Here is a 72,089-nt window from a genome sequence, read left to right on the forward strand (position 1 = left end):
TTCCTATGAGGTGGTAGGCTGTGTGTGGTGTGGCTGCTACATTTACTAGCCAGAGTTATCCAGTGTGACAAAATGCCCAAGTCACAAATCCTCCCTGCCCATTTTTGTGAATTTAGTGTGGGTGAAAGATGCATGAGTGACAGCCCCAGCCACTGGAATCTTCTACTTATCCATAGAGCAGATGCTGGACAGACAGTGGCAGTGTAAACTTTCTATGTCATCTCCCACCGCTATGTCTCATCTCTGATCTGAAGGGATCTGATGTGCTGAGAGCATTTTAATACCCCATTGCCTGTTCAGTTCTTGGCCTCTCTAATGAGACTGCCAACAAAGGTGCCAATTAGTGCCACTAGTGGGTGAGGTCAGTTCATTCTGTCTCTGCAGCTGAATGACCTATGACAGCGATATCGAAGATAGTTGCAGTTCGGCAGAAATACCAATGTGTTGCATTGTGAATTTACCTCCATGTGTCATTGGGCTGGTACAAGTTGATTTTTTGCCCTTTGGGAGAGCCAAACTGGTTTGCGTTTAAAAAAAAGCTCCAGAAAGTAAAATTCCAAGCATTCTTCCAAAAAAGGCAAGGAAAGCAAGAGCATGGTTCTAGCTTTGCTAGCTACAATATCACTGGGAAAGGTGCCATGTTCTGATACAAAGGTAGCACATACTAGCTAATTGTCTCAGAGTACTCCTGGAAAAATGAGTTGCACAACAGTCCTCAGTGCATATTTACACCCACTCTGACAAATGATAAAGAAATCAAGGAGAGCATCATAATAGAAAAATGATTTCATATGAAAAAGCAATAAGTTAACGCTTTTCAGCAACTAAGTCTTAAACCAAATATTATAGCGCAGGACGGGGCTAGGAGCAATTGGTATGTGAATAATAACAGTTTGCTACTACTTAATGCTGCAGAACATGGGATAGTCATTAACATTCTCATGGCAAAAGCAAACACGTTTAACAACTCTCTGATATCCCTCCCATTTTAAATACAGGCTTTTCATAACTTATGTGGTTTTGAGAATGCCAGCGTTACCAGAACATCAGGCAGTGTTGAGTGCCTGACAAGCCACTTGATCATCAGATCCAGAGCTTCTGCAAGCATCAATTTTTGTTTCCATGTTAGAACACAAGTCCCCTAAGTAAGGCAGTTACAAGATACTACCATGCAGGAAGAAGTCATAGTACATTTTGCATCAGGAGTGGAAGACAGCAAGGGTAAAAATTGCAGTTGAGTACAAAGTAATGTTAGGGTTAAGTGGAGGTTCAAGTAAGTTATCTCCCATGATACAGCATAAAGTATTGGTCATGTCTGTACAACTGGACAAACTTCTTATTCTCATCATTAGAGTTTTCCATAGCTTCAGTTTTCTTCTAAGCTTCTGTAGTTTTGAGCCAAAAGTTTCCATTGGTTTGTCCACAGAGGTGCCTGGGTTTGGCTCAGATACACCTTGACAGATTATCTATAAGAAGCAAGTTTTAGAAATATGCTTTATAACTCTGGAGTGAATTTTGTGCCAGACTGACGGATCTGGGCACCCGAGCCCTCTGTTTATCAATGCAATAGATACAGCAAGTGCAGCAGCAGTTCAAGCTTCCCCTGCAAAACATGCCCCAATCCCACCCTAAAGATATCCTCTCTCTGGCCCAGGGGTTAATTCTGTTTCTACAGCACATTTGGGGCCCAATCCAATATTCACTGAAGTAAATGGAAACATTCTCATTGATTTTCTATGCAAGTTAGGTCAGGCCCTTTATCCCTAACCTAGCAACAAACGTATCAGTTATGGTGATGGCAAACATCACAAAACTATCCTGTATGAAATGGACTGAAAATACCAACTCATTTTACACAGACCCATCAAAAACTAAGTGCTTTGCAAATACATTTAATGTATCCGTTTTTGGTGCATGCTCTTGCATACAGAGTTATAGCTTGAGATAGTGACAGAGATAACCGCTGCAGTTCAGACCCACCCTTCTTGAAGACATGAAGTTGAATGCTCTCCATTCTCACCCTGAAGAGGTTTTTTTTAAAAAATGTGGAATCGTTTAAAGATGTCCAATTTATTTTTAGTTGTTCTGAAGCAATTCTATTCTCCAAACAGAGAACAGAAAGGAAATCAGGCAGACTAAAATAACTACTCTTAATCTGCTATAAATATTCAAGTATCAGAAGGGTAGCCGTGTTAGTCTGAATCTGTAAAAAGCAACAGAGGGTCCTGTGGCACCTTCTGTTAGTCTTAAAGGTGCCACAGGACCCTCTGTTGCTCTTTATAAATATTCAGTTCAACTTGTTGAATTTTAGCCAGATACATGCTAGATCTACAAAAGATCAACTTTGTCTCCCATTGCAATTGTACAAAGTATAGAAATTACCCTTAACTACTACCTCTAATATCCTGCATATACTTATTAAGGGCCTAAACCGGTAGATATTTAAATCATGCATGTAACTTTACTCATGTGAGTAGCCCAATTGACATCAATGAGACTCATCAAGTGAGTAGAATTACACACTTAAGTACTGCAGGATCAGTCCTTTAGGCTATGCTCTCATAAACTGCCTAGGCACTCAGAGCCCTACTGATTTCAACAGGGCTCCACATGAATGCAGGGATCTGTCCCTCAGATTGCATGCTCTTCAGGACAAGCAATGGTATCTTTTTACCTGCCTATGCTGCCTAAAAACTTACTGTAAAATAATAATTAATAGCATGGTAGTTTTACAGCAAGAAGCTAAAACACTATTTACCACTCCAAATTTTTGTAAAGCAGTGAGATAACATATTTTCTATCCCTGCTAGCAAAAGGCCCATCACATAACAGGGCCTAATCAATAAATCACATGTGGTTATTTTGCAGATCAAACCATGTGTTTCTATATCCATGTCCAAACTGTAATAATGTTTGCATGATCTTGTTGCAGTTTGCAGTTCCTTGTTGCTAGTTTCATTTTTTTTAATTCTCAATTCAGTGACTGTAGGAGAAACCAAACTGCAACTGCAATATAAGAATCAGCAGAAGACTCCACTTGCCAAACATCACTCCCCTCCATGGCTTTGCAATTGAAACTCATGCTCAGGTGAACAAACTGCCTTTCTGCTACGAAATCTGCAGAACAGGTCACCTAGTCACCAGTTTGAAAAACCAAAGCCACCTTTGACATTGACAGATCATGAGCTCATTGGTACATGGCAATCCAAATCAGTACAATAAGAAAAATTATTCTAGGCAAATAACCTGATGGAGAAAAATATTATAAGGAATCTGATAATTCCAATAGTTCTCTGTGTTCCATAAGAGGCAAGAGACCTTGAACCTGCAATTAGGTGCCTGATTTTACTTCAGTGGGACTAACTGTGTAGTTATGTGTTTTCAGGTTCACTAGGTAAACAAAGAGTCAAAACTCTTGGAAACCTATCCCGACATTAACAAAAGCAAAGTTATCATGACACTATAAGAATATGTGGAGATATTTGAGTATAGCAGACCTGTCAGATCAGTGGCCAAGCAAACAGTGGGCTCTCTGTGACTGGGTTAGGTTCCAGCACATGTGAGTAATCATTATAGCACTGATCCTGCAGTGGATCTACCAGAATGGATCCCTGAGCCCAGACAAAACCCCAAAGGGTGCTAACAGTACTGATTGAAGGACTGGGCCTTAGTTACAGATCACTTATTATGAAAATATAGACAGGAACAGTGGCACAAAATGATCAGTTCAACACTACTTATGAACCTATTTTAGCTTCCTGCTGGGCTTTGACACAATTATTGGCTATAATAATTTTTTAAACAAAACAATATTGGCAACACTAAATTCAAAAATCATGAGTCTGTTTCCAAAATCCATAAGGTTGGCATCAGAATCATATTTGAAAAAAAAAAAAAGAAATAAATTTTTTTTATTTGCATTCAGGTTTTTGAGCAGGTAGGAATCCAGCTTTACTCAGCAGCCACGAGGGCTACAACCATTTTTGTCCCCCGATAAGGAGCTAGGGCTTTAAGAAAAACACCAAATATTGATGGCGTGGGTGACAGGCCCTGGCTTCACCTGACCCACATACTAGGTTGGACACATTAAATTAAGTTTTGGGAACAAAAATTTCCCCAAACCAACGTCCTTCTGAATGCATCCGTCACTGCAGTGCCCATACAGCCCCAATGCGATGAGCCACTGCTTGGGGTGGGGACACCAAGATCACAGCAGAGACACCCACCCAAAGGCACCTGCTAGGGACCATGTATGTGCCTGGGAAGGACCGAGACCTGAGCCAGCTCCAGTGGCCTGGGGTAGCTGTGCTGGGCAGTCCAGCCCCCATGCTCCACCCCAACCCCTTAGCAGGATGGCACCATATAGAGCTCAGACTGGGCCTGGGCAGGTCTTTATATACAACTCCCCCACCCCTCTCATCACTAGGGGATGGTTGCTGGGGAAGACGAGGCAGCCAATGACAGGCTCTAGCCCTTGCGCCTGCGCAGTGCCCGAAAGGCGGGGCCGCTGCCCACGCGAGAGCTACAGCGCGAGCGCCGGTCCCGCTCCCTTCCCCCGAACGCGGGCGCGAGCCGGTCCCGCCCCCGCCCTTGTGAGCAGGCGGCCGGCAGCGCGCGCGCTGTCTGGGGGGCTCGAGGCTGAGAGCGAGCGCGGGCGCGCGCCAGCCAGCCAGCCCCGGGCCGACGGCGGCTCCATACGCCCGTGTGAGCGGCGCCCCGGGAGCCGGCCTTTCAGCCTCCCAGTCCCCTCAGCCCGCGCGCGGGCCCGGGCGCGGCCGGGGCATGAAGCTGCCGTAGCCCTGCGAGGTGAGTGGGGGCGGCCGGGCCTACAGGCCGCGGGGGGCCGGGCCGAGGGCTCCATGGGGAGCAGCCTCCTGGCCGCAAGGTGGGCCGAGGGGCCCCTGCCTCTCCGGCATCCTCGGGGCGCCTTCCCCATCCTCTGCCGGCGGGCGTGTGGGGCTGGCGGCGGCCTCGCCTCAGTGGGAGCGGGAGGTGCTGGTGAGACAGCTCAGCCCTGAGTCCGTGCCTGGCCAGGGGGGGAGCCCGAGGTGCTGCCCCCGGGCGGCCTGCCCCCACCCCGGCCCGGCCCGGCAGGGGTTCCCGGGGGCAGCGAGCCAGGCGGTGGGACCAGCCTCCAGCAGCGGCTCGGTACCTGCTTGTATTGTGAGGCTGCTCCCAGGCCGGGGAGGACAGGGTGTCTGCGGCAGGCGGGAGATGAAGGGTACCTTGTGAGAGGGCTGGAGACTGAGCCTCAGCTTTTCTTTCTCTGAACGGCTGTGATGAATCTGGGAGGTGTGCCTGTGCCCTGCTGATACGGGCTGGGAACAACTGCAAAGGGGGGGGGGGGGGGGTTGGTTTTTAAAGCCAACCTGAAAGGCAGGGTTTAAAAGCAGAAGGTGGGCTTACATGTCTTTCAGTCGTGGGGGAATTTTCAATTGCCGGATAGATCGAGCCAGTAAACATCTTTTGAGGGTCTAAAGGCCTGTGTTGTTCAGTCGACAGTATTGTGCCCGGTGTGATGCATTTGAATGAGCTGTTCAGGCTGCTAGTCTTCTATGTGTGTGTGTGTGTTTAAAATGTAATGGAAACCAGTGCATTGCTTTTGTTTTAGATGGTGGATGTTGATGTTTGTGCCGTTGGAGATAGCACCAGAAGAAAAATGGATGCCCTGACAGATAGTGCAGTTGAGATTGTCCCTTTGGAGCTCTATGATTCAGCCAGAGCAAAAATAGCTGCTAATCTACAATGGATCTGTGCTAAAGCCTATGGAATAGGTAAAATCGCTTTCATCGGGCAATCGTTCTTGTCTCTATTCTTGCCCTTTTCATCTCCCCTGCCATCACACAAGTAATTAAATCAGGCTTAAATCACCTTTGTTTTCATTATCACTAATGTGTCAAACCTATTCCTGTGTAATAATCCAGTATTTCATGATGCATCTAATAAGAATAAAGCAAAGAATCAGAATAAACTGGTGTATCAGGAAACCTGATAGTGAACGCTATCTATTGTCACTATGAATGACTTGTACTTCCAAAATCTTATTGTTTTTACTAAATAGGATTTTCCTAAACCGAGCTGTTTGTTACTACCTGCAAACCTTTAGCTCATGTAGGCCTCAAAGGCTTTATCCTGATTCCTTGTCTAGTCATCTTTGCAGATTGGTGCTAAGACCTTGATGCTGTTTTTTTAGCAGATTGTCGTGTTAACTTAAAATTAAAATAAAAGAAGCTATGTCATTTATGAATCTGCTTGTAATGAGTAGCAGACTATTCCCTTTTTCCAAAAATGTGAACAAATCTAATTTATGAGTTACAAATGCATTTATTTACATTCTAGAGTACAGGGGAGGAGGTAGCGTGATAAAGTAAGGGAAGATACTTCTATAAACTGTTTTGTCAGAAACCATTGAAATCCAGAGTTTTCCTATGGCAATAATAAAGATTATGTTGGAACCTTGCAATACTTTCATAGGCATCTGTATCTACTGATTTTTTCCTATTGCAGTAGACCTGCTTGTATATTGTGAATTTTTGCTTGCTACCATTTGAACATAAATAGCCATGCTGTATATAAACTTGATAGAATACTTGTCTTTATACAAAACATAACAAAAAACATGCAAAATCTTGTTTTGGAAAATTAGATAGCCCTGTTAATCTAACTCTAATTTGCCAAACTCTAATATGCTTACTGGATTAACACTAGCTTATTTTGTGACAGGGCTGAGCAAAACAATACATTCCTGCAATTAAATATTTTAAACTGTTTTCAACAAGAATATTGCTTTCTTCTAGTGTTTTCAGAACCATCAATATTTTCTGTCACTTTTGCATTTTTCTACAATTAAGAGTAGAAAAGGGATAGTGATCTTGTTACTTTAAAATGTATTTTCCTTTCTACAGAGTGTGAAGTTATTGCATTTTGTGAGAGGAGTAAAGGGTAAAATAACAATAGTATGATTATCTAAACAAAAAAATTCTGATGCAGCCTTTGGGGGTGTAGATGTGACATAAATGTTGACTACTGCTACTACTATTAATAATTGGATACTCATGAAAACTAAACAGGCATTGTCCTGCATGAATATATTTCAAGTGCTTCAGTTGTTTGTAGTGCCTCATTAAAGAGATTTTTAGTGAGTAGAAATAAAACATGCTTTGCAAGTTATAGAGGTTCATTGTTTATATTTTGGCTTTGTTTCAAAAGAAGGACCTAATCCTGCATTAGGATCCACTAGCATGGATCCTGTGGTGCAGAGGAAGGATGACTGACTGCCTCATGTTTATATTGGCATTAACCTCTGTGGGACTCCGTAGGCTCAGAGTTCTGTGCTTATGCCTTAATCCTGCATCAATTTGCTAAATTTGTAGCGTGTACTGGTTAGAGAACTAGCAGTTGTTAAATCAATTGGCCTTTTCTACGCTAAAAATTTTGCCAAAAATTCTTATTTTTATTAAAAACAATACAGCATTGCCAGTGATAGACGTGGCGGGAACACTTGTGTAGAGAAGACCCCTGTGGCTACTGGCATTTTTTTTCCACTGTCATGTAGACCTGCTTGGATCAAATGTAAATAAGAGTTAATTGTCAGCAACAGCAGGAGCATTATTTTCACTAGGACTTTCATGTTGCTACCACTGGTTGGCTTCAATGGGACTAGTTGCAGTGTGTGTAGTTAAGCATGTGCAGAAATATTTGTAGGATCTGGACCTGAGTGAATTTTAGTTAGGTTTTGCTGTGGTCTCTCACACTGTGATGAATATTAAGATCATTTTTCACAGAATTATAACTTGCATTTAAAAGAAAAACTTGGTGGTCTGAAATATAGCATGCAGAATCTTTGATCCAGGGACAAATGTGTTTTTTACAACACTTCTGTGGAAGGATTATTAAAAGTAGTAGTTTCAGGTGTTTCTCTTAACTTAATATCCTTTAAAATTGAATATTTGCAGGCTACCCATCTATAATAGATCTGTGTCTTTTGGATACTGCTATTACTCAGTGGGTTTTTGAGGGGAGGTATAGAGAGGTCAAGATAATTTCATTAGGATTTTTGTTACGCTGACCTGATTTGTAGATGCAGTATATTTTACATCATTCAGAGCAGTTTTGATCAATTTGGTGGAAGAAATAAACAGTTTCCATTTGTAGATTATAAACAGCTTTTGTATGGTCCTGAAATCACTCAATAGACTTCGTTCATTTTTTTTTTTTAAATGAGTACTTAAGGAGAAGTTTTTTTCTGACTTTTTCTGATCTTGCACATGCTTATGCAGGTACTGAATTTTATTCACATGAGTAAAGTTTAAACACATGCTTACATTTTTGCAGGATTGAAAATTTAAATTGGATTCCAATACTGATCATGTCATTTGTCGTCAGTATGCTCACACTTATCAATTTTAGTTTTTATTTTCCAATATATATTGCACAGTGTGTGTTTGAAGTGATTCTTGTCATCTAAGTTTGTGGTACTTATCAAAAATGGTACTTATAAAAGAAGAAAATAACTTTGGGGGCATGACAGATAATTTGGAGTTCAACTGCACCTTTGTGCCTCAGCATTGAAGTACACATGGATCCTAGATTACACCCTCTCATGAAAAGGGGGCCTGGAGTTTGCTTTTTACTGGTCCCCTTCAATGGAGGGGTTTGGGTGGCCATAGATCATAGCAGCCTAGGCACTACAGTAATAATACTACTACTACTAATAGGAGCCTCATTCTCCCCAACTCCATGCACCTGGAGCATTAGTGGGGAAAGGACTCTCCTTTGTGCAGAGGAAGGAGTTGACCTGTGTGGATTGTCTCTGCATTGCTGGCCCTCCTGTTTCTGACAGCACATCTCCTAGCTGCATCCCACAGTGAAATTTGAAAAAAGCAGGGGATGGGGCTGTGGACAGTAACATTTCTCTTGTTCTCTCTGCCCTCCTCACAATTTGGGGAGCACTGTCTGAAAGAAGCTTGGATGTGGGTACAATAGTTCAGTAGTTCTCTGCAGAAATTCAGAGGTCTGTGTATGAATGTCTAGATGCTTTCTGACAACAATCCTAAAGGATGCCTTATCTAGGTGTAATTCAGTGGATCAAGGATGAAGGTTGACCTGAACTGAGCATCCTTTTCATCAGCTGAAACCAAACATTAAAACTAAATGGTATTTTGTGCATCATGCCAATGATTTTATTGACATAGGTACTTTAACATTTCAGGATTAGAATATAAAATCTGTTCATGGGCCTGCCTATCTGAAGATACTTAGAAATATCCTAGACAGTACAATTTGGAAAAAGGTTTTCTTTTTTAACCTGTTGTATTTCCCCATGCTTCTAACCAGATATGGTGCACAAAACTGACTAAGTGGTTAAGCCTTTCAATGGAACTTTGTCTCCATATGGTGATACAAATAAAGTTGCTTTGAGATATATTTGCATTACTTTGCTTTTTCTTTCCTAATCATGATGCATCTTTTTCTACGTTGTCTTCAGTGACTTTCTTCTATGACTTTCTCTTTCCTTACATGATGCTTGTTCTTTCTGTTTTCTTCTTATAAAATCTATCTGTATCATACTCTATTTCTAGTTTTACTCCATTCTCTTCTACTTCTAACTCCCACATCCTTATTATTTATTTGTATTATGATGGTATCCAACGGCCTCAATGAAAATTGACTCCACTCTGCCGGTGGGTTAGAGATACACAGGAAAACATCATCCCTACCCCAAAGAGCTTAATTTTAGGGCTTGACTACACGATGGGGTAACGCGCACAACAGGGCTGTGATTTCTAAAGCACACTGATGTGCTGTGCATTAATTGGACTGTGTAGACCTTGCTGGTGCATTCTAAAGTTTACTTAGTGCACTTTAACATAATGCTGTTTGAAAAAGTACTATGTTAAAGCACACTAGGAACCTTCAGTGCACACCAGAATGGTCTACTCGGTTCAGTTAATGCATAGCACATCAGACTAGTTACTGCGCTTTAGAAAACACAAGCCTGCACTGTGCATTATCCTACCACATCGACAGTCCCTGATACGTAAATGTAAAAAGAAGTGGAGAGAGGGAAAATAACAGTGATAGTTAACCTAGGTAACAGTGTAATCCTATGTGCTTATAGTTCCAGATCACTTAAACTTTTCACGTATGTGGAGCTTAAAAATTTTCAAGACACCTACTTAACAAACAAACATTATATAAAATAAAGGGAGGCCCACTAGCCACAGGGCAATGACCTGTGGTGAAAGCCAAGCCCCAGTGCCTGCAAGATGCTGAGATTTCTACCACTGTGGTTTTGCAGTGGCTCCTACTTTGAGATTCTAAGTTTAGTGTTAGGCTGGCTAGTAGGTATCTGAGAAATAAGAAGTGCACCAACAGCCTCCTCTGGCTGCTGAAAGGAAGGACCTCTCTGGCTGTGGGCACGGATTTGTGAAAAAACAAGAGTTTTCCGGGGGGAGGGAGGGAATCCTGTTCTTTTTCCTTTTGAACTGCTATTTATTTCACTGAAGTATTTACATGAATATAATATTTGAGAGCTGTGGGTACTAAAAAAAGTGTTCAGTTTTGTCTGAATAACAGCTGTAACTGTTCAAAAATGTTAAAAGGGAGATGTTGAGAACATTAAGGTTCTTGTTATGCCTGTTCGTCTTGTTAGGAAACAATGAAAAAGTTGTCCAACTGTCTAGAAGCACAGAAGGAAAGGGGAATGAATGGGTGGAGTTGTTGGTCATTATAGGGGTGTGGTTAGAATAAACTCACTCTGGATGTTGAAGAGGGGAGTAGATGGAACTGTGAATTTTTATGGGGGCTTGGCTTATTCAAATCTAGATAGGTCTAGAAGGTGGGCAGGACATCTGACCACTTTGGTTTTCTGTATAAAGTTGGCAAGGTTATCTTATTGTTTCATGCTTCTGTGTTGAATTTACAAGGTCATGATTTCAGTCTAACTATAGTAAATGTGAAAGCCAATGATCAGTACTGCAAATGGATTATTAATGTTTAGTGATTACCAAATGTTGGTGTATGAATTTCTGAATTAGCATGGCTAAAGTTGAAATAAATGGTAGGAAAAAAATTGAATGGATTAAAGTAATGAAAACCTAATTTGCAAGTAAAATGTACACACCATCAAGAGTTAGATGGATAACAAAGAGTTTTGCTCATCTGAAAGTTCAGGAAATCTTTTTTCATATACTTCAAGATCAGTTGGACTGTTGAATGAAACTTTTCTATTGACAGTGGAAGAGCAAGAAAGTTGATGGGATTGTTCTGCAAGTGAGATCTCTTTATGCCATTGTCTTTAAAAACATAGCCGTGGTAATTTTAAGCCTCTATCTTGGGCTTATCATCATCATCATCATTCAGGAAAAGTCTGTGATGGTCTTTGGTACCTAAAATATAGCAAAGATCAATTTGTGATTATGCCTTAAAGTGACAGGCAAAACTCGAACTTGATAAGAAATTTTCAGCCTTTGTTCATGCTAGCACAAAATGAGCAATTAAAAAAAATTAGTGGAGCACTTTGCCCTTGATATGCTCTTCCAGACTAAGTTAAACTATCTGGACCACTACTAGAATAGGAAATAGGAAAAACAAAAGAAAGACCTAATAGAATCTACATTGACATTCATTGGTGGAATGAGGAATAACCCAAGAATTGCTGTATGCTTCTATATAAAAATAATACTTTGCTATTTAATGCTATCAATTCTTTATCTGACAAGAAACTTGTAGAATACGGTGTTTCACTTCCTGAAGATGTCATCACGAATGTAGAGTAGTATAATAAGGAGATCTTTGCTGTTTAACTAGAAGGATGTAAAGTTTGCAGTTGTCATAAACTTTGATGTTTGGGTGATCAACCAAAGTCACTCAGGTGCTTTTGAAGATCCCACCTTAACTTTCAAAAGCAATTGACAGAAGTTTTAAAGGAACTTGGCAGTCTAAGGGTGGTATTTTTGCAGACTCATTGCTTGATTTAAACAATAGGCCACATGCTGAAAAACATTTGCCAAACAGCAGAGTGAAATGGACCTGATCTTTGTCAGTTTTACTTTACTCTCAGGGTTCTGAATAGCAGCAGTCAAAACTGACAAAACTGGTCAGTTTTCATTTTGCTGAGTCTTGGAAAAACAATGAGCAGTAATAAAGGTATTGGAGCTCTGCGGGTTTAGTAAGACAATACTACATCACTTTACATTTGGAAAGTTATCTTCGTAACCCTCAAGATGAGAAGCTTTAAATTCTTAAATGAAAACTCAGAATCTACAAAATAAATGGAAACTTTCACATTTCTTATCAACCTGTCTGTACTGGGCTATCTTGATTATCACTTCAAAAGTTTTTTTTTTCTCTTACTTAATTGGCCTCTCAGAGTTGGTAAGACAACTCCCACCTGTTCATGCTCTCTGTATGTGTGTGTGTGTGTATATATATCTCCTCAATATATGTTCCATTCTATGCATCCGAAGAAGTGGGATGTAGCCCACGAAAGCTTATGCTCAAATAAATTTGTTAGTCTCGAAGGTGCCACAAGTACTCCTGTTCTTTTTGCGGATACAGACTAACACGGCTGCTACTCTGAAACCTTTCCTTCCTGAGTGTCTACTTGCTAAGGTTAAGTGCATTTTTTTTTTTTTTTCCAAACTCTGGCCTATAAAAATGTCATTGCCTCTGTTTAACAGATGGAGAAACAGCCAAAAGACCCTTGGTTGGGAGCACTGTAGTCTGGCGTCTTACTCAGAGGACTTGTAGGGGAAGGGTCAGATGTGGTTCCTAATTTTGGTTCTGGTACTAGTTGCTGTGACCTCAGCAAGTCAGATAACTTCTGAGCCTTTGTTTTCCTGTCTATGAAGCAGCAGTAGTATTTACATACTAAATAATGTTTTAGGGTGCTATATAGGGGCAAGTATTACTGGCAAACATGAAATGGCGCTTCTGGTTCCCAGCTCTATGCTAAATCCACTAGAGCGTTCGGCTTCAGAGGTGGCATCTTCAAGAATACCAATTTTTCAAAGTAGCTCTTTGCTGTTTTGCAAAGATTCTAAATTACAAAACATTTTTCTGAATATTTGTGAAATTACTACACATTGAAGTTTTACAATTTTAAAACATGCAAATTTCATGGAGGAAGGACGTCCACAATTAATATTTTACCCATGTTACTTCTATCTACATTTTTAGTTTGAGCACCAAATGCCATAAAAAATAACTTTTTTATTACATTTTGACAGTAAAATTGGATCTAGGTCCAGTCCACATCACTCTTGCGACTGTGATAGCAACATCTGTGTACAAGGTTTCTAGCCTGGTTTCCCTGACTGATGTGGGTAGGGTTTTTTCCCTCCCAAATAACATTATTATAGATGACTTAGAGAAGTCTATAATACGGTTCTATAATACAATTATAAGGACAAAAATCTCTTCTAATTGGTCAGGGAAACGTTCAGGAATGACTTCAGACCATAATGTGGACAAGGCCTTAATTGCCGAGCAGGAGTGATTAATGCTTTGTTGCATTTTAGTGTAGCTTTAAGTATACACATGCAGGGCTTACTTAAATGATTGTGTAGACTTACTAATCAGTTAAAATTTGATATAAAATTAGTTTTGCTTGGATTTTGGTTCTCTGTCATGCCAGTTTTTCATGGTATCACACCTCAAACAGCATTATACTACGACCTGCTTTTGTAGTTTAGATGACAAGTCAGATGTTTCAAACTGCTGCATTATTCCTTAACCATGGTGTGTGTGTACATGTGTGTGAGTGAGAGAGGGGGTAAGGAAATTGTATCTTGGGAGTGGAGCGGGGGGTGTGTGTGTGGGGGGGAGAGAGAATCTGGAAAATGTATAGCTGGCTGCTGTTAAATTTGAAGTTATTTTAAAAGTTACTTAAGTAACTTTTTTAAGTGATCTGTTGTATACCAAGTGATTGATTTACACTTAAGACTGCTCACTTTTGAAAAAAACAGAATTCATTAGCGTGTTAGAATAAAAACTTTCTCATCAGGAATAATACAAATTTACTTTTGAGTATTTCTTCTCTGAAAATAGCTCACCTATCTTTCTGCTATACTCACTGGAACAAGAGCACCTAAGATTCTATGCTGCTGAGACTTGAATGCTAAAATAGATTATTACCTCATTATAACTCCTACTGGCATATCAGATTAATTGAGAGATATCAATAATCTTCTCTCCATAGTGGGTTGTCTAGCAGCTTGTCCATGTAGTTATGCAGACAGGTATCCCCTTGTGAGATTTGCATAAAATCAACGTATGAGGGAGATCCATCCACCTCTTACTTTTTAATGTAGCACATTGGATTTTTAGACAAAATAGTATTCACAGAACATGATGAATAAGTGACTCGCCCCCTTCCCCATCTGATTTTTCAGATTGCACACTATAGTTCTGCATATTTCTGTAAACAAACATTGTTTTTTGAGCACCTAAATTTGACTAAAACTAGCAATTGGGAGACTATGAAATCCTCTGCCATTGTATTATTAGGAACAATTGATCAAAAAGTTTGATATAAAAAACAAGTTATTTGTGCAAAATTTTATATGTAGCATTGCTTGTTACTTGAAAACTGGCAACTTTGGGGATTAATATGGTAGTATAGATTTTTTTTTTTTTTTAAATATACTAAGTGTTTGGGACTTCTTTGTTTTACAAGGGTATACATTAGTTATTAAACTAATGAGTTCAAATTAGGATTTTTATACTGTATCTTAGATGTAATTAACATTTTTAGAGTTAACTCTTTTGTATTTATTTTCAGAGAAGTCTAAGGCTTTGTCTACACTACCATTTATGCCGGCAAAATTTGTTTCTTGGGTGTGGGGGAAAAAACACACCTCTGAGTAACATAAGTTTGCCAGCATAAGTGCTAGTGTGCACAGTGCTATGTTCTCCCACCGACATAGCTGACACAGCTTGTTGGGGTGGTTTTATTACGTTGATGGGAAAGCAGCTTTTAGTGGCGCAGCTGCATTGGTACAGCTGTGCTGCTGTAAGCTCGCTTGTGTAGATACAGCCTAAATGCATTCACAGTTTAAAAAATGCTAATATGTGTAAAAGGACACTTAGAAAAGGTGAACTGGACTGTTTGGTTACCTAACTTATACTTGATTATTGTGTGTTGTTAAAAAGCTGCTTATGAGCACTGGAACACACTTTTTATTAAAAACAAAAAAAAAAGCATTGATTTTTTTTTAATGGGGAGGCAGAGTAAATATATATATGGTATTTCAAAGTTTGTCACTATATGAGGGGTTGTGATGGGAAAAGGTATCTTAAAATTTTAGAATGTTTTGTGTGTCATTTAAGACTGTACCAGTGGGCTAATTCAATTGATCTAATTCTGTTAGCGTATTCCCCACATTAGGGAGGTGTAAGAATTTTTGAATCAATAAATATTGTGTGTGGGCGGGGAAAAGGGGACAGGAGCTGTGTGTGGTGTTGTATTTGGATGGCTGTGTGCTACATATAGAGATAATTGGCAGTTAGAGATGTGAGACTTTGACTTGTTAGGTGATCTAGCCTTCTCCTTTAAAATGGGTTTTGAACCTTAGAAGTGATGTTTGCTGAGGAAGACAGTCTCTTAGACCAAGGAATAAACCAAATGTGTAATAGTGTATGTTGCTAGGAAAGCTTTTATTGCCACATGTTTGAGATTAATACTTTACATGTTGCAAAGCCACAAGGGTATTATTAGAGTCGTCTGAAACTCGTGATAGTAAACATTATACCATTCATTCTGCATCACATTTTGTCCCACTTAGGTTTTTTTAGTTTCCAAATTTTCTGCTTCATTAATCAAGCTAGTAACTAAGGTTCCAGTATTCTTCCTGTGGGTTTATTTTAATGATATCCACAAGAACAGTATAAAGTAAATCTGTATTATAAATACAAAAGCTTACATTGTTACAATTCTTAGTCATTGACTCTAGCTATGAGAGTTGCCAAACAAATTCTGTAAAATTGGTTTAAATTTATAAAGTATCTTGAGAGATTTGGTTCCAAATTTGTTATTACTAAAATCAGTGGTTAAAAATCCTGTTGAGTTGAATGGGTGTAATATCAAGTCCATCAGGAGTTAATGTTGCCTATCATGTTTATATGTTGTATATTTCTATTTGTAATTTGTTAAAACTGTGATAGGCCTTAGCATTTAGGCATTAAATTGATTAAACTTCCTTGCATTTTTTTCTGAAGGAATATTCTTACTTCTAACTCTGATATATATGGTACAAAAAATCCTAGAAAACTAGACTGGACAAACATTGCTATGGAATTAATCTGTAACATTAAAGAACAGCAGTAAACATCAAATGATTTTTGGTACTGATGTGCAGATTGAAATTATTTCTAGCTTTGACCTTCATGTTAATTGTTCAGAACAGCAGACGGTGATGTTTTTGGATGGGTTGTGGACTGCGTACTATACTGCCCATCATAAACTGGGGCAAATTAATTCTTCGAATTACCTTTAAAATATTTTCTTAAAACTCAAACCAAAAATCTTAGGATAGCATTATAGAAAGCTAGGTAAACAGTGCTGCTGTACCTTACATTGCTAAATATGCAGTCGCTTTATTCAGATGGGGACCTGAAGGGATATCATCAAATTGAAAACTACTCCGTTTCAAAAGTGAAGTGAAAAGTAGTTTCATGTACTACACTTATTCTGGGCCCTTCTGCCAATTTTTGTGGTTGTACAGTCACATTTTCATGTCTTTGAAATGTTTTTCTCTTCTATTGCCCTGTCAAAACCCACCAAAATTGTGAACTATATAGGGAAATCAGTGAAAAGAACTATACATAAAGTGCTTTCAAATGCACAAAGAAAAAACAAGCAGAATTTTCTGTAATCTTTTATAGTAATCTTAGATGTTACTTGTAATGATAGCAGGTACAGGGCCCAGTACAGTTGGCACCCCAATCTGGGTGAGGCCTCTAGGTGTTGTTGAAATATAAATATTAAATAACGTTAAAACGTTTTTTAGACAGAAGGGTTTTTTAAAGAAAATTACCTTTTAAAAAGAAACACACCCATTGTTTCCATCCACAAATCATTGCAGTAAACAGTTCTTCTATCTATTAGAATGCTAGAGAAAGCATTTGTGTTTAAGCAGAAACATCTGAATTAATTAGACTACCGCAGTTTCTGATCTTTCGTCCTTCCCCTGGAACTGCAGCTCTGGGTTTTTCCTGAAGCTAGTAATCATTTTTAATTTGAGTTATGGCTCAACCATATTATAACACTAGCCTGATTAGTGTAGACAGAGCTGAAATAATTTTAACTAGATTTTAAGTCTTGAATCTGGCAGAGTTTAAAAACTCTTCCTACTATAAATCTGTAAATTAAAGGATGGATGCTAAAAGGAAGCTGTCAAGAAGATTGAAACAAAAACTTAATGTTAGTACTGGCACGTTAGTTGTCCTAGGTGAGGAAATGCATTCTGAGCTATTGGAAAAAACAAACAAACTTGACTTGCAGTTACAGAGTTTTAGGAATGTAACTGAATAAGAAGTTGTTAAATCTGGTCACTTTTAATATAAGAATTATTTAGCTTTTGACTTCATTTTTCAGAGGGTCTTTAAGAACTATGTGATATGAAAAGCTAATAGAAATTTAATATTTTCCACTTTTTTAATGGGGCAGTTATTAAACCACTTGCAAATGCATTACTGCAGAGATTCAGGGTTCCAGGTGGTTGTAAGGATTTTAAACACTGTCATGTAACCCTGCCTAGACACAGTGTTAAAAATATAGCTGATCACTGGTGCTTTGTCTACTAGGGTGACCAGATGAGGGAAACAAAATATCAGGACACATTTGGGGGGAGGGAGGGGAGTGCAAAAAAAAAAAAGCGGAGTCAGTCCCGCCGTCGGAGCAAAAAAAAAAAATCCGCTGCCGGCGGATATCGGGACAAATTGTGTCCCGACCAAAGATCGGTCGGGACGTGGGACAAACCCTGAAATATCGGGACAGTCCCGATATTATCGGGACGTCTGGTCACCCTAGTCTATACTAGCACTGCTACTGTGGAGCTGCACTGATAGTAGCAAATGTAGGAATTTTAAGGGAAAAAATCCTACTGTAGACAAGGCTGAAGTCTTCTGCATTCATAATTTAAAATGTATGTAAATTACTGTGCTCGGGGTCCGGTGTTTAAGTTTAAAACATTAAGATGTCAGATGTGAAAACTGTGTTGCTTCATGCTGAAGGCAATGAGGTGAATATTGGAAATCCCAGTTAAATAGCTTTTCCTTCATATATTTGCACTTAAATAAAAAGGGCTTCAAGAGTAGTATTGTTTTAGCTTCCGTGCCTTCATTATGTTGAAAAAAAGTTGTTGTGTTTTTTTTAAGTACCAAAACTAAGATTAATCAATTTTGTAAACAAATCTCAGTTGATTTATATATTTTTTTATCAGATTCTGGGCTTTCTTGGTAACTGGTGCTATTTAAGCTTTATGTATGTTTCCCGTCACATAAGCCTTAATCCTGGGGTAAACATTTTTTGAGCCTCCTTTTTCATGTGGTTGTGTTCATCCAACCCCTCTTAATAATTGAGCACTAAATAATTTAAAATACAGTGGAAACATCTTTACTACGAGCAGATGCTTGTGGATGCTGTTTGAATTAACCTACAGTTTTGTTTTGAAACAGTGTATTTTGTACATCTGCGATAAACTGCATCTATAGCCTGGATGCTCTGAATAAATGGTTAACAATATTACTCTTAATTTTAATTGTAAATCTGTCATGCACTACCCACCACGTACATAGCCCTTGATTCAGAAGAACCTTCCTGTTCAGGGAAGCACTTAAACGTGTTTAAGTCTAAATTAAATCAGTGGGACTTAAATATGTGCTTAGGTGCTTTCCTGAATTGAGGCCCTTGTGATTTAAGAGAGAGAAGTAAAAGTCCATTGGTTTTTAATGTAACAGTATAGTGTATAGAAGGAGGGAATGATGTATGTTGCTGCTTTAATCAAGCGCATGCTGTTAAATATAATTGAAAACAATTTGGTATATAAAACTACAGACTTCATTTTATTTCTCATTCAGTATTTTTCTTTTTGGTTGCAAAATGAACCACCCAGTTTGTTTTTAATGTATATGTGTTTTCTCTCTTTCTCATGTTAGTTTTGAATTCAGGTGCAAAGTTTTCACTTTTGCTTACAACTGAATCCACTTGTTTGAGACTCTTCCTCTTTGTTTCAGATAATATCCCAGAAGAGCTGAAGGACCCATTTTACGTAGACCAGTATGAGCAAGAACATATTAAACCACCTGTCATCAAGCTGTTGCTGTCCAGTGAGCTATACTGTCGTGTCTGTAGCCTCATTCTAAAAGGGGATCAGGTGGCTGCTCTGCAGGGACACCAGTCAGTGATTCAGGCTCTGTCTCGGAAAGGGATTTACGTCATGGAGAGTGATGATACCCCTGTCTCTGAATCTGATCTCGCCTGTGCACCAATCAAAATGGTTAGCTTAAAGTTCAGAGATGGATTTAATCATTAAATCTCACCCTTGACTTTGGGGATAGATAATGGAGTAAAGAGCTTTTCACCTCTAGGTCGCTAGTCTCAGCACTTTTTCATGCAAATATATTGTAAATACAGTTAGAATATATAAAGGTGTTTATTTCTTGATGTATGTTTGACTGCAAATACTTTTGGTTTGCTCCTTAGAGTTCTCATATGGCAATGATTGATGCTCTAATGATGGCATACACTGTAGAAATGATCAGCATTGAAAAGGTGGTTGCTAGTGTCAAACGTTTTTCTACGTTCAGTGCCTCAAAAGAACTACCCTATGATCTGGAAGATGCAATGGTTTTCTGGATTAATAAGGTAAAACGGATATTTAGAAAAGATTGCTTACTTCTAGAAAATTGTAACTTCTAAAACTGATTGTTAAAAAGGGCTTGATCAGTGCTTTCTTCATGTTTTGTTGGGCTTCCATTGCCTCATGCCCTCTTCTGATATGGAAGAAAACTATTTATTGTGAATTACGTTAGAATGTCTTGGCTCTGCACAGTGGCAGTGAGCCAACCACCTGTATTCCTGGAGTTATACCAATAGTAATTGCTTCCTTTTTGTGCACCTGCAGCTTTTTTAGACTCCTTCCTTCTTGGCTTCCTCATCCCCCTCCAAATGCAAATCAATGTTTGCAAGGAGGAAAAGGAGAAGACTAGTAGGGGAAATACATTTCCTTTTTTTCTTAATGGCACAATGGTAGATTTTGTTATCTTTTCAATATAAATCAAATTAGAAGATACTGCAGTTGGTCTGTTTCCACCTAAGCTACTTGACTTTCAGGCACACTGTAGGAAAAAATATTTTTTAAAAAACATTTGTGTTTTAAAATTGTAAATGGAGGTTGAACCAATATTTATTATCAGGTTAGAATCTGCCAAATAGGAGTTGGAAATAAAATTGATTGTAGCTACTAACATGCCAGATGATTTTTAGTAGTGGAAACTGTTGCTATTAAAAATACTGCTAATTAAAGATGCAATTTTAAAAAGTGTTAGGAGAGAGGGGTTTGGAAGAGATGGCCTATGTTGGTTTAATTTTTAAACCTGGAAGTAGTATATGCAATGTAAAAATAAAAATTACTTTTCTAAGGGGAGTCAAGTAACTTTGTGATATCATTTGTTTGGTACATGAGGAAAGCATATTGTTTCATGTTCACTAGCCAGATAGATTTGATTTTGAATATATTCTACTTTAACCACATATGAAACTTTTCAGAGGCTATCCGTTTAGAGTTTATACATGAAACCCTTGAGCAGCAGTATTACTGTTTCCTTTACATTCCACACTTCTTCCTCCCACAGATTTTAGTGTAGTACTATAAATTTTGTATTGGATAGAAAGTTAATCGTAAATCTGTCTAGGAATTTTTTTTTTATAAAAACAAATTTTCAAGAAATCAGGAAGCTGGTCTACATAATAACTTCTCAGATTTTTTTATTTGCACAAAACTTTTATTGAAAAGTAACTTCTCGGGTTATTAATCCACAAATTGTTCTAATAACTTTTGCATTCTGTCAGAATTGTGCTCTGTTGCCAATGGGTAAGAAGTTCAGCTATACAGAGGAGTGGGAAGAGACCATTATTTAAGAGATTTGGGAACTATTCATTGAACTAACTGGTCCCTGCTTTTGTTCTTCAACAGCTTGTCTGTCTGTCTGTGGCTGCACTGAAACTATTTAAAGAAAGTCAGTTTCTACAGTGTCAATTTTATAGTACAGGCAACCCCAACACAACTAGAGGAGAATAGACTCCTTTATTGTGTAACAGTGGTATACACAATGAAAGCTGAAAGTTAATTGAATTATTGTAGTTTATATTGTAGAAACATGCCTGCCTCTTGCAGGAGAACTAAGAATGTAAATTTACGCTTGCAGCACTTTCACTTCTAAGTATTTATTTTAAATACATTTTGGACATTTTTTGGAAGAAATTACTGTGTTATGGCTATATTACTAATTAAGCAATTGTATTTGCAAAGCGGTACCTTATGTTGCTTCAGGCTTACCAGTATCAGTGGAATGTCAGTTGAATGTAGAAGCAGAGTTAAAAAAAAAAAATCATGAGTATTATGAGTCATATTTCTACAATGGTGGGAAATAAAGATTGATCATTATGTTAAGTGATGACTTCTGGAAATTGGTATGCCATTGCATTTTTATTATCTTTTCCCTACTATTTTAGGTGAACCTTAAAATGAGAGAGATAACAGAGAAAGAGGTCAAATTAAAACAGCAATTACTAGAAAGCCCAGGTCACCAAAAGGTAAAATATATTTAATTTTCTTAGTAGCTGAATTATGAACATTGTCAGTTAAAACTGAAATCATGCTGTGGAATCAGATATAAATGAGTTTCAGTACTTTTTTTAATAAAATTGATATGAGGCATCCTCCCCAGTGAAATTCATTTGAGATTTTGTGTATACAATTTGTTTTCTGTTTATCTGCAATGCCCTTACTTCCCTTTAATCCCGTTAGTGCCTTTTGACTTACCTTTTTAAGTTTTGGTTAGTATTGAAATAGCTTGTTCAACCTTTGAATGCTATGTTTTTGGTAAATACAGTTCAATTTCAATACCACAAAACATACAGCATATGTTTTGAAGTCCTTTCAGGCACAGATTCTTTGTGTATAAAAAGACTATAGCAAGGAAATTCATGAGGTTAATCTAACTCTAATAAGTATGTTCTAAGCATTTGAATGGTATATCTCTGTGTGTGCAATTTTTACCCTATTCCCCCTTAACTTATGTTACAATGCACTATTGTTGCAAAGATATAGTACACTTTCATTACTGGAGAATGTAAAATGGATTTTCCTCAAATATAAATAAATATAATACTGATACATTGAGATTATGTCTTAATGAAGCCTAAAAAATAGCTTTCTTATGCTTATCCCTCAAATTGGCACTGTTGAGTGATTGTAATATGCATAAATGAGGCAAAGATGTTTTACTTTCCATATTGAGGAAGAGTTACTGTTTTTTCAGATCCTTTGACACAGAATAATATGCTTCAATTTTAAAGGTTTATGTGCTGTTTTTAATTTACAAGTGGTCTTGAGGATCCTGCTAACAATTTGGCTACCAGTTGAACATCTTGGATTTCACTGTAATACTTTAAAACTGACCTTTTGGACTAAAATCCCTCTAAAATATGAAAGTGTTTGTTGCTTAAGTGCATTTAAGTATTACTGTGTATAACTTGCTCTGCTGATGTTCCTCTCCTATTCCTACATTCCTTTCCTTGCTTCCTGAGCAGTCTCCTTCCAAATGGTATTGGAAATTAGTACCTGTAAGTGAACTACTTTTACACCAGTTGTCTTCCACAAAACCATTGCTTTTAAACTTTTTCAAAGTACTTGCTTCCATTAAAATGCTCATTAGACAAAAAAGTTAAACCTTTCTAGTTAAGGTTTTTGGACATAAAGTTTAGTTTCCATAACATGATTTTACATATTGTACATACAGCATAATCATCACTATGCAGTATTTTAGAACTTCAGACTTGTGTTAGAAATACAATAGTGAGGGATGGGGTGAAATAAGATTACAGTAAGAGAAAATTAGAAGTGGCAGGAATTGTGCTTTTTGCTCAAGGTAGACCATTATTTATTACAGCACTAAGGTGATATAAAAACTGGTCAGTTTAAATTTAATAGGTACTTTAGTTTTGTAGTAATTCATTAGATGCATTTCTTGCACTCCCTTTTATATAACGCTTTGCAGCTACAACTTTGCTAAAAAAATTCAAACTATTTATTAACTTTGTTTATTTAACAATAACACCCTTAGACTCCTAACCCAGTTAATAGAAGGCTTGAGCCTTCCCTTGCCGGTGTCTACTCCGTTGGTAACCCAGCAAATGTCAGACACCATTGTCCAGTGAGGTGAGTTAGAAGACATGATGGTAAAACACTTGAACACTAAGTTACTGCAGCTGGTGGAAGTGCATCCTTGGTGATTTAATGAAAGTAGAGGCAACATACTAGGGAGAAACATAATTAACATATTTTTAGGCCTGATCCAGGGAAACTTTCCTTCCACCTGTTGGCAGAAGTGCCTACATGAAAAATGAGTTTTTTTTAATGGAATTGAACTTATATTGTACAAACATACTTGCTTTTGGCTGGGGTAGCAAGCTATATGAATAGGCCCCTACCAAATTCACGGCCATGAAAAACGCATCACAGACTGTGAAATCTGGTCTTCCTCCGTGAAATCTGGTGTTTTTGTGTGCTCTTACCCTATACTACACAGATTTTACAGGGGAAACCAGCGTTTCTCAAATTGGGGATCCTGACCCAAAAGGGAGTTGCAGGGGGTCACAAGGTTATTTTACGGGGGTCATAGTATTGCCACCCTGACTTCTGCACTGCCTTCAGATCTGGGTGGTCAGAGAGCAGTGGCTGTTGGCTGGGCACCCAGCTCTGAAGGCAGTACCCTGCCAGCAGCAGCATAGAAGTAAGGGTGGCAATACCATACCATGTCATCCTTCCTTCTGCGCTGCTGCCTTCAGAGCTGGGTGGCTGGAGAGTAGCAGCTGCTGACTGAGGGCCCAGCTCTGCAGGCAGCAGACAGGTGGCAATATAATATCATATGCCATCCTTACTTCTGCATTGCTGACTTCAGAGTTGGGCTCTCGGCCAGCAGCTGCCGCTCTCCAGCTGTACAACTCTGAAGACCGTGCCACCGCCAGCAGCAGTACAGAAGTAAGGGTAGCAGTACCGCAACCTCTCCACAATAACCTTGCAAACAAGCCCTCTCCCCCCCCCCCCCCAACTGCTTTTTGGGTCAGGACCCCTACAATTACGACACTGTGACATTTCAGATTTAAATAGCTGAAATCATGAAATTTATGATTTTTAAAATCCTGTGACCATAAATTGACAAAAATGGACTGTTAATTTGGCAGGGCCCTATATATAAATTTTCTGTGTTCTCCTGTTCCTCAGTTCCTCCTTGGCTGTGATATCCCTTCCCTGTCTCTTACAGTATTTGCTTTGTTGTTCATCATTTTCATCATCTTGGGAGGATGGGAACCATCATCTTGGTTGTAAACTGGAAAGAGCACCAAATTTGGGAGGGGAGGGCACAGTAAATGCAGTTGCTCATCCCTCAGCCATTCCTGTGTTTCTGCAAAGAACTGCTGGTTTGCTCAGTCCCACACACACCATTCCCACCTTTTATTTATTTGAGCCAAATATGAGGTCCAAATTAAATTATTTAAATATCTGAAATAAAGGAGTATGTCATAGGGTGGTCAAATCTGTACTTTTACCCCATACCCATGACTTGTCTGTCTGTACCACAAGTGACACTGTAGTCAGGTGTTTACCTAGTGCTTCATACCCAGACTAAAACAATGGTACTTCACACTAATTGCTCTCTTTGTTTTGAAGTGGCCTGAAAAGTAAATTAATTTGAAAGATCCTAAAACAGGAAAAAGTATGAAACTTTTAAAACGTAGTGCTGATCATGTCTATAGACGATCCTTAGCTTGCCCTGAACCTAAATAATGTGTCCAGAAGACTTTTTGAGCTGTATTCTCTGGTCTTGACCAGAAGTGTTTGATGCAGGTCCAAAGGGATGCACTAAGGTGGCTGTAGATTCTCTTTGCCCCTTCCCAATCCTCAGTCTGCCAGGCTAGTTGCTGACAAATTAGAATGGCCTTTAGGATCAGCTGGATGCAGGGATAGGTGACATAGGAGCAGCAGTGGCAACCCTGAATTCCCATACACTGTGAGAATTCTCCAATGGCTGGATATGCTGCTTTTAGTGTTGCTTTATGCTACCAGACTTCATAAAACAGGCGGATTTCATAGGAGAGTTAGGGGCTCCCATTTTTTCTGCCATAATGATGTTGCAGTCACCAAAAAATAGATTGAAAAACCCATTTCAATGAATTATTTTATATATATATTTTCATTTTAGGATATATTATTTCATGCTTAATATCTATCCAAATGCGTGTTTGAATTTGATTGTGCTTATCTGAGATCCATGCTCTGTTCTGCTTCAAGAGAGCAGTCAAAATAACTATTTATATTCTATTAATACCTAAAGGCACCAGCTGAGGTTGGGGCCCTATTGTGCAAGGCATTGTACAAACACGTAGCAAGGAACAATCCCTGCCCAAAGAACTTGCAGTTTAGATAGTCAAGACACGCAGAAGGTGAGAGAGGAAACAGGCACAGAGAATGGAAGTGACTCGCCCAAAGTTTCAAAGCAAGTCATTGGCAGAGTGAGGAATAGAATCAGTGCTCTGTAGACCTCCCTGGACTGTGTGTCCTCCATTATGTCACTTTCATTGCTTTAATTTTATAACAGGGATACTCCACTTTATGCTGAAATTAAACAGTCATTTCAGCACAGAAGACGCAGGTTTAAGAGAATAATGGATTGAAAATAATGATTTAGAATGGAATGGATCGTTCAGACTCTTTTCTTGTTGTGGATGTAATGTCTTTCTCTCCAGTAAAGGAGATGAGGGAGCCTATAGTTTGGAGTGCTAAGGATTGCTAATGACTGGCTCAAATTTAATTTAAAAAAAAATTGGCACTATATTTAAAATGGTTATAAAAGTTTTTCATTTTAGTAATCTTAGGTTTAAAGAGAAATCTTTGAAGTTCATCTTTAAACTACTTCACTCTACTGAACAACATGTAAATAATACACTTTTTAAACTAACCAGATCACCTTAGTATAGGTACTCATTTTATTTGATTTAGCAACCACATTTCCAGTGCATAATGGATTTGATTGTTTCATGACTGATTAATCACCGTCATATATCTTACTATTTCTTTTTGTGTAAGCCTGATCTGATGCATGCCCTATCGCACTGCATGCTGGAACCAGTGGAGTATGCGCGTGTGGTACAGTATGATTAACATTACATTACATATGTATGGAAAGCTCCAGGCTGGGGAAAAAAATAAATCTGCACCTGGTAAAGAAAACAAATGTTCTACCAAAAAAATTAAGATGGCTTTGCCTACAGTGTAGCAATTATTGTTCACCTCTCTCTTCATACAATATAGATATTATTTAACAGACTGAAAGAGCTACATATCTTTTGCAATGGAAACTTAAAGCTAAACTTTATGTATTATATAACATAACTTGAAATATGCTGTCACCTAGTTAATTTATTACTTTTTAATTTATTGAGTGACCTTTGTTCCATTGAACAGACTTTTTCTCAGCCGGTGCCATCCTCAAATATATATACATATATATTTACGTAGAACGACACACCTTTCCTGAGCTGTCTTGCAGAATGTATAGTATCATTCAGAAAAAAATGGTTTTTAAAATTAAATGCATTTTATGTATATATTTAGAGTAGAATATAGTTGCATAGTAGACCAGATTATAGTAGTCAAAATAGTTTCTCAAATGTAGATTTTTTTAGGCCCTTCATGTATAAATGAATATTTTCACTCTAAAAAGAATTCCTAGTAGGATTCATAGTGTGTACTCATCGTGATGTCATTCCATCAATTAGCTAGAACTTAAACAGCACACTCTTAAACGCTGAGGTATCTTACTAACCAGCATGTGACTTCTTAAGAATATTAACATTAAATAATTTTTAGTTTGGAAAATTGCCTAGCAGCAGTTCCAAATGACTTTACTTTCTGTAGTTAGATGACTTTGAGTAGTCAGCTCCTACTTCCCAAAATCTTTAGGGTGGGGTTTTCAGAAGTGCTCAGTAGTGACTTAACTTGCTCATGCTGAAATCTTTGGGAGTTTTGCCATTGACTTCTGTGGCCTCTAACTTTGCTGTCATTCATGAGCACTTTTGAAAATCCCACGCCAATTTGTTTTTCTGCTGCACAAAACTGTATGTTGATGAAATTGCCTATGGTATTCAATATCCATTCATGAGAAGTTTGACTCCAATAACTCATTGCCTGTGAAGTCTGGGTTGATATTAGTAGGGGGCACCCTGGCCATGATTAAGTTTTGTATTGGCTTTTCAAGTTTTAAGTGGGTTTGGCCTAGTCATCTTTGTCTTTTGGATTTGATCTCTTGCACTCACACTTCTAAGTGGGTGGAGCTTGATTTAATCTGTTTTTAGTTTCTAAAAATACATAGGTTAGATTTGGTGTTGGGGAGTGCTTCCAAATGTTATGGAAAAATGTTAAAAAGTAAGTAAAATAGTATTCAAACTTGACTTCCATTGAGGGAAGAGGCTAACATTCTAAATGATTCACAGTAGATATAACAAATTAAAACTAAAGATGCACCATAAGGTATTTCAGTAATTATGCAGTAAAACATTGCACCTCTTATTAGCATAATATGACTGTCTTGTTTTTTTGGTTTTTTTTTAGGTGCGTTATCGACGAGACCATCTTTCAAGCAGGCAATTACCTTATTTCCCATTACTTGAAGACCTGATGAAGGATGGCAGTGATGGTGCTGCTCTTCTAGCTGTGATACACTATTATTGCCCAGAACAAATGAAGCTAGATGGTATGTGAGCAAACTTTTAAAAATTACTTTAATTAAAAAAATTCCACTAGAAACATAAAAATATATAATTGATATATACAGTTGGTCATTTTTTGTGCTGCGTTGTAGTATTTGTTAAACAAAATATAGCATAACCCAATAATTAATCTGTTGTCCAAAATTAACTTCAAGTCAGGCAAATAGAAATTTTTCATAAAATCAATATTTGGTGTTTCTAAAACATCCTTTTGGTTCATTACTTTGCATCCAAAGGCATTTTGAAGAATATAACTACTGTAGTTCCATATCGAATAAATTCAGATGTACATCTTCATTTTGTTTTACAGATCTAGGAACATTTGAGAATGTTTGTTTGTTTTTGTTAAAAGGAATTATTTTAGTAATTTGGCTTCAAACTTAGTCTCAGGAAAAGGAATAAGTATACAACTGTCCATTTATCTTAAATATTTTTGCCATTCATACATAATTTGAAAACATTTAATTTGTATATGTGGAGAAAATTTAATCAGACTTAAAAATATAATTTTTTTGGAAATGTTTCCAAATATACAAATCATAAACTTGCATATCTACCCTGAGATTTATTTTCCAGGTATTGTTTTCCTGTATGATTCATTTTCTTCACTGAATTATACTTATTTCTAAGTTTAACTCCTTTATTAAATTTTCTGCTCTCCTTTATTAAATTTTCACTCAGAATGAGTCTCCATTACCTTGCACTTTGTGGAGTTATTTACATATGTGAAGAATGGCTTAAAATGCCATATGTTCAATTGATTCTTCCATTTGAATACTCCAATTCCTGGAGTTATCTCAATTTTATTCCTTTTTGATCAGTTTGTTCAAAGTAAAGAGTAATATCTTAATAGATAGTGGCATATAAATACCAAATATTTAAAAACAAGATTTAAAAGCCAGACGGTAGAACGTATTCCATTTCTTTAAACTCTAAATAAGTTCTGGAAAGAAAAATAAGGTAAAGATGATGTGATGTAGCTATTTTGTTTAATAATTGTCAAAGTATACACAGTTACTTAGCTAACAATTTGTAAAATCTGACTTGATGGCGATGCACTAATCTGACACTCAAATATATAGTTTTTAAATGTTCTACTGCTTTAGTACAATATCAGGAGTTATGTAGCTTTATAATGGAAGCAATATTTTTTTCTTTGCAATAAAGTTTGCTGCTTCAGAACAGCTTTTTATTCAGTTTGGCATGGTTGTGTGTGTTCTGCTTATGTTATGTTATTTTACCATGCCTGTCACTGAGGTTTGCACGCCCTTGTTTGGATGTGTGTTCCAAATTCAATACAAAACCTTTTGTTATGCCTATGTATGTTCCTTTCTCCTTTCATGTATATGTGACTTCCTTCATTATGATGGTTGATTTCAATTTAGGGCCAGTTTAGATGCATCACCAAGGATTCCTCAACTTTTCATTCTGGAAACTGTTTTCTTCTTCCAGTTAAATTGGTCTCCAAAGATGATCCATAACCCTGCTATAAGGGTGCTTCAAGTCCATCTGCCTGGTAGATAAATGTCACTACTGGTCCATAGGTAATCTTGTCAAGGGGTTCAAGCAGTTTTCTGAATTGGAATCTCCTATATCCCTGCTCTGAAGCTGAGGGTTCATTTTTTTCCTGCATGTATTGTTTACAGTAGCTATGAAATAGACTGGGAACCCAATATTCAGTTCACCAGGATAGTTTCAATAATCCTTGACTTTTTCTTTCCCCACCAGATATCTGTTTGAAGGAGGTAACCTCAATTGCAGACAGCCTCTATAATATTCAGCTTCTGAGAGAATTCTCAAATGAATATCTAAACAAATGTTTTTACCTTACATTGGAGGACATGCTATATGCTCCTTTAGTTCTGAAGGTAAGACGTAATGGAAAACACATTTTTTAAGCAAAATGTAGGTAAGCCACTAGCCTAAACTTTTTTTTTATTTTTATTTTTTTTAAAGCCTAATGTTATGGTTTTCATTGCGGAACTATTCTGGTGGTTTGAGAATGTCAAGCCAGACTTTGTACAGCCCAGGGACATTCAAGAAATAAAAGATGGTGAGATATTTTGACTTTTCGGTAAATATTAACTCTGTATTTTATTTGTTTAAACAAATATAAATTAATTAAAATGCTTTTTACTGTATTGTTCTTTCCATTGATTGATTGCCACCAAAATATTTTGTTCTTTGAAGTTCCTTGAAAACGTTTGTTTAAAAAAAAAAAAAATATTGCCTTGAGATCCAGCTGTGGATTGAAAGATATGTAATTGTATCATCTGCTGTCATGTTTCACATTCTTTTAAATTGTTCTCTAGCAACTTCCAGTCTATGAAAGGAGAAGGATGTTAATTATTAACAATGAGGAAAAATGTTAAAACTTCATAGGAGCACCATCAAATCAGATACAATGAAGATAAATTGATCCACTAGATCACTTACTATGAGTTTACATATAACTTTCTCCAGCTTTTGGGGTTTTTTTGCTTGCTTTTGTGGTAGAAGTGCTAATGGCTCACTTAACTCCTTTTGAAACTTTGGAGGGAGTTAAACTGTAGTAAAAACTTCAAATTTTAAATGGTGCAACAAAATCCTAATGCACTTTGGCAAACTGCAGTTGAGGATTTATTTCTGTCCTCTTGAGATTTTTTTTTTTTTTTTTTTTTTCATATGTTTAAGTTGAATTTCTTTCATTCATCATGTCATGGATCCTCTGTAACTGAAGACCTAAAGCCTCACTTCTTTACCAAACTAATCTGAACTTCTGAATTCATCTGTTAGGTCTCTGTCATGTCATCTTCACTTCAGTGGAGTAAGTTGTGACTACTTACACCATCTGCTTATGCCTGCAGAAATGAAGCCAGAGTGCTTGCTTTAGGTCATTTCTTCTGCAGCATTGGAATCTTTTCCATTAAACACCTGTTAAAATCTTGTTTGAATGTTCAGATGATTCAGCCCTTTAAAAACAAGTGTAGTAATTCAAAATACTTACAATTATTAAACTATTTTAAAGTGCTGCAATAACAATTGTCTTTTTATATTGGGTTCGAACAGAAGACCTTGATGTAACACATCTTTGCCTTCCATGCTCGATGTATTATTTAATCCACTGCTATGTGGTATAGCTCACAGTGATAGGGACTGTGCTTTCATTCCCCCTGCAGTTTGTTGGGTACAGTATTCACATCTGTTTCTTAATCTGTTGTGCAATGTTCATGTGTACTCTTGAATAAGTGCTACTCTTCATCTTGGAAATGGCTACATTTCAGAAAGAGGTGGAATTATTACTGTATATGAGGAGTGTCAAAAACATGACCCCTTTGGCAAGATCCAGCCCACAAGACATATTGAGATTGTGCAGAATCTCAGCTTTCATTTTAAAACAAAAATAAGTTCTTAGTACTTGGCTGCAGAGAGTATTCCAGATGTGAACAGAATGTAACTGATGTAGTCATGGCGAACTGAATCTGAAGACAGCCTGAAACAGTGTCTCAGAATTGAACTCCCCATCCTCGAGTAATCGGATTGAAGTGTCAGCTATAAAGCCCAGTGGTGACATTTAATTGCCAACATAACCATGTCATTCTTGGTAACTTCTTCAGAAGGAATGGGGAAGGAGGTGGTGGGATTGCAGTTTATTGGGATTAGGAACTGGGAGTTGCTTCAGTGAAGGATATGCAGAGAAGAGAACAGAGGAGACTCAAAGACAGGGCAGGGGGTAAGAAACACAAAAGAGAGTAGGGAAACAAAGGTAGGAATAACAGTGGGCCTAAAAAAAAAAAAAAAGCATAGTTTCTGAATGAGTCAGTGCAGCAGTAGGGCACTGAACAAATAATTTAAGTTCTTTTACTACATAAAAGCCATATTCTCCCTTTTTGAGAGAGAGAGAGAGCATTCTGCTGGGCATAGCATGGCGTATACCAGCCCATGGATTGTAATTAAAACATGGAATTCGATCCTCTCCTCCGAATGAGTTTGACACCCTGGTATACGTGTATGAGTTTTAAAGCATTTTGGGATGAAATATACTATGTAAATGAAGGTATTTAATTTAAAATTCTCATTCATTTTCCTATCAGTGGCAGACTTAGATACAGTGCTGACTTGAGTCCCATCTTTATTGAATGTCCCTACAATTCTTCTTTTGTAAGACAGCTTTTTAGCACAAAACCTTGTTCTCAAAAGTGCTGTTTTAAAATAAATTTATAAAGTTTGTCATTAGTAATGTCCACATACAGTAATTAAGGTCGGGTGCAAGTAGTGGAACGCTACCTTGGTTTTTTATTTTGTTGTACCGTTACCTGAAGTGCTTTAGAATCACGTCACATTATAAAATGCTGCTTCTGAATCTCATAACTTGTTTAAATTAATACTCATGTAGGCTTGTCTTCACTGAAGTATTAACTTCAGGTATAATCAAGTGTTGCTCACAACCCGACTCATGTCCACACAAAAATCTATAGCTTGAATTAAGTGGTGCTTTAAACTTGAACTAGCTGGCGCATCAGGTGGTATTGGTTGAAGATCGAGTGCTGGTGATGGTCAAGCTAGTAATGCAGTGAGGATGCAGCTTTGGGCTGTTTGAGTTAGCACAGTTCATCAACTGCTAATCAGATCACTCTGTAGCTTGAATGTTTCACAGTGTGGCAGGCCTCACTTGAGCTAACTTGCAGTGAAAATGAGATGAAAAATGTGTAAGGAAATGAAAATTATGGTGAAGTTTTTTATTTATATGCTTAAAACTTAATAGAATAATCTTTTTGCTGAAACTATTGAAATTGATACCAATATTCTCATTCTCAAACTTTATTGCATTAGTCTAAAATTTAGATTTTGTAACCTTCTCTGAGACTCAGAGCATAAAGGAAAATTAAAGTAGGTAACGGTGTATAGTACTATTGCCTCTGAAGACCTGGTTCAACTTTGCATGCGTCTCATGTACAGTGAGTTAGGTAATTCATCCACAGACAGATATTTTTAATTAAAAATCCACTATTCCAGTTTGCTCTAACTAATCTGAGTTTCATGATTCCTCATCACACTGTCAGTTTTCATATCTGTTATATATTTGATTATTCTGTATTTTAACTATTCTGAATCATAAATGTTGCAAAAGCTAAAGTGAAATTTAAAGTTTCTCGATGTTTTAATTCTGAGCTTCTGCAGTGAGGCTACGTGATTTTTTGTACTACTTTCTAGTATTGTTGTTGTAATTTGAAGTAGTGCTAACACTTATACAAATATGTGCAGCTAAAACAGTGTTGCAGCAGAAGAGCAGTCGTCCACCTGTTCCTATTTCCAATGCAACTAAACGAAGTTTCATGGCTAGTCCGGCTAGTACAAGTCCCGCAGACCTGCAGCCTTCAATTCAGCTACCCCCAGAAGCTTGCAACAGGTATTACCTGCACCCTGAAGAATCTGACTATCTGTAAGTCTGTCTTTCTGTCTCTAGATTCATCGTCTTGCTTCTATTTCCAGTTGGGTAATCTAGGAATTTCTATTACTGCTAAATTATCTGGTTTTGTTATATATGTGAGTTTAAGGTCTTTGCACCCTGTCTCTAAAACGTGCACAATTCTCAAGATTAAGGAAATATTTGACAGTGGTATATGTGATCTTCATAGCATGAGTGAAAAACTCTAATCATGATCACAATATCACTGTATTAGAAGCTGGACTAATTCTCTGTTAGGCAATTTTTAAAAATGAAAGCTATTCTGGAATGGCAGTATTACTGATAATTTCTTATGAATGACCGTACAGGAAACAAGCAAAACAAAAACCCAAACTGAAATTAGTCCACTGTATGGACAGAAGAAGAAAAAGAGAACAGTAAGCAAGAGAAATGTTTGAGGGGAAAAACAATCTAGTTTGGATCTCAGTTCTTATGTTGCTTTCCATGCTGATAAGAACTGGAAGTCTTTTAATGGTTACTGGCAATTCTGGGGTAGAGAAGCCTTTTCCCCTCAAAAATGGTAGTATACCTAGCTGTTCTTCTTCGAGTGTTGGTCCATCCTCATGATTCCTATTCTTTGTAGAGGATGGAAATATGCCTTCTGGTGGACTGCTCTTATGAGAGGTAGTAACATTATTCAGTATGGAGGAGAGTGGACTGAGAGAAGGAACTTACCTATGCTAAAGCCGATGAAGCTATTAGCTAGACCAAGTCAAGGACTACCATCTCGTCACATGATGTTGATCAGGACACAAATAGGGGTGTAAAAATTGCCTTACTGGATCAGACCATTGATTCATTTAACACATTATCATGCTTCTCAATGACCATACAAGCTGCCAGCAAAAAAGGTGCAAGAACCCTGAACTGGGCAGTTTGCAATAACCTGCCCACAGGGGACATTCCTTCCTAATCTTCTCAGAAGTTGGCTTGTGCCCTGAAGCAAGGGTGTTTATATGCCTTCAAACCTTTGTTTTTAATAATCTTCTCTAATACAGCCGTGGATGTTCTGAGTATTCATATAAATGTCCAATCCTTTTATAAATTCTATTAAGGTTTTGGCCTCAATAATATCTTGTGGCAATGAATCCCACAGATTAATTGTTGCGTAAGTTTTTCCTTTTCAGTTTTAAAGTTGCAGCCTTTCAAATTCATCAACATCTTCTCTTTTCATATATTATGAAAGGGGGTAAATAGGATCACCCAGTTTATCTTCTCTTTATTTTATACATTGACTCCCCTTTGTTTGTTTCCCCTAAACTAAATGGTCCCAATCTTTTCAGTTTATCTTCATATGGACACTTTCTTTTCTTCTAATAAATTTTATTACTGTCTCTGAACCTTGTTTATTACTACTATATCTCTTTCCAGGGAATATGAAAGGTGGGGGCATACCAATGGCATATTATTTTCAGTATTACTTTCCATTGTAATCCTCATGCAGCCTAATATTTTAACTTTTTTCACAATAGCTGCATGTAAAGCAAAGGGATTCGTTGAACTGTCCACAATGACAAGCAGGTCTTTCCCCTGAGTTGTTAGTTAACTTAGAACCCACTAAGTTGTATGAAAAGTTCAAATTATTATTTTTTATTATTTTAGAGAGAATTATCCATTAAGAAGTTGAGGTAGCAGAGCTGTGGATGGTAGCACTTTAGGAGCCAGTCTGTTAGTTGATTTTGTCTTTTGATGTAACAACCACAAAAATCTGCTACAGCATGGCATTTTGGTTTTGCCTTGTAACCCTGTAGCTTTCGTGACTACATATATATTATTTTCACATATTCACGACAATATATTTAACTTTGGCACAGATCATATTGCAGATGGTTGCTCCAGTTTAATAGCCTATTCTGGATATGTAAAATCTCTCTAACTGATTTGGGTTAAAACTCTCTGGGTTTCTTTTCTAATATTCTGTTCTCTTTCAGATTTAATCATAAGATTAAACTAAAATCTTAACTCTAGGTTACTTTTGAAGAGATGTGTTAAGAATATAAAATTTCTCAATCTTCCCTCGGTCCTCCTTTTCTATTAGTTATACATGTTTTTGTCTCCAGTGTACTGTTAAATAAGTTACATATTAAGATCACTGCATGTGAATAAGTAAAACATGTCAATTTGATTTCCAGTAGTAGACTGAAATGTATAATACTGTAACTGAAATATTGATTTTAATTTTCCATATTCGCTTAGAATAACTTTCACCAGTTCTTTTATTTAGTGATACGTTTTTGCTTGGCAAGAATGGTAGGGTATCGGCTATCAGGTAACTTTCCTAGTATGTCACTTTTCTTCTACCTCTCTAGAAAAGTATTTCTCATGATAGTGATTAAGTTGTTTTTGTTTTTTTCCTCAGTGGCAAAGGGAGCCCTGCCTTTAGCCCATCCCATCCATTACTGCCTTTGAGACAGAAGCAACAGAAATCACTGCAAGGGGAGGATAGCTCCGGTAAGCCTTCCATCTCAAATCTGTATGACAATGTAAGTGAGCCAAGTAGCCAAGGGCAGTGTTTACCTGGAGGAACTAATATAGCATATTTACAAATATGATGTCAATGTAAGCATTATTACATTCTGAATGAGTTCTCAAACATGATGATATTGATTATTTAGGTAATGTAGAAATCTCCATTTTGGCTGTGGATTTAACTTTAAACATTCTAAATCAGAGGAATTTTAAAGATTTAAACTACTCACCTATAAGCAGATTCGGGGGAAAGGTGAGGAGATGAGTTGCATTTGTTACTATATGTGGTTCATAAGTGAACAATCTAAAATTGAATTAAGCAACAGTCAGTCAATATGCAGTCACTTATGTATCTATTGTGGTCAGGGCCGGCTCTACTGTTTTTGCTGCCCCAAGCAGCGCGCCAAATTGCCGCCACGGATGGCAGGGGCAGTCCGTGTGCTGTTAGGGCGACACGTGCGTTTCCGCGGTGGCGGCAATTCTGCGGCAGCTTCTGTCTTCAGCCAGAAGACAGAAGCCGCCAAATTGCCGCCGCGGGCAACTGAACATAGAAGCTGCCGCCGAATTGCCACCGCCGTGGAAACGCGCGTGCCGCCCTAACGGCACACGGACTGCCCCTGCGGCGGCAATTCGGCGCGCTGCTTGGGGGCAGAAACACATGGACTGCTGCCCCTTGCAGATTGCCGCCCCAAGCACCTGCTTGGAACGCTGGTGCCTGGAGCCGGCCCTGATTGTGGTTAAAGATTGCTTCAGAATTTAATACTGACAATATAAATTTCTTGATATTAAAGGGATTTTTAAGATGTCTTCAGGAAAGATATTGTAAGAGTGCAAAGTATTATCAGTATCATTTGTTTCAAAAGTGAGTCTGCTCCTGAATTAAATGTACAAGAAATGAACACGCACAATTTGAGTTTCTGGGCACAAAAAGAAAGCAGCAGCTTATCAGAGGTGTGGAGAACTTTGACAAAAGGGTTAGGAAATAAGATAGGCAATAAAAACAAATTTACTCAAAGTTCCAATGTGTTTTGCATGTCTGTGTATTGAGAATTATTTTAAAAATTGGCTTTATGAAAGGATCATATTCAAGTTTAGCATTTAGAATTAAAGCAAATGCTAAATTACTTGTTTTATAATCTTTGACATTAAAGATTTCTTTATACCTATATTGTCTACAGTCATCCTAAAACACATACATTTGTTGGAGGTTAGCTTTTACTTTTCATATCTATTTTAAATATTGAATTTGCCTTTATTTCTTTTTTCCTGCTTTAGTATACTAAGGTTTCCCTGTTTTATGCTGCCATCTCTTGGTGATGCAGTTTATTGTATTTAATGTTTTAAAATGATCATATAAAAACACCATTTCCAAAGTTTTCAGTAAACATTTAAAAAATATTATAGGTCATCGACATCGTTCTAATTCTTTGACACGAGTTGATGGGCAGCCACGAGGTTCAGTTCTTGCATGGCCAGAGAAAAAACCCAGGTAATTGCTCTGTTTGATGTAAGAATTTTCTTTGTTCAGAAGGGAGGGTTAGATTATATGGCAAGTCAACTGAAGTAGTCTGAATTGTTTGAAGCCAGGCATATTTAGGATATTTAACTTTATTTAAACACACTGGCCTACATGTTCAGAGGTGATTTGGGTGCCTCGATCTTTGAGTGACAATTTGAGATGCCTTAAAGGGATGTGATTTTTTTTCAGAAAGTGGCAAACACTGCCCAGCCTCTCAAGGTCAAGGCATCTCAAATTGCCACCTGGTATCACTAGTCACTCTTGATATAGGCCACTCTTCTCAAAATAGAGCACAAATTTGTATATGTTGTTGTCACTGCAGATTTTTTTACTTTCGCATCAATAGATTCTTTTTAATGGCTCTGTCTCTTCTAGGCCTCTGTCTCAGCCAACACCATTTGCTCTTCATCATGCCACAAGTAGCGATGTGGACCCTGGATCTGGTGATAGCATTAGCCTGGCTAGATCAATCAGTAAAGACAGCCTAGCTTCAAATATTGTCAATCTAACTCCAAAACACCAGTCTCATCCTTCATCAATTAAAACGAATGGAAAAAGCTTACTGAACAATGTTGAAATTGAGGATGAAGATGAAGAACTTATTGCAATAATCAGATCTGATGAAATACCAGACCGGGGTGACCTCGAACTGAAGAGTATATCATCCAGGGCACCTAGCCTAGTTGCAACCGCATGGTCTTCAAAAACACAAAGTGAGGCCATGGAAAGCAAACCAGATAGTTTTTACTTAGAACCTTTAATGCCTGCAGTCCTAAAGCCAGCAAAGGAAAAACAAATGATCAATAAAGAGGATGAGTGTGGCGAGGGGAAACAAAGGGGCTTCATAACAAAAAGGCTAAATGAGGGGCACCTCCCTATGGTCCGTAAAAAAGCAAATAGCAGTCATGGTGATCATGATATCAATAGGACTTTTACTCCAATTTCTAGTTCTGATTTCACGGCAGTTGCAGATCCCTGTACTGCAGATTCAATGACACTCTCCGAGGCAGGATTAGAAGCTCCTAGTCCGTTAGCTAGTAGCAGTTTAGATCCTTCATCTCAGGAGCAATCCACTGGAGGATTCTTCCTTCATACTGCCAAAGTTGATGAAGATGTAACAAGCAAAGCCAATGTCAGCTATGTGAAAAGTACTAACCCACATGTTCCCAGTACCACATGGACTATGATGAGACAAGATTCTGATTCAGATCTCGATGCAGAGGTGGCTGAACAAGATTTGGTGGTAGTAGATGACCATCCAGTAGTCACTAAATACATAGGTGAAGAGGAATCAGCAAAGTTACAAGAGGATATGAAGGTAAAGGAACACGAAGATAAGGATGATGCCAGTGGACGTTCAAGTCCATGTCTGAGTACAATTTCTCAAGTTAGCAGTGTGTCCATGACTAGTGGGAGTGTCAGAATGACTAACTTTGCAGAACGGAAGCTCCAAAGACTTAATAGCTATGAAACAAAGTCCAGTACAAGTAGTTCCCAAAAGACTACACCAGATGGGTCAGAGAGCTGCCCAGCACCATTAACGACTTGGAAACAAAAGCGAGAGCAAAGCCCCACCAGACAAAATAAAGATAATGTCAATCTTTTGGCTTCTGAACTGGTACAGCTCCACATGCAGTTGGAGGAGAAGCGAAGAGCAATAGAAGCTCAAAAGAAAAAAATGGAGGCTCTGTCTGCTAGGCAGCGACTAAAGCTGGGCAAGGCAGCTTTTTTGCATGTTGTTAAAAAAGGGAAAGGTGTCGATGTTCCACAACCACTTAAACCAGAACACTTAGCAAAAGAATACTCTCGGAACAGTGGTGAAGATTTAGATGAAGTTTCTTTGAGTTCAAAGTCTGAGGAATTTCTGGTAAGAGAGGAAGAGAGAGAAGAAATGCTTTATGATTCACAAGAAGTAACAAAAGTGAAAATGCAAGAAAACATAGCTTTTGTTGAGCTACACAAACCAAAAGAATCTGCTGCTATGCATGAAATAGAAAAAAGCAAGATTATTTCTGCTGCTCTTCTAGAAGATAATGGTGCTGAAGTGGTGGATATCAATGAATGTGATCTTTCCATTGAAAAACTAAATGAAACAATCAGTACACTTCAGCAGGCAATATTAAAGATTTCTCACCAGCAAGAACTTCTTATGAAATCTCCAACGGTACCATCACCAAGTACAAGAAATAACTCACAGGACCAAAAAGTAAAACCATCAATTCATTTTGTTGAACCCCTCTCTCCAACTGGAATGAGCAATCTTCGTAAGCCACCTCGACTTGGTCAAGGGCGGAGTCCTCGCTCTGGAAAACCAGTTGAACTGAAAGTTGCTAAAGACAGACATCAAAACTCCACACGTATTAAAACCCCAACACAAAGTGTAGAAACCTTACCACATTTAAGACCATTTCCATCTAATAATCCATTCAGGACACCAACAGAAACTGGTTTTGAAAATAGTCCAGATCATGGAAGTGGCTCTCAAGATAAGTTTTTCTTTGATAGCTATAGACGCCATGATGAGAGTAATCAACGGGCATGTGTTCTTTCCACTTCCAAAGATGCAAATATTATCTCTGAAATGAGCAAAGATGTGAATAGCAGCTTAAAAGAAGGATTAAATTCTTCCGATGGCTCAGGAAAAGAAAACGTCCCAGTGGATGAACCACTGAGAAGCAAGGTTAATCTCATAGAAGTAGACCTGTCTGACTTAAAAGCCCCGGATGAAGAAGGAGAAATTGAAAGCCACGATAGCTCTACAGACATAATTAATGAAGGTGATCAGAAGTCTGGGCTAGGGTTTTTCTTCAAGGTAAGCACAGGAAGTTTTCCGTTTCATATATACGAAGCATCATTAGACATTTGTTTAATATTAGAATCTAGTGTGTATGTTTATTCCTCAAACTCCTTTGGCCCAACTCACCACAGTGTGGATGCACTTTAATGATAAAACTTGAATCTGAAAAGAATTCTTTGTAGAGGAGAGTTCTTTAAACTCATGGGTGAAATCCTGGCCTAATTGAAGTCAATGGCAAAGCTCCTATTGATTTCAATGGCGCCAGGAATTCACCCCATATGTTTTTACTAATATGTTCAAAGGGATTTATTCTCTGTATTCAGAATATAAATGCAATGGGAAGAATACTTTCATAAAATGTATATGTAATACAAGCAATGTAACTTACTGTTGCTCATTTACCATCCTGCTCCCAAAAGTTGGGATAGGAAAAAAAAGATTGGCTGGAATACACATTTCACTTTCACTTTGTAGTCATTAGATGGTTTTTCATCATGTGATATATGAAGCTGGATATAATTTCAACAATCTGTTAACTTCATGACTAGATTCCATGCCACTGAAGGCATATTAAACCACTATTTACTTCTGGTGATTCAGTTTCCAGATATCATCTGAGCCATGGTGGTAGAAATAATGGAAACAATAATTAAATATTTTAAAAGCCTGTTAAAGGGTCTATACCTTCCATATGCATAAACTACATTCTGTTATTTTTAGGTTTGTTGTGGGATACATGAAACTGTCTGAGATGAATAATTAAAATAACTGTTTTTTGTTAATTTAAACATCCTGTCAAACAAATAATTGGGTTCCCCATGAGATGATTTAAGACTAATCTGTCACCACCATTTTGTCTTGCATCCTGTGAACTCTAAGAAGCATCTTCAAGGTTGCAAAAATACTTCATCTGCAATTTTTGAATTGTTTGACTCTCTATTTGGTGTTCTGAGATAACTGTAGCTTGAAATGTTTACCCGACACCAGGAAGTTGCAAGCATACAAAAGATGGATGTGGTGGTTGGTAGTTCCCGGCAGATATAAACGCATGCATTGGTGAAAAATTTGTGTGACATATGTCCAGCTGCTGGAAAATGAGAATTTTGATATAATGTGACAAACTTCTTGTATCTACCTCCTATTTCCAGTGAGTTGAGGAGGAGAGGGAGCTCTACATCTTTTTCTTGCTTTCTTCCTTGCCCAGGCTGCTGGAAGGAGATGGAAGGTTTCTTTCCTCCATCCACTGGCCGATATTAAGAAAAAAACTTTTTTCTTTATTGGTCTCTTCCATCCTACATTTTCTGGAGGCTTTTTTTTTCAAATGTGTGCCTTTTTGAAAACATAAATTCTGTCTTTTGTGTATTGAAATAGTTTCTCTGCTTCTCATCTGTTGAGCTGGACAGGGTATAGAATTATTTGCATAACTGGTCATAAAAATTTCAGCAAAGCATTTTTGATCAGAATTAGCCTATTCATCAAAATTAAAGCATTTGGCAGGACCATGTCAGTTTTGACAAAATTTTGACAGACCCGTACCTCCAAGGCAGGTTTCAAAACTTGCCTGGTTTCCTGTTAGCTTACCTGCCCAACATGTCAGCAGCCCGGCTGGATTTTCAGGCTCCCAGCTCCCTGGCAGCCTAAACTTCTATTCTCCTGGCTCAACAGCTGCCTAAGCTCCCAGGGCTTCCATGACCTTAGGGCATCCCACCACATGGGCCGCCTCAGAGTTGGGGCTGCCAGGGTCCCCAACACCCAGTAGAGGTGTGCAGAGAATGGTAATTTTGTTATATGGAGAATTTAGAAATTTCCAGGTTTTTCTCCAGATCGTTGCAAAACCATATCTTGAAATCCTATGCTAAAGGGAATTACTGTTTTCCAGCCAGCTCTAATTATCTGTATTGTGGTACTGCATAGGAGCCTAGGTCCTGGGCCAGGGGCCCGTTGTGTAAGGCACTGTACAAACATATAACAAAAAGATGGTTTTTGCTCCAAGGATATTAAATCTAAGTAATGTACACCTCTACCTCAATATAACGCTGTCCTCAGGAGCCAAAAAATCTTACCGAGTTATAGGTGAAACCGCGTTACATCGAACTTGCTTTGATCCTCCGGAGTGCGCGGCCCCGCCCCCCTGGAGCACTGCTTTACTGCGTTTATATCCGAATTCGTGTTATATCGGGTCGCATTATATCGGGGTAGAGGTGTACTAACAGGCCGCCTTTGTTTCATCACTGGCTCTAGAATGTGTAAGGGGAAATTGTTAGAGCTGAAGTATATTAATGCTATGATATTTATAGAAGCACTACATATTTTTCAAATGTAATATTCTTTGCAGCTGTTAAAATTTAAAGAAACTACTAGGATATTGTGCTTGCATTTCTGTATAGTATTAATTATAGTGAGTATCACAAGCATGGCAACTTCACAATGTCTTTTAAATTCTAGTTAAATTAGTTTGAAAGAGAAGCTGTTTAAACTTCAGTGAATTTGACCTTTGCCTTGGTATAGTATAGTTTGGTAGTAATTCACTCCAGTAAATACATTTGTAGAATAGAATTACTGATACAAGATATGCTGGCCAGTGTGAGAATTACACTGCACAGTGTAGTTTGCAGTTTGATATGTTCCTGCATTATGTTTGTTTGATAATGAAATTATAGAGGGCTATGATTGAGGCTGATTCTTCCCCTTGGATCTGCATGAACACTAGATGTGTATTTTCACGAGTTTTTCTTATTGAGCAAAAATGTTGAAAACTACTTATGTAGTGCACAACTCCTTAACTACTTATATTGTGAAGTCTGGAAAAGTGTAGACTTCACAGGATATTTGAAAACTATTTTACACCAGTAGATTATTGGAATGTAGTTTATACATTCCTCGAGGTACTCGCAGAATAGAAATGAGCTTTTTGAAGTTTTCACTTTGACCTCAAGTATTTGTTGATGTCCAGTTTAATCTCCCTTCTCCTACCTCCAAAGCTCTGTATCTTATGTGGAATTTCAATTCTGCAGGATGAACAGAAAGCAGAAGATGAACTAGCAAAAAAGCGCGCAGCATTCCTTTTAAAACAGCAGCGGAAAGCTGAAGAGGCTCGGATCCGAAAACAGCAGCTTGAGGCAGAAGTTGAACAAAAAAGAGACGAAGCCCGGTAAATGTAACATTTACACTGTACTATGGAAAGGAATAATTTTACAACCTATCCCTTTCCTTGAGAAAATGGGAAGTTACTAGATTCTGAAAACCATGTTTGCTTTTCAGTCGCAAAGCTGAAGAGGACCGAATACGTAAAGAGGAAGAGAAGGCCCGAAGAGAACTCATCAAACAAGAATACTTGAGGAAAAAACAGCAGCAAATTTTGGAAGAGCAAGGACTTGGAAAACCCAAATCAAAACCCAAGAAACCTAGGCCAAAATCTGTCCATCGAGAAGAATCATACAGTGATTCAGGAACAAAGTGTTCTTCCACACGTAAGTATTTTTCATTCCCACTTGAGTCTGCAATCTGTTTTAGCAAAATCATATTTCATGCCGTCTTTCTTTCCTATAGCTGATAATCTGAGTAGTGCTCAGTCTGGTTCCAGCCTGTCTTTGGCCTCAGCAGCAACTACTGAACCTGAAAGCATACACTCTGGTGGCACTCCTTCCCAACGGTAAAGACAATTAAAAATAAATCTTATATTAGGAAATAGGACTGTGATTAAATGATGATATAATGAATAATTCTTAATTTATTTTATAAAGTTATTAATAGGCATAAAATGGCATATGGATGGGGTTCTTCATCTGTTCTATTTGGATCTATAATACACATTACCTTGTATTCATCTTTTAAAAATAGGGATGATAGAAACTGGCTGTCTTTTGGGAGGGACAGTTATGCTGGAGAAGAATTGCTTTTCTCATTAAGAGAAAATGTCTGGTGAATGTGAAATAATTTATTTAACAAAAAACTCAAACTGGTGATCCCTGCTTTGCTCCAACAGAGTAGAGTCAATGGAATCCTTACCAATATTGAGTAGGAATCCAAGCAGAAACACAGAGAGAGATTGGGAAAATGCGTCAACAGCATCTTCAATTGCTTCAGTGGCCGAGTACACAGGTAAATGCTTCCGTTTTAGGTCATCATTTCTAACTAACAAGTATTAAATAATGCCAAACAAATAAATGTTATGGTGTGATGAGTTCCTGTTTTTGGAAGCTCAGGTGTGTCAGAATGCTTGAAAGTTTCAACAGTGCCAGTGATCTAATTTAAATAGTGAATATTAGATATAGAAAATGCTTCAGATGTGTTTAATTTTAAATGTATTACTTTTTTGCTATAATCAGTGCAAAATCCTTCAATATTTGGAGTTGCTGCAATAGGTAGGTAAAGTCAACATTGTTGTGATAAGTTTGGGAGAAATTTTTTGCTAATTTGTTCCATAAACACAATGCTTATAGTCTTGATGGCTACTTGTGAGCTTCCTAGTTGTTAGCTGCTGAGCCAGAATGTTAGTTGCCTGATGTAGTTGCTGAGGGAATGGGAAAAGAATTTAAAGTAGAAAATGGTTGCTTAGAAAGAGGGGGTTCCCCATGAGCCTAAAATTCCCACTAGAACTTTGCCAGCTTCTAGTACAGATTCAGGTACATATGTAGGAATGAGGAACCCCTCTGGGTTTATGCACTGGAAAGAGAATCCATGCATGACTGCGTTGAGCCCTTCAGTACATACAGAACAAACTTTTATTTAAAGTCACTTTTCACTTAGATTTTTTTAAAATCCCTGATGCTTCCTTAATGAAGTGATATTTTGCATCATAAAAATGTAAGCCATTGTTCCCATCAATTTGAAACTGCGGCTCTTAGCTTTACATATTTATTTAATAGAATTAAAATTTAAGAACTGTTATTAAATTTACCTAGTTATAATATTTATATATATTTATATATTTAATAACTTGTTTTGTATCTTTCTTAGGTCCCAAATTATTTAAAGAACCCAGCAGCAAGTCAAACAAACCAATTATTCACAACGCTATATCCCATTGCTGTCTTGCTGGAAAAGTGAATGAACCACATAAGAATTCAATATTAGAGGCAAGTAGTTATTTATTAAAACTGCAGTGTTATGAATGCACCTGCAGTAAACTATCACCTGTAATGCTTATTTCATAATTTTGTTAATAGCATGTTATCTTGAATGCTCTTCCCATAACATGCCTATGAAGTCAAGCATGTTGTTGTTTTAATTACACAGCAGACTGTTTTTCCTTCCTTCCTCCTTATTCCTCCCTTCCCCAAATCTGCATTTGGAAGAATTTTCTGCATGCTCCTATTTAAACTATTAGAAAAGTTGAAAATTAAGTTCAGTTTTATTTGTTAAAATGTGGATGCTTCCATTGGCAACACGTGTGTTGTGAGTAAAACATATTCATTTCCTTGGAGATGGTCAGAGATGCAAAGTTAGGCAGAAGAAGATTTTAAAGAAAGAAAAATGAACTTTAATGTTTAAATACTACAATGATAATATTAAAGAAAAACTAAAGCTAGGTAGATTTGAACGAGGAGGCAAAAGGATAACCATTAAAAATCTTGAGGCAATTTCTTTTTATCACTAAGAAAAAAGACTTTGCCTCAGTTTGTGGAAATGATGTGTCCGAAAATACTGTTATGAGCTGGGTTCGCTTGCATCAGAAAGGGATCTCCTTTGTGATATGAGATTTCGCAACTAAACTCACTTTTGTTTCAGAAATATGTACAGTGTCTTACATCATCACAAACAATGGTTGTAAAAATTAAAAAAAAATTCTGTGAAGCAAGTCAATATAAATGCCCAAAGATTGCATTTCCAGAAGTCCTGATGTGATGTACATATGAGAATTATATTGTGTCTGGCTGATGGGTCTTGCCCACATGCTCAGGGTCTAACTGGTTGACATTTTAGTGTTTGGGAATGAATTTTCCCCCAAGTCAGATTGGCAGAGACCCTGCGTTTTTTTTTTTTCCCCACCATCCTCTGCAGCATGGGGCACAAGTCATTTGCAGGTTTAAACTAATGTAATTGGCAGATTCTCTGTAACTTGAAGTCTTTAAATCATGATCTGAGGATTTCAGTAACTCAGCCAGGGGGTATGGGTCTATTGCAGGAGTGGGCGGGTGAGGTTCTGTCATCTGCATAGATACTCATGATGGTCCCTTGTGACCTTGAATTCTGTGAGTTCAATAATCCTCCCCCCTCCCAATTTAGAGCCAGACTAATTTAAAGGGGTTAAAGAAAAACCCACATATTCATTCAAAAGAAAAATGTATGCACCCTTATACTGTGAAATTCTTCCTGTGATATTGAATTGCAAAGCAAGATATTATAATGGAGACAGTGCAAGAACAGGAAACAAACCAGTGTTTTCTGAATTATTACTCTTCCTCCAAGTCTCTTTACAGTAAAATAATTCAGACAATATTCTGAGATCTTTAATTTCTTCAGTGTTCCTGTTTTGGTTTGCATCATCACTTTCTTTGGCTGACACAGCTTTCACAGGAGTTGCTTGTCCATCTCCCTGAAGTATCCAGTACAACTAAAAATAATCCTAAACTGGCTTCCGTAGGGTATGCTCAGGTATTTAAACACCCGTGTTCACAAAGATAATCTGTAATTGCTCTGTTTGTGTGGGGCTTGTGGCTCTTGTGATGGAAAATGATTGGTCTAGATGTGCTCCTAAGGAGCCTTCTTTTTTTATTATTATTATTAAAAAAAGATCACTTTTTATGTTCTCTTTCCATATTAAACTGGCAACCGCATTCTCCAAGGTAAAAGCTTCATTCTCCTCTATGGGTTAGTCACCAGGAGGTGCTCATATCGCAAGAGAATGTCAAGTTTTTATCCCTGTAGCCTAATGTAATTATTGTATCCAATCACTGTATCTTAAGCAATATACTATCATTGCAGTGTATGGTTTCTATGTTGTTAATGTCAAATACAGAAGCAATTCAGTTAATTAGATCACTATTTGTATATTGAATGGTACTGGTTTTTCCCTTTTGTCCTCCCCTTCTGAAAAAAATTCTTATTACACAGAAGTTTATTCTAAACTTAATGTCAAATTTAAAAATAAAATAAGCAGAAGCATAGCGAAAATTGTTGACAAGAAAGAGTGTTGTCCTGTCCCCAATCTGATGAGGTTTTTGCATCCCATTGTTTTTAGCTTTGAGATTCCTCTTTTAATAGTTGAGTTCTTTCTGTGTCATGAGTTCTCCTGGTCTCCAATATTACATTATATTGTTACGTGGCAGATCAGCATCTCCTGTGCTCTGTATTAGTGTTATATCTGGAAAACCCAACTTCCAGTGTCAGAGGTCATGGGGGGGAAAATACCGGTAGCAGAAAACACTATTTTAAATGTTTAACTTTTCAAGAATTCCAAATTAAGCAACTTTTAGTCTTCATACCTTTAATTTACTGAGTACTCAGTATTGTTTGATAGTCTTCTTTATGAACAGTCCTAAGCATTTTTCTTTTTTAAAATATAGGAACTAGAGAAGTGTGATGCCAACCACTACATTATTTTGTTCCGTGATGCTGGCTGCCAGTTTAGAGCACTTTACTGCTACTACCCTGACACTGAAGAAATCTACAAGCTGACTGGAACAGGGCCAAAGAGCATCAACAAGAAAATGATTGACAAGCTTTATAAATATAGCTCAGACAGAAAACAGTTTAACGTAATTCCAGCCAAAACCATGTCTGTCAGCGTGGATGCTCTTACTATTCATAACTATTTGTGGCAAGCCAAGCGACCTGCAGTGCCAAAGAAGACTCAGACTCGTAAATGACACTGAATTTTTGGGGAGAAGATTGCTGAATGGGATTACATTGAAAGAAGAAACGGTTATCATTTTCCTCCAGTTGGGTATGAAATGTGCAGAACCGTAAATATTTTTAAGAGGCTTCTAAACAAAAAACATGGATGCAAGTAAATAAGAATGAAGGAACAATGCCAGTGTTTTTTATGAATGATAAATCTGCTGTTACGCCCAATGCTAACTACTGAGGCTTTCAAATGAGAGACTGCATGTAGCAAGATCTTTAATCAGTGGATTTCCTTTTACTTGAAGCTCTTTGTCGGTACAAATTGGAAATAATTTAGTTTGTTTTTCTCTCCACCTCATTTCCTCTTTTTCCCCCATCACTCTTAAAGTTGGCAAGCTCTGAACTTCAGTAGAAGAATTGAGAACAGATCTTGGGGGGGTGAGTTTTCTGGTTTTTTTTGTTTTGTTTTGTTTTTTAATGTTCTTTAGGGAAAATCATCCTGTGAGAATTTTTTTGAGGAACTGTATAATATATCAGATTGTTGTACTGTATCTGCTGCCAACGTTAAGTTCAGTGCTCAGATTTCTGAAAAAGCCCCAGCCCATGCTGCTCAGAACAAAGTTTACGTACAGTATCTGTTCACTATAAGCACTGAAAGATTGCAAAGTCTGTCTTTTTTAAAAATAACGTTCGCAAATTTAAAGATGACTATTTCTGGAACACAATCATGAAGAAGCATACAGGTGCTAATAGCTGGAATATGCCTGACTGAAACTTGAGGCAAGCTGAATGGAGCACAGTTATCATTATTTCAGTTTCAGGTAGTGTCCTAAAGATTTGTTTGCTTTAATAAAGACAGATTCTGGTAGATGTAGAACATTTCCACTGAGCACGTTACTCCTGTATGATGGTGCACTTAAAGATCACAAATTTTAATGTTTTTATTATGTCATGAAATGTAATTCTACTTTCTTTGTCCTGTCTTTATTCTGAATGAGCAGCATGCTCTAAAATGAAGAGTGTGTACATTTTTTTTATTTGGGGTGATATATTAATATATATTGGTTTGTTTTCTCATTTAAAAGCAATTTTTGAACAGAAATTTGCATTTGTTTCAAAAACCCAAATAAGTCAAATAGCTTTGATTTCTTTTCATGTTGAAATATTAAATCTTGAGTTATGACCTTAAAAATCTTTGTGGTGTTCAGCAGATCAAATTTTTGTTTTGGGGGCAACAGGGCACATTTACAGTTTTATTTGTTAAAGCTCTCATTTCCCTTTTATATCCATGCTTTAAAGCAACTAGAGTGCTGTAGCTACAACATAACTTATCCATTAGCATGTTCCTACTACATCATACTTTGACACTACTACCTGAGGATTTTGTAGGTTTATAACTTTGGTTTGCACATGTTTACTTTTATTCGAGGTGTTACTTGAATATATGTCTTTTAGTGCAGAGGTCACTATTTGAATCCTAGATATAAAACTGAAGCTCTAAAATACAATACAGTGTAATTATTAAATAAACTTTACAAATAATGGGAGTTATAAACTGAGTCGTGTACATAAGGGGGAAAATAGGGTACGTGATAAAATGCTAGTTAGAGCAAAGTGAAGCTCTTCCATTGCAGTCTTCTCAATTCTCCCCCACCAATACTTTTTAAATAGGCTGCTGCAACTTTGTAAATTTTGTTAGATAGCTGGTTGCGTGTAAATAACTAAAGGCTTTATGATTTCTAAAGTGCTAAGTATTAAACACTATTATGAGTGTAATTTTTCTGTTACCATGCTTTTCATGCTTGTGCTTTATTTCTCACTGTTTGATATTATATACCATATTTATTTTATGAAGCACTGAAATTTAATAAAAATCATTAACTGATTTCCTTTTTTATTTCACGTGTACTTTTTGTTGCAACATCCTGTCAAAGAACTAATCATAAGCTTTAAAGATGTGCTATTCTATGTTTACATATAGATGAAGATTCTTGTAAAGCAGAAGTTGCTATAGTTATTGGCATAGTATCATCCTCTTGACCTTTTTCTAAACAATAACATTTGGCCAAAATCATATAGGGGCTTCCAGCAAAGCATAGAACAGTTTTTAAAAAAAATTCATACTCGTATGTTTCATTCAAAGCACTTTGTAAATTAGTTTAAGTATTTTATCACCAGTTTACATATAGAAAAACTAAGACACAGATGCTGAAGTTACACAGTGAGTCAGTGACAAAGCTAGAAATGAAATCCCAGGTCTCCTATGTGAGTCTTGTCCCCTGTCTACTGGATCTTGTTGCTTCCCCAAGTCATTTAGTTTCATTTAGCATCGTACAGAATTTCAAAAGCACTAACATTTTCCCAAACTGGGTATCAGTGTTAATCTGTGAGATTATTTTGAGGCACCAGTTATGTCTCCATAGGTAAGGTTGAATTCACCCTCTGTTTTGTGTGAAAAGTAAAGCATATTCCCCCCCCCCCCCCCCCCCAAACCACAGCCCTTATTCTTTGGGCATAGAATGAATTTTCTGAGACTGTACAGTAAATCCATTCATTAGTTTAGGAGTTAAAATTAATTTTAAAATGGGTCCTTTCAGAAATTTAGCATTCATTGTCCCACCTTTTTGTTCCTCATTATCTTAACAGAATAACGCAAACTCCTGTTCATTGAAGAAATTCTTTTTAGGTTTAATGACAATTTTCCCCATTCTTGTTCATACCTCAAAGTTTCTTCTTCAGCAGAGATGGAAAAATAATCTTCAGAGAATTCCGTGAAGAACAGCCTTCAGAATGGCTGTCATCTCCTATTATTCTCAGTGAGACTGAGACTTCTATTAAGAGTTTGTGCCCCTTTGTCCATAGGAGTTTGCCACTGACATTAGTGGGAGTAACTTCAGAGCCATAGACTTAGTTATGATTTCAGTTTAAGTACTTCCCCCCCAAGGAGTGGTAAAGCATGCAATAGCTGTCTCCAAAAAACAATCTATTTTTCACCAAATTTTAAAAGAAGCTAACACCTAAAATAGGACAATGTTCAATGCCTGTTTTGTAAGTGTCTTCTAAGTTTAGGTTGCACCTTTCCTACTTTCTCACATTTGCATTGAGCCAGGAAAGATTGGAGATGCAATGGTCTAGACTCGTTTTGTTTTGTTTTTTGTTTTTGTTTCTGCATCTCTGTGATGCAGCCACTGTCCTGAAGGTTCCTCCCAGACCTATATTTACATCTAGTTTTGTTAAAATGTGCTGATAAAAGTATGGACCCTTAGACTCACTAAAATATGCACTATACACTGATAAAACATGGAAAACAGCATTGCTCAAGTGACAAAAGTGGTCACCTATTTGTAAAAGATTTAAGCTTCAATCTTGGCCCTAAAATAATTTTAAATAGCTTCTAATTGGATTTCAGACTTTCAGTTTAATATCCATACTTGTCAATTTGCATTGAGCCTGGGTTGGATGAAGAAGAGAGTAGGTACTATAAAATAACTTAAAACTACAGCCCACTTGTATTTTTGGTTAATATAATGCAGTACAGGTTGATATAATTCTTTGAAAATACATATTTAGTCTTGCAGTTTTGTAAACAATAGGAATGTACATCTTTAAAGTGTTAATTTTTTCATGCCTTGATTTCTTTTTCAAACTTTAACATTGGTGCATTATGCATTTGCATATACTGTCACATTTGTAGTTGATGTCTTATGGTTATCCCATTTCCATAATGCATTTCCAGTACAATAAGAGTTTACTGCAGAATAACTGCAGCAGTGAAAATATTGGTGTATAATTTTGAGAAATTTAGCATACAATATAGTCTAATTACACATTAGACAGCAGAGTGATGAAGTGTACAAGCTGGAAGTTCAGAATAATTTTTTTTAACATTGACATCATGTAACTCAGAGTGTCTGTTCCTCAGATCTTTTGGGAGCTCTTGCCTTCCAGGGACGATGATTCTGGAAATACAGTAATCCAAGAATGCTCTGAATAACTTCCTGGGATTTAAATTATCCATTCATTCCCATTTGCAGTGGGTTTCAGCTTCATAATCCCAGCTTTCCCTCTCCCTCTAAGTAGCCATTTTGAAACTCTAATAATCTATGGCCAGTACCCAAAAGATGTTTAATACAAAAAAAAAAAACGCACCTCCCTTCACCCCTAACTACTACCCTGAGAATATAGCATCCATGGTACTTCCTTGCCATAGGACCAAGCACACATCTCTGCATCTCAGTCTCATATCTGATTCTTCCGATACCATCACCCCATGGCTGCATGCTGAACTGCCAGGCAACCATCCAGTTCAACAGCCTTCAACAATTTAAGATAACTTAATTTTTAATGCATACTTAAGCAGTCTTGTGAAACATAAATAGGTTTATGGTGTGGTTGAAGATGAGAAGGAGAAATTGCTGTGTGAAGGTACTGTATCTGCATTGTATGGTTAAGAAGGCAATGAATAGGTAAATTACAAGACTTAAAAGGAGGGACACAAATAAAAAAAAAAAAAGCTGAAATGTTTTGTCTATTAACATCAAGACCTTGTCATTAGATGCGTAAAACTAATATGAAGGTGACCTGCAAAGGAGTTTTTAGAAGATTGACTCGTGCCCTTTTTTGCTGCTTTATAATATACAGAGAGCCTGAAAGACTTTCATTTAAAGTTGCTTTTTCTGCTTCTGATAAGCGGACATTTTTATGCACTTTTCATGAGAACTGTTTGAAGTGACTTAATTTGTGTAGTTGCGTACTGCTGTGGGATATAAAAATTACATCTCTTCTATTTTAATCCCAAAAGGGAGTTACGCTCTTCCTTATGTTATGCTTTTGGTGCAAATCTACCTCAGAATGTTTGCTTGTGTTCACAAGCTACAGTGAACTTTGGTTAACTATACAAAGATTTGTTTTCTTAAAAATGAATAATGGTTAACAAACCAACTGATGCCAAATGGGTTCTTTTCATACTACACCTTTCTAATGAGCTGTTTAAAACTTCAGTGGATTAGAAGAATAGACATGGTTACTATATTATACCATGAAATGGTTAAATATTATTGCCAGTGTGACAGAACCATGGAGATACCATGCAGATACACACTACTGGTCATCCATGTGACTGCACTTTTAGCCCACCACTGTGGTACCCGAGGGAAAGTAAGAAATGAAGATAATCTAACAGGTCTTGGCTTGTCTTTTGACAGAAAAATACCACATGCATTCTTATGCCTTTTTATCACATGCAAGCTCTCAGGCAAAAGTTATTAGCCTTCCAACAAGCAAAAGTTGACCAGACCTTTTTAAATGAAAGGACGAATTTGTACATCATGAAATGTAAGTAAATTCTTCATCCTACATTTAAAATTTTGCACTATAAACTTAAAGCAGCATTCAAATAAGGGACTTTCATACTAGATATACGTACTGGTAAAATGTTGGAATAGCTGACTCTGAATCAAACTCAGCAAGAAGTGCCTAGTGAACTCAATAGTGTAAAGCTTTCTTGGTATTATTCTATGAAACCAAACGTTTGGTTCTGCAAGCAGAGGATTTGGAGTTTGCCTTAAATATAAGCAAGGATATTTTTAAGTCTTCATCCTTTTTTATGGTAAAAGTATTTAAAGAATTTTGAACTAGGTTCTGCTGAATTTCTTAATCCATTAAGTCTGCAAAAACTTTAAAACAAAGCAAAAGTATCCACTTGAGTTTCCTGGGGGATTATGTAGGTAGGTAATCAGTTATATAAGTGTATCTTAATTTTTAAAAAATTGAAATATTTCCTTCATGATTTTGTTTAAGCATGTGTGTCTTTGCAGTGATTTTTGAGCTTATTTTGATTTGGGGACTGATGAAGACTTCAAGATTCCAGTGTGTGCTAGAAAAGGAGTATTTCTGCTCTTCCATTCCAAACGGTAAGTTAGAGGTTTGTATCTTGATTACTGAGAAGGTGAAAGTCACTCCAAAAATTATACTTGTGCTGCAATGTTTACTGCTTAAAATTTCTTGGAGAGGAAGGTGTTTCACTTCTAATTTATGTTCTGGACTCAAAAGTTGATGTGTTATTTATCAGCTTGAGTTTTTATTTGATTAGTTTAATAGTGATGAGGTGGGATATGCTCCTTGGTCCTAATAAATGTCTGGTCACAGAATGATTGCGCATAGTTCTGGATGGAATTTTTTGTTCAAGAAACTTAATAGGAAAAAAAAGTGAATAATAGTATTTTTTTTAAGTTAATAATCTGTATTGCACCTTTAGCCTATATTTGAGTTATTTTACTTCTGAATTAATTCATACCATTATATCTTTACAATATTTCAAAAGAAACACACTGATTGCCTTATGTTCTATTTAATTTGCTTTAGAACTTGTTACTGCTACTTGAGCAAAGATAACTTGTGCACAGTTAACAAATCAGTGATTAAAAGTTAGTACAATATGTAAGCACATAACGTAATTTTTTGCGCGTGAGAACTAGGTATACATAGCACAGGTCATTTGAAATTAGTGCCGACAAACTTTGTACTATACATACTGTTGTGCTATCTATATGCCACATTTTATGGAAAATATTTTACAAACATTTTAGGACTTGATGCAAAGACCACTGAGGTGAATTGGAATCTTTCCATTGATTTCATTGGCACTATCTCTTCTACCTCTCCACCTTGTAAAGCCAGTTGCCTTAGTTACTAAACATCTAACTGCAGAATACTCAGAGAAAAATTAAATAAAAAATTTAAAACAATAATAAAAATAATCCAGAATGATTTTTCCTGTACATAAAAATAACCTGACTTTTAAAGACTAATCTCAGGGTCCAGGATTAGTAGCAAGTATTGTGTCCTGTTAGAAGAAGCTGGGAAACTCCCCTTTCCAGCAATCTAAACCTCTGTCAACATCTCTGCAGAGATGGTGGTAATATCAGACTTTAAACTGGTTGTTGGTTCAGAACTGAACATTGCCAGTCCTAAATCTCAAACCAGTGTAATTTTGTTTGTTTAGCTAGTGGGAGTGGAAATAAAAAAGTGACTGAAGCTGCTAAGAGGTTTGGGATGTTAGAATAAGTTTCTATTGAATATATCAATGCCAAGAGGGCAGATGAGTTGGTCAGAGAAAGATAAATATAGTTCATTACATGGTTTTGCAATTTATCACATGGATATCACTGATATTTTACTATAATTGTTGAGTAAGAGGAACATGTAGCCTTCGTTTTCCAACTCCTGAAGTTTTTGTCCTGTGAAAGCCTTCCCTTTATTTATAGATAGTGCTAAAATAAATATTTTATTCTTATCAAAAGGATTTAAATTTTTCAAATATGTACCACTTTTAGGATCAAATTAGGGTTTCTTCACTCATCCTCATTTAAAATCTTGAAGAGGGGGAAAAATATGAACTGGTATTAGTCCTTGGGTATTCAAGCACATTTTTCTGTTTTATTCCCTAGATTTCCCAGAAGGCCTGACATCTGTTCTATTTGTTGTAACAAAGATTGGGCTTATCAACTCAAGTGTCTTCAACAGCCCAAACTTGAAATCTGTCACCAGTCTAGCTCTAGCAAACAGTGGCATCACAAGAATTGAACCTGGAGCCTTTTACGCTTTCCATAGTCTCACCAAACTCAGTTTATATAAAAATAATCTGACTACAGTTATGGCTTCTTGGCTTTCCAAACCAGGACACTTAGAAAACCTTACAATGTCTCAGAATGTCATTCAGGAAATAGGCCCCCATATGTTGTCCAGTTTCTCTAACCTGACAACCCTTAATTTAGCTAGCAACAGAATTCATATGATTGCGGGTGGAAGTTTGAAGAATTTGTCTAAGCTAACTTTTATTGATCTATCTGGTAATAACTTATCTACCTTAACAAGAAATGTGTTCAGTGGGCTGATGTCTCCAATAATGAAACTGGGAGACAATCCATGGAACTGTTCCTGTGAACTTCAAGATTTTGGATTTTTTTTGCAAGGTAATATAAAGCATAATTTCAATCACCCAGAACACTTGGGCAACTCCAAATACATTCAGATAACTGGGAGTCTGTAGCCAGATAGCTCATGCAAGTGTGAAACTTGTTAGAAGTACTTTAGAATGTAAGGTCTGGCTCGTAGAGATTTGGGTGTTCAGGATTTCACTGCATTTATAATAATTTGATACACATTAAATTGTTACTGTAAATTATTTCCTTACTGTATTATTATTTATAGTACTAAGTATCAAAGTTGGGGCTACATTCTGTTGGGCATTGTACTATTCCTAAGCATGTCACCTACAGTAATGATTTATTTTTAAAGAGTAGGAGGAATAGTCCCATGATCCAAGATCATACCGTGAAAACATAACAAAATTGAGAGAGAAAGAGATCTGAATTGCATAGTGATGGTAATTTCTTGCATCGTGTCAGAAGTATGTAAAAGGGGGATTGTGAGAAACTCTGGTAGTATAATATTGGGTCAGTGTGTGGAACAGAAGATGGCATTTTCAATGAAAGTTGAATCAATTGCAAAAATACTGTACACAGTTAAAATATTACCTTCTTTCAGTTATTTCATACACTATTCCAGACCTTCTGATTACTGGTTCTTCTTGGCCAACAGCTGAGGCACAAAATTCTTAAATGTTTGGATGGACCTCATCAGCAAACACTCTAGTGTTCTAATAGTTCAGCTGAATCATGTCTAATGCAGGTGGAAATAGTGTAGTGGACAACAACAGAAACAATGCATTGTATCATAGAAATTCGAGATGGGAAAGACTTACTAGGTGATCTAGCAAAAAGAACAGGAGTACGTGTGGCACCTTAGAGACTAGGAGTACTTGTGGCCTAGACCATCCCCCTCTGTCAGTGAAGGATTATTTCCTTATGATATACTTGAGATCAAAATCAGAGGCCAAAATGTTAAAACTTGAGTGCATAAAGTTAGGTACCTGAATCATATTTAGCCCCTTAAATAAGTGGCCTGGTTTTCAAAGGTGCTAAGCACCTGCAGCCCTGTGGGTACTTTAGCAAGCAATGGTGAGAGCCCGGGATCTTAAGTAGTCACAGGTTAGTCATGCGCTATTTGTTTTTACAGAGCTGATGAATGCTTCTGTGTTGGAAGATGCTTCATCTGTGGTGTGTCAGAGCCCACAAGCCCTGAAGGGTATTCCAGTTTGGAACATCTCTGACTTTAACTGCCCGCCTATTCTCATATCACCATCACTTGAGAATGACTTCTATAAAGTTGGATTGCCAGCGACGCTTCTATGTTTAGGTGTGTTACAGTACAATTTTCAGCATCTTATTTCATACTGTGAAATGAATTTCAAATACAGGCTCTTGAAAGCATCCTTGCCCCCCAATTACAGCAAGGGGTTACGCTCACATTCTGTGCACCTCTTTTCAAGAAAGAGGTTGCCTTGTTCAATGGAATGTTAATATGCAAGACAAACCCTGAAAACAGTCACAATTCCATTGCAGAAATAATGACAAGTTGTTGTTTTTTAATTTCCTTGTCTGGTCATAAAAAATAATTACTTTCAAATGTACTTTGAATGTATTTCAGTACTTAATGCTGTAATATATACATTACTAGTATACTTAATAATGTAGTATAAGGGTACTCATCAAGTAAGAACTGTATTATTCCAGAAACAGATAGTTTGGGTAATACTAAGCCATTCGCCATATTACCCAGAGAGATCATGAAAAAAGCATATTTATTATTCCAGATAAAAAGAGGCTGGAGGAAGTTTTTATAATGAAACCTGCTGCAGGTGCAACTTAATATTTAATATATTGTGTAAGTTAAAAAGAACATGCAAATAACCACCTGGAAGATTGGTTCAATAGAGGATGTGCATAAAAGCAGAATTTTATGTTTTAAAGTTTAAAAAATACAAATTTTGGTGGGGGAAACTTACAGAAATAATATTTCTTTGCTTTAGATTATTAGCTTTGGAGAAACCGTTCCATTTGTATTAATACAAATGATGTACAATAAAACACAAAAACATTCTCAGTAAGTTTTCTTTCAGTTTTGCCACTAAATCAGTGTGTGCATTTATAAGCCATATCAATACCATCCTTTCTCAACCTGGAATGAATTGATTATACAATTCATCTCTGTCTTTAGGAATTTTTTGTCCTTTCCACAAATTCTCCACTAATTTTTATTTGATTTTTTTTTTTTGAAAATTGTAACTGCCCCTCAGATTTGGTGAATTTTAAAATTATTTGTTTGAACTATTTTTGCAGTGTTATTTTCATTTCTTTTGCTGCTTCTCCTGCTCTGGAAGGTGAAACAAGATAAAAAGCAAGTGCAGCCAGGTAAAGAAGCTACTGTTGAAAATAGCCATGAAAAACTAACAGGCCACCTTAACAAGACGACAGAGAGACTGAGGAGCAGAGGACTGTCAGATGAAAAGGTACAGACAACCGTGAAAATTGACAAAACCCCACAAAATAGAATGCAGAAAACTCGTGCAAAATCTGCCTCACCAATTCTGTTGAGAACTGAGTTTCAACACAGTAGTTCTCAACACCATAGACCAACTGATGGGAACCAGGAGCAACCCAAAACCTCTTGTACAGTAATAAATGAACAAGCCTGCATGAAAAATGAAGACTGCAACAATGTTATGGAACTGTGGTATTTTAATAGCTTGCAAGATTGCAATAAAAGGGCTATGCGTAGTCACAATGCAAACACTTCAACTGAACTATGCATAGAAAGCCCGAAAAAGGATAGTTCAGAACTATTAAAGCAGTCATTGCAGGACCATGGAATTTCAGAAGTGTGTTGGAATGATGAAATTAAAGGAAGGGGTAATACGGAGAACGCTGAACCTCTGTTGTATTTAAGTGTTGCTAGTACAACTGAAGAGTCACCTAGTGTACCTGGCACTGAACAAAAAGATGCTGTGAGTAGAAATGTAAATATGAGGCTGTGTTCTTTGCGAAGAGTTCTTACTTGGCCATATGAAAAATGCGAAAGGGACGAAAGCCAAAACAGTTTAAATTCAGAGGATTTTTTCAAGGCACGTTTCTGTATGCTCACTAGTGATCCTGGTGTCCCAGCAGCAGTCAGGAAAACAGAATTCAAAGATGAACAAAATCAGTATAATCTCCATCTACATACTGTAAAGGAACAAAAGGCAATTCATGATTTCAGCAGCGGTAAACCTAACTTAAAGAGAGAAGCAAAACCAGCAAACAAATTAGTATCTCCACTTAAGAAAGGACCTAAGCAAATAGCCACAATGGAAAATGCATGCATCTCAGTGCCTGGGGAAGGATTCAGAGGCTCTGAGACTGTAAAAAAGAATAAGAATAACAAAGATATACCTTCGCAGGCTGGATTCTGCAATGACAGTCTTCACTCGCCAGCATCCTCAGACAAATCTGGTCACACCTCCTCCCCATGTGATAATACATTACTCGAAAATAATGAATACACCTTCATTGATCTTTTGCATGAAGTCGTGGAAAATCGTGGGAGGTGGACCAGGCAGAGGTGGAAGCAGACCCATCAAGTGCGAATTGCTAGCCACTCGCCAATGAAATCAAAGTAAACTAATTGCACTCCATCAAAAAATGTTCCATGTGCTATAGCCTGCCTGTTTTAACCAAAATTGTTGTTGTTATAACATTTCAGTAGTGGTGACACATGCCAGACTTGACAGTACTGGAAGTGAAATCCTCTATTATAGATACTTCAGGAGCAATGCAAACTGCTCCATACGGCCCTTCCAGAATGCCTTAACCATGTTTTGAAAAAGCAGCTTCTAAGGATGAGAGGGGACTTTTCTCCATGGCCCAGTCAATTCGTGGTGCCAAAAATGGTGACACATGTCATGAAGGTTTTTGTGATATGATCATTTATTTACAGGGAGCTTGACTCAGAGCCACCAAACTCATTTCATCTAGGCAACCAGACAGCTTTCAGATCAGTCATGAGTTTTGATCAGTAATCATCTAGGGTAAATTTTCCAAAAATACCCAAGAGATTTGCATACTGAAGTCCCATTGAAAGTAGATATGACTTAGATACCTAAGTCACTTAGCACTTTTGAAAATGTTATCTCTAGGCTGGTTTTGCACCAGGTATGTAGAAGACTCCAAATCCCATTAATCACACCCCTGAAATAACCCATGTCATTACTGGTTTTGATTCAACCATTGCATTAAGTAGGCAAATTTATTAATTATCCCTAGAATTTTCCAGCTGCCTAGAAACGGATAGTTCATGGGGTATGGAGCCTTTCAGCTCTGGTTATTGACTTGCTCTACTCATTGGCAGAGACCATTAGTATCCAGGGTTGTCAATCTGGCATATTCATGAGCATCTAAAATTAATGTAAAATGTTCAATTTACTTGCACAAAATATGAAATGTTAACGTGTATCATGTCATGATAATGGGTTGTACCCCCTTAAATGGATTGCTAATTGTGTGTGCTCTCTCTCTCTAATATATATATATATATAATTTTTTTTTCTTATTAGTAATAAGAAATCTTTTTGGTAGGTTTTACACACTGTATTTTCAATTAATAATTTATATTATGGCTAATAAACCATGTAACTAGAAATGTTTGTCTACAATGAGCCATTATCTATGGCTGATCTTCTGTAACATTAGATCTTGTTCCACAATCTCTCATGGATTTTCATGTAAGTGGGAACTGCTTGTTGTTAGTCTGTTTGCATTTACATCCAACAGACACCTGCTCCATTTTTATGCCTATATTTGCTCTGATTTAGGGCTGATGGCAAATCACAAAGAATTTATTCTGCCTGTTTGGATTTGTTTAGAAATATTGTAATTCCTTCTTGTTATACAACTGGCACCTGCCTCTTCCCCCCCCCCCTTTTTTTTTTGTAGAGTAAGGATTTTGCTGAGGGTAGATTTAAAGCAGGGGTTCTCAAACTGGGGGTCAGGACCCCTCAGGGGGTCACAAGGTTATTACATGGGGGGGTCGCAAGCAGTCAGCCTCCACTCCAAACCCCGCTTTGCCTCCAGCATTCATAATGGTGTTTAAATATATAAAAAGTGTTTTTAATTTATGGGGGGTCGCACCCGGAGGCTTGCTGTGTGAAAGGGGTCACCAGCCAGGGCTGGCTCCAGGCACCAGCTTAACAAGCAGGTGCTTGGGGCGGCCAAGGGAGAGGGGCGGCACCTGCGGCAATTCGGGGGCGGCAGGTCCCTCACTCCCTGCTTGGGGCGGCAGAAATGCTGGAGCCGGCCCTGTCACCAGCACAAAAGTTTGAGAACCACTGATTTAAAGGAAAGATGTTTTGCTGTTAGGCTCACAAATACCATTCACTCACTTAATGAAAAGAGACTGATGCATTTATTTAATAAACGTTATTTCTGTCATACTTTAAATTTTAATGTAAATTCAGTTTTTTGTAATCTTCTAGAATGTGAATTTAATACAAAAAACATAGGAACCACCTTTTGCATGCTGCTTACATGATCCCAAATGTAAAATGCATCCTTGTACAAACAGTTTATTCATAATGTAAAAGCATTAACCTCCACCAGCACTTATTAAATATGGGTAAACTCTAGTTGTAAACATCTCTTTCTCACGGCAGGAGTTTTCCTGTGCTGTTGGTTATGGATGCAGTGTGGAATATCATCTCTGCGTTTTTGTATTGTGTTTTTTCTAAAATTCTTTTAAAATGTTACCCCTAAGCTTTTTTAATGTTAGTTTTGTAACAGTCTTATTAATTCAGGAGATGACCTGTTTGAACCTGCCTCATGTTTTGTTAATCTGTAATGAATCTTAACATGCATGACTGGCCCAATTAGTGAACCATGTTTTCATGAAGCATAAATACTCTGACAAGTGACAGCTTATTGTACTCCAAGCTGACGTTTTTAACAGAAAAGTCCCATGCGTTTCTGAGGATGAATTGTAAGTTCCAACTTTTATTAATTCTAGCAACAAACATTTGGATTTAAATTGTACTAGGTATTCAGTGGGAAACTAGACTTGTCAGAAATCAAATATGGCAGAAATATTTTCAGGCAGTGGTCAAAATGTATTCAGGCACAATTTCTGTAAAGTAATAAAATATTAAATGAGAAAGCAATGCTCTTGTGTATAAATGGTGTGTCATATGAACTGAAATGATCAGGAAGAAAAAACATTGAAATATTACTGTAAAATGTGAACTCAGAAGTAATCCAAAAGGTTGCATGTCCTATTTATGGAAATATTGTAATTGCAGTGAATTCATTCTTGAGTTTCCCAAGTATTTTAGGTAGGAAAAATCTCTTCACCCATTCGGGAAAGGCATTCCTATTAGTCATAGAAGGGGTATATATTTTTTTTAAAGTAGGATGTACAATTCAATGCACAATTACTGTGCTAATGCTTGTAATCTGGATAATTGTGCACATAAAACATAATGTATCCTTTTATTTGTGGAGTTGTAGTAACTGTCTATTCAAATTTGGCATTCGATTGCCAGCCCAACTTTTTAGGTTGAGAGTGTAATCAGTATTTTTAATGATAGAATATATACATTTTCTGCTGCCTGAAACTGAAATCTACTTTCCACAAGACACTTTTGCCTCTTCCTTTATAGTCACCCAAAATTACTACAGTAAATATCAGAATCAACCTTCCTCAGAAAAATACACTGAAGATTAGAAATATTTTCAAAGGTGTGTGCATCTAACTAGCTGTTTGGGGGAGGAGGGGGAAGTGCAAGTATTAAACCTGACTCTAGCATTTTTTGTATTTGCTAATAATAGGGTCATATTTTTACTTGTAATATTTTTGAGTAAGTTAAAAGATGAGTTTATAACCAGTGCAAATAAATCCCATGCCTGGACTTAATCTAAAATGTAGTCAGGTTATACAACACAAATGCAATTGTTTATGTTCTCAGACGCTGAGAAAATGCCAGCAGTATGCTTTGGGAAGAACATTAATTGACAGAATTTATATAGGCCAAGATATCTGCTGGAACAGGGAATGGTTGGTGATATAGAAAACAATTCAGGAAATAAGTTAACAAAATAACATATTTAGATACATCATCTAAATATTTTCATGTTTAGTGATATGGTATCTGAATGTTTTCTACATCAAATGAGAAAATAACAGATTTTTCAAGAAAAATGATGTAATATTACAATATATACAATCCCCATTTATGATACATGGCAGCTGCGGTCCACACAGAGATTGGCCAGTTATCTAGTGCTCTTTTCCATTTTACTAGCTGTTACATTGCCTCAAGAGAGCTAAAAATACCTGAAATATTTCCTTAATATTGATTTTTCCACATAAGCAATTATTGTAGTTGCCATGGGGAAGTTATGAGATGGTGAATGGAATGACGAATGGGGTGAGGTGGTTGTCTGCAAGGCAACTGCTCTATTTAAGATATGGTGCACACTATAAAATAATTTGAAAACCTCTGCTCTGTGGGCGCATCAATTAATAACCTGCCTATCAAGAGTGGCTGAATTAATAAATACCATATGGTATTCTACAATATGAATGCAGAAAGTTTCCTAGAAACAATCACCATCTAACTCATATTATCACAATGTGTCAGTCAGTAGTGTGTATTGCACTTAATGTTGCAGTAAGTTATGCTAATTTCAGAGCAATGTTAAAAAGAACCTTTGTTTTTAAATTTTCAATAGCCAAGGGCCCTTTTTAATTAAATTTTTTAAGCAGTAATTGATATTAAGGGAGACTAAAACATTGTTACAGTGAAATGAAAAGATGACACGTACTACTCTTGGTACATAGCCTATTTATCTATAGTATCCCAATAGATACAGAGCAACTATAGGAAGTAAGTCAGAATACTGCATGTTTAAGAAGATCTTCAAAAAGAACTTTTTCTAGAATATGTGTGTTTGTAACTGGATTTTGTGTGTGTAAATAGGTATTTTGGCTCTTGCTAGTTTTCTTCTGCTGATTTTCCTGGAAGTAGCCCAGTCTTGTCCTCCAATCTGTAAATACTGCTCCACAGGGCTAGCAGAATGTGAGCATGTCTCGTCGCTTCAGGAAGGTAAGTCTTTATCGCTCTCCTGCATTCCCGTTGCTGCCAATTCGTGGACGAGAATAGTAGTTAGTGGAATTTTGAAATTACATGTTGCTTTTGAACAGTGGTGTTTTATATTTATAAGAAATAAGTCTAGAAGTAAAAATATATTCACTTGAAAAACTATAAAAAGGAAAAAGCAATTGCCATATAAAAGAGACATTATCCAGTCCAGGTTGCGATGGGACCTGTGAATACAGTAGTAGGCCATATGCCAAGTACAAAAGGATGGATATTTAGGAGAGCAGCACAGCAAGGTCGGTCTCTGAGTAGATCAGTTTCAGTCATTATGGTCTGATCCTCAGCTGTAGCCCTTTGTACTTGCCCAATGCAGTCTCATCCCAGGGCTGGTACCCAACTTAAATTACAGCCGCCTCTTGTCTTCCCGCACTTTAATTCCCAACACCTTTTTTGTACCTCAGTCTTACCAGGTTTGCCAAACTCCACAGAGAAAATACTATTACGGCACGGAAACCTCAGCAAGATACCGCCACTGTCTTTTCAGAACTTCCCCAGGCTTCATTTGCTCTCCATAACTGGATTTCTGTTCTCTTCACTTCCAAACCTGACCTTCGTCGCAAAGGACGTCAGCAGCCTGAGGAGTTTGGATCTCAGCAGTAACTGCCTGCTGAGCTGTGGGATTGAGCCTTTGGCTTTCTCTGGCCTGGGAATCCTCGAGGAGTTGATTCTTACAAACAATGCCTTGGATAGGCTGAAAAGTTCTTGGTTCTTAGAGATGACTCTGCTCACCAAACTCCTCCTTTCTGACAACAAAATTACATATCTTCCTCCAAGGACTTTTGAGAGTTTGGCTAAGCTGAACGAACTCATTGTGTCTTCCAATTTCATTCAGTATCTTTCCATGGACACATTTTATGGGCTAGCATCATTGACCAAACTGGACTTATCAAGCAATGAAATCCTGTTTATTAATAACGATGTTTTCCAGCCTTTGCAGGCCCTGACGCATCTGTGGTTGTTTAAGAATAATTTGACTGCACTGGCCAGTGTTCCAGACTCTCTTATCTCCTTGTCTCTTAATGAAAATCCTTGGATCTGTGACTGTCATCTGGTGAACTCCATGCAGTTACTGAAGGACAAAGTTCAGACACCCAGTGGCCTGGTTTGCAATAGTCCGCCGAGCCTGAGGGGACGCCATATGTTGAGTGTCGGGCCTGAAGTCTGTGCTTATCCAACTCACTCAGGAAATCTACCCCAGGAAAGCACTTCAAAATTGAACTCGCTGTATGGCTTCACAGGTAAACTCTAGCAATGCAACATAGGTTGGAAGCTGTTTGTCTGCATTGTTCATAGTTCACATTACTCCAAAGGTGTAAAATATTATTAAAAATCTTCCATTTTTATTTGCTTAGCCTGTTTTCTCATAAGCACCCAGTTGGCAGGCCTGGGGCAGGAGAGCCCCAAGCCAGGAATGGGATGCATTGTAGAACAGCAGGGAAGGGGAACTAATGGCTTGGAAGGGGATGATGCAGATCCTTAGTGAAAGTTCAGGGGGTGTGAATGGATTATCAAGTGGTGCTGCAGAGCAGATGCTTTGACAGAGCTGTGTGGTGAAAAACTTCCATGAAATCTGCCTGTACCATGCTTGGTACTTGGTGCTTAATCGTAATAATAGTATCCACAAGTTTACATATAAACTTAAAAAATAAAGCCATGAATGTGGTCTGACTCTCATCCTGTCTCCTGCAGGAGGACTTTTCTTTAGTTTCATCATGTGCCTGATAGTCTATTTCATCACAAAACACTGGAAATATAGCAGAGTTACTAATCAGGCAGAGGATGGACCTGTCTTACAGAAGGACTCTGTGGAAGAGTTCCCAAGGAGCGTGACCGATGCCCCTTCGGTATCCCCACTTCCCCATAACTGTGTGATAAAAGCAAATAGGACAAGGGGCTTTCAGAAGGAAAGTGAAGCAGACACAATAGAAAAAGCACTGTGTGACCATTTGAATAACATGTTCCAATCCAGCAGAGAACATTCAGAAACAAGCTCCCCAGTGAAGATGCCTGGAGTGGCCCTGCTGCCGACTCACAGTCCCACAGGTAAAAAGATCATGACGATCTGTAAAGATGGAATGGAAATTGGAAGATTAACTGAACATCCAGACAAAGCCACAAGCCCAGCACTCCACCAAGCGAGCAACAAAAATGTGGAGAGAGCGACTGAAATCCCCAGATGTGTCAGTGCACCAGGCTTACTTCCTAATGTGGAGAAACAACCTTCTCCAAAAAGGGACCCTGGTTTGCATTGCTCATCGTTGAGCCATGAAAAAACAATCCCGATGAGGGAGTGGATGGAGAATGGGGAACCTGGTAAGTTCAAATAAAGAGCAACAATGATTTCTCAGAAATGGTGGTGGGGTTTGCAGGGTGGGGAGGTTGGGTGTTGGTCACTTTGGAACGGGAAGAGGATAGGTAGCAATAGCTTTCATGTGTGTATTTTGCGATAGTAGCCATTGCTGAGAGGCCCAGTGCTCTGCAGTGTCTCCAGGGACCTGCTGCTGAACGAGGTGGCCCATTGTAATGGAGACTGCTGCAGGGAATCTGCTACAACAGCAGAACCAGCAAGAATCCTCAGTGATGGCTACTGTACAATGGGCATATTGATTCGCTGAGCATCGTCATCCCTCAGGATTTGTATATTTCCCTAGACAGTATTATAGCTCCACTGGTGAGGCATTCCTGGAAGAAAATTTTTCCCTTTTAGAATTATGTCCTTTATTTAAAAGAACATGACCTTTTATAAATAAGTAATTAAAATATTGCATGGCAGACACATACGTAAATCCCTATAACAAATATAATGTGCTTTCTGCATTTAGTTCCTGGGCTCCATTTCCAGTTCAAGTGTGTGGGGGGAGGGCGGGGGGAGGGAGGGTGCATGTGCTCAGTCTACACACTTGTGAAGAAAAGCCTTTTCATCAGTATGTCGGGGGTGTTTTTGTATTTCTGTGTTATCGCTCAGTGGAGAGAAGTGAGATTTGTGCATATGATTAAAATATGTATTTACAATGTAGATAACTGCAGTATGTCAACTTTGTTCCCTCTGTTTTACAGCCTTGGTGAAATATTTTGAAACCCAGTGGGAAGAGCGGGCTTTGAGTCCCATTACCTGGCTTTCTGGTTCTCAATGTTCCCGGACTTTGGTAAATGTAGTTTCTCCAGCAGGAAGTGCTACACAAATACAAACAGGCAGAGACAGAATTCACACCACCTCTAACAAGAGAAGTCAATCCTGGAGCCCCTTTCACTTCAACATCTCCAGTCATTTAACAGAGGCTCATGGAGATGGTGCATCTAGAAGAAATGCTGAGAATGGATTTGAGGCCAACTTGGTGCATTCAAGAAGAGACAAAGACTGCGAGACTTTATGTCAAGAACATTTTATAAAGAGTGAGTCCACAGATACTACTGAGGACAGATCCAAAGATCAAGGAATAAAAGAACCAGACTTGCAGAAAGACATCTATCTTAAGAACTGTTGCGTTGCACAAAGTGAAAGCAACAATCGGAGAGAGACTACGAACACAGGGAATGTCAACCTCACTCCAGAACCTGAAGCACCAGCCAACTCCCCACTTTCAGATTTAGCCAGCCCTAGAGAACATGCTGGTGCCAGCAACCCAGATAATAAAGGCATCAAGCCTGCAGCGGAGGGAAAATTAGTTAGCCCCTTTCTTGGAAAAGAAGGTATCCATCCCCCGTCTTTCTGTAATAATGATAGATTGGGAGAAGAGAGGCCCAGCTGTAGAACACCCAGGAGTGAGAAACCTGACAAAGAATCTTCCTTAAAGAATAATAAATTAACAAAAGAGAGATTTTGGAAATACCATACAAATTGCTGCAATGAATACCAGCCCTGCCCAATTGCTCAGAAAGAATTAAAGGAGCTGAAGACTGCACTTCTGACTTCGAGAGAGCAATTAGATCTGTCCAGGCAGGCTCCCCCCTCTGACATGGATCTTCTGAAAGGTAATGATAGACTCACCATTAACCTTTTAATTAAACTTTCCCAGAGAAGGGAAAAGCAGAGGGCAAAGCAGCAGCCCTGGAAATGACTGGAGATGAGTCACTACCATAAAGCGTAGCAATGCTGCAATGCCGTATATTCTATGCAGTGCTGATTTGGATTAAATTTACACCTAACTTTATGAAGAGGTTTTGCCTTCCGCAGCTAATGAACATCAGTCTGTGGGACTGCTCTTGTGGCAAGGGGGATATGTGTGAGCTAATGCTAAGAAACTGTTTATGCCCTGTGCTGATGCTTGTGGCTGCTGACAAATGAAGCATATTGCATGATAAAAGTCCTGGGCAGCAGTGAAAACAAGACCATGCAGGGTTTCTCTGCTTAGCATTATGCCTAAACTCACCACTGGCAGCAGTGTGCGCTGCAGTCCAGCAAGTGCTTGGATGCTACTTGCCACGTATAATGTCCAGAGCAGCAGAAATCAACTTTAAAATACAAGATTTTAAAATTTTCATGCCATTCAATAGAGGTTTTCCCCTTTCCATTCTCCTTAGATCTGTCCATCAGCTATAAAAATGAGTTAACCTTTGTTTTAGCACCTTGAAAATGTAAAGCACCACCACGTAGGGAATTTAGAAGTATTTCACTTGTAAGTGTTTTTAATAAAAGGCAATATATTTTCAATTATTCAGTATATAATTAATTTTTGGAAATAACTGCCAAATGGTAATGGCCAGCAAACAACTTTGTGAAACTCAACTATGAAGTATACAGGTAAGGATCGCTTCAGTTGTGATCTAGTGTAAGACAACAGGGGCTAATCATCACTAAATTTCAGCTACAATAACCATCAGCTAAACTCAGGCAGAAAGAGTATTTTAACACACAATTTGAAAGGGTTTTACGTCTCCTTCTGAAGCATCTCACTCTATCTACCGCCAGAGTTTTCATGTGCAGAGCACTGGTTTGTTGCTATGAATTGGGGACGTGTATTCACACACTTGGTACCAACCTGTAGAAACTGTGATAAGGAATTTTTAGCAGAATTTATAATGTGTCATGGTGTTTTGTATTTAACCTAAATCTTACAGAACAAGAAGTGACCACAACTTTCCTTGTCCAGTGTATAAACAGTGAGGAGCCACTAACAAACAAATGGGAAAAGGGAAACTATAGCACTTTGCCAGACGTACACGCTTCCTTTGCTCCTGATGGAATTTGCCATCAAGAGTTACCTGGAGATGACAGTAAAATTTCTTGTGGACTTCCTCAGACAATAACTCTGCAGCTGGGCCAACAAACCAGTATATCTCACCAAGAAGCTGGTGCTGAATGCCAGTCTCTAAGTAAGGCAATTGTTGAACCCATCAATGAATTTCAAGAGAGCACTGAGAAATGCATTGTAAAAGATCAGAGCAGGATGGTGGATAGTTTGGAGCAACTGCCGTTAAGAAATGCCTCTGTTGGTGCCAATCATCTCCCGTCCAGAAGATGCGAGAATGCACATAATGAACATGTTGCCCAGGACTGGAAGTCTTTGGATGCAGAAACTGATTCGGATGCACTGACACAAACATATAATACCATCAATGAGCATTTTGCTGGAGGTGAAGAAGGTTGTGTTCCTGCATCTCCAAGTATTTTACACAGAGAACTCTGCCATGTTAAATCTCTACAAGTCAGCGCTATGGCATCTGTCTATACTTGCCTCCCTCTCAGTGCAGATGAAAGCACCCTGGATCCTGACTCTATAACTTCCCGTCCGAATATTAGTAAAGTTTCTTTATTGGACATTCATGAAGTTGAACGTAAAAGTGTAGCAGACAGGAAGTCCAACCGTTATTTGTCAAATGAGGTTATTTCGGTGCAGAAAAGGCAAATTTCTCCAAGTGAAGAGAAAAGTGTAGGCAGATTGAGAGATGAAAGTGCTGATGCTGAATTCACGCTTAATGAGAATGAGGGAGCTCAGTTTAATATTGACGAGGAGAAAACAAAGGCATTTCAATCGGACTGTACTGAGCACAATTCATATGAGTTAGTGAACGTTGTTAGCTCAAATGACACCGACGACCAAAAGAATATTAGGGAGCTGTTAGCCCCTAGTGACATTTTGAGGATTGAAAATAATACCTGGCATAATACAGACAACAATCCTTATAGAAGCTGCTTGGAAAATGCCTGCAGTTCTATAGCAGCCGATCGTAATGAATGGGACGATGTTGGATGCAAAAAGGAAACTGGTCATGAATATCTCTACCAACCTGCTGCATCAAAAGGGTGCAGATCCTCTACAAATCCTTCTCTTACTGTTTGTGAAAGTCAAGCAGAAGAAATCAGTGTTGCAGGCTATGATGCTACTGTTTCTCACTCAGGCCATGCCTCCAGGAATACAGGAATTCAGCAATTTGCTTGTAATAAAAAGGACAAGTTTCAGCTCCAAAATATACAGGTAAATCCAAAAACGGAGAACGAACCAGATATGAAATATTCTAACTCTAAATACCACATGTTAGTGGCTGGCAACACAGATGCCAAGCTTTGTGTGGCAGGAGACAACCCCTCTGCCAGTCCATATTTAGACAGCAGACAGCCCCTGGAGATTGGACTACATTCTAAGACCATTTGTCTGCCAGAGCAATCTCACAGGTCTCTTCTGCCACAAGGTTCTGCGCTTTCAGACCCATGGAAGAAGGAATTGGAGCAAAACTGGAGTGAAAGTCTATCAGCAAAACAACTCAAGAAAACCTATTGTTCTGTTTTCAGACTACCTACCGAAGGCTCATCTTTTGGGAAGCTTTGCCAGAATGTAGACTGCACCCTTGAGCCTCCTGATCTGAGCAAGGGAACATCCTCCACTACCTCACTGATCCCAAATCCGTGTTTGTTGGGACCAGAAACGGAAAGACAGGCAAATGGAGAGTCTTGGGCATTCAACCCTCAACTGATGGATAAAGCCACATATTTAAGTTGCCTTTATAATCCAAAGACACCGAGGAAACAAGCAAATGAACGAAGTGTACTTTCTAATCTCCGCTATTGTAAAATTTCAGCAAAAGTATCCTTTGGTGCGGAGGAGGAGGAAGGGAGGTCAGTGTCACAAAAAAACGAAAATGACCCAGACCAATTAACGAGTGACCATCAGTATAAACCTCCAGCTAAAAATGTAGTCCCTGCAGATAGCGACTGATGTAAGTATACTACCTGATTGGAGGCACTAGACTCTGGTAGCGCTTTGCACAGCTAAAATGTAATCAACTTGTGAAATGAATGGGTTTGTGTGTGTAACTGAGGACGGTCAAAGACGACTCAAAAATACCACTACTGTATTGTGCTGTAGAGATACACGTAATGCTTTTCTATTACACCGTGATCTTGTACATCACTCTGGCCCTGTGTTTTCAGTCTCTTTCATTCAGAAATGTAATTTCAAGGTACCCGTGTATATAACTTTTGATCTTGAACTAATCAGAAGTGTTAAACATCCCGTGAAAAACATTTAGTGGCATGCAAGTTTAGGCCTTACATTTGATGTACTCAGTGTAATAATGTACCTCAGCCAGGTGCAACCTGTTCATAGATGTTTTGGAATTAACAAAGCTTACCTGCTTTAAAGAAGGAAAGAATCATAGAATATCAGGGTTGGAAGGGACCTCAGGAGGTCATCTAGTCCAACCCCCTGCTCAAAGCAGGACCAATCCCCAGACAAATTTTTGCCCCAGATCCTTATATGGCCCCCTCAAGGATTGAACTCACAACCCTGGGTTTAGCAGGCCAATGTTCAAACCACTGAGTATCGCTCCCTATGGGTAATGCTTAAAGATGATGGTGTGTTTTTCTTAATTTTTAAACATTTTTGGAAGCCTGTGATTGTAAATGTTTCCACCTAGTTTTTTTCCTCTTCCATTGTGGGTAGACAATGCTTTGAATGTTCTGGGAGATGGACTTTTCTCTTGGTTTTT

At 37.8% G+C, this 72,089-nt stretch overlaps 1 protein-coding gene across 3 annotated transcripts; it reads left to right on the forward strand.

Annotated features, from left to right (window-relative positions):
• The first annotated feature begins 4,656 nt into the window (after positions 1–4,656).
• Positions 4,657–49,964, forward strand: CAMSAP1 (calmodulin regulated spectrin associated protein 1). 3 transcript variants are annotated; one of them, XM_024206641.3, is made up of 18 exons: positions 4,727–4,806; positions 5,612–5,774; positions 19,240–19,502; positions 19,709–19,870; positions 21,740–21,820; positions 27,900–28,041; positions 29,786–29,925; positions 30,014–30,110; positions 33,302–33,479; positions 35,866–35,957; positions 37,380–37,464; positions 37,870–40,306; positions 43,306–43,442; positions 43,553–43,761; positions 43,841–43,943; positions 44,277–44,392; positions 45,251–45,369; positions 47,800–49,964. In XM_024206641.3, exons 2-18 carry the CDS (start codon positions 5,612–5,614, stop codon positions 48,100–48,102), a joined length of 4,827 nt encoding a protein of 1,608 aa, XP_024062409.2. In that variant the 5' UTR covers positions 4,727–4,806; the 3' UTR covers positions 48,103–49,964. The 3 variants fall into 3 exon arrangements, with proteins under 3 accessions (XP_024062411.2, XP_024062409.2, XP_024062410.2); XM_024206642.3 differs by having other exon boundaries at positions 33,302–33,446; XM_024206643.3 differs by lacking the exon at positions 5,612–5,774 and having other exon boundaries at positions 4,657–4,806.
• Positions 49,965–72,089: the final 22,125 nt, after the last annotated feature.

This window comes from Terrapene carolina, unplaced genomic scaffold, assembly GCF_002925995.2.
Source record: "Terrapene carolina triunguis isolate 2854851 unplaced genomic scaffold, T_m_triunguis-2.0 Scaffold238, whole genome shotgun sequence".
Taxonomy (NCBI): domain Eukaryota; kingdom Metazoa; phylum Chordata; order Testudines; family Emydidae; genus Terrapene; species Terrapene triunguis.

Excerpts from the sequence above, each read along its gene's own strand:
- CAMSAP1 (XM_024206641.3), top strand. The coding sequence starts at position 5,612 with ATGGTGGATGTTGATGTTTGTGCCGTTGGAGATAGCACCAGAAGAAAA. Across the intron at positions 21,821-27,899 it reads AAAGCCCAGGTCACCAAAAG|GTGCGTTATCGACGAGACCA; the intron begins GTAAAATATATT and ends GTTTTTTTTTAG. Across the intron at positions 44,393-45,250 it reads TTCAGTGGCCGAGTACACAG|GTCCCAAATTATTTAAAGAA; the intron begins GTAAATGCTTCC and ends TATCTTTCTTAG.